Raw genomic sequence first — 72,089 nt, forward strand, 5'->3', positions numbered from 1 at the left:
TTTTTTTAGTTTACAGTTACTATGATAATATATATTTGAGAAGTATATCTTGAGACTGAAGTGCAGTTCGTTCTTCGGAGAATCGAAATTGTATGAAGACAACAAGATAGGGTGACATAACGGGTGCTTGTTTTACAGCAATGATTGTCTGTTCTGTTTCTGAGAGGTTTGTACTGTTAAGCTTTCTCGGGGCCCATAAAATGGATCAGTGCTGTTTGTATAAATAAAGGTTATAAAGAACCACACGTGTATCAGTTATTGAAGCATACTTATACATGTATTAAATAAAGTTACAACAATATGTCCATTTTATTCACGAACTGTTTAAGGAATATTCTTAGGAATATGCCTTAGGTTGGGAGAGGGGACTCACATCCCCTCCCCCAATGGATTGTTTTAACACCAGAATTTACTTAGTCCTTGGTCTGCTTTTAAAACCCGCTGGATTTGCTTAGTCCTTCACTCGCTGAACTTGTATAATGACTTAGTCAATTTTAAATTGATGAATAGTCTATTGGTCTTCAAAGGATTACACTATCAAAATAAGAAAAAAATCGGTCAAAAACAGAAATGGCCGGGTTGCATTTGTATACCATTATCATGAGGCTTTCATGTAGAAATAATTCTACCATTGACCATTCATGTTGAAAATTCATCTGAGTCTGTAAACAAGAAGTGGATGAAGTTGAATCCCGAGGTAAATCCCACGTGTTAATGCTGTATACCACATATTGCGAAGCTGTGATAAGTAGTTGCTGAGAAAAAATGTTTCGAAAATTTCCTACAATTGACCATTAATGTCGAAAATTTTAATAAGTCGGTAAACAGGAAGTGGATGAGCGACAGTCCTGGAATTGAATCCCGCCGTATTGGACCATGTGTTAATATGTTGTATACCAAATACCAATTAAGAGACTGCGATAAGTTGTGACGAAAATTTCCTACCATTGACCATTAACAGGAAGTGGATATGCGACAAGCCTGAAATTGAATCCCACCGTATGAGACCACGTGTAAATGCTATATATCAAATATCAAGATTATATGATAAGTAGTTTCTGTGAAAAATGCTACGAAAATTTCCTACCATTGGTTATTTATTTTGAAAATTTAAATTTATGTCGGTAAACAGGAAGTGGATGTGCGACAGACCTGAAATTGAACCCAACTGTATGAAACCACGTGTTAATGATGTTTATTGAATATCAAGAAGCTGTGATAAGTAGTTTATGAGAAAACTGTTACGAAAATTTCCTGCCATTGACTATTGATTATGAAAATTTGAAATTTATGTCGGTAAACAGAAAGTGGACGAGCGACACAACATGTGAGCGACAAAACCTGAAATTGTCTCCCAACGTATGTCGATAAGCTGGCTTTTTTGTAGGGTGTGGGCAACCTTGTTAGAAGCTGTTAATTCTGAATGTTGGGGTCTTAACCTGTTTGGAAAAAAAAGTTTGAGTCTGTGTCATATCTTACCACCTTTCTTAAACATATCTTACCACATATCGTGCGCCTACCACCGTACAAATACCGTACATAAATATCTTAAACATTCATCATAATTTGAACTGTAAGCATCTGCAATAAAGGATAGACGTAATTGCATAATTTAAATACTAAATTTTATTTTCGTCTGATACTTTCAGTTTTTTTAATTCATTACATAATTTAAATCTAGTTGTATGCAAGAAATAAATGGCTTAAAGTGTTTAATGGTAATTTCGCGCACCGACGGGTTATCTGCTCGATATGGGAAATTTAATATTCACCAGACCAACAAGAGATGTAACATTGTTAAATATTCATTCAACACTCCCGAAGGCTTGTCTTAGTTACGTTCTCGCCGTAAAATTATCATTCTGTCTTAGCGGATGGCAGATGGTTACTTTAGCCATTTTTGGTGGAAATAATTCACAAATATTAATGGATTAAAATAAAATATTTATATTTAAAAATTTCTACTTCATGTTAATATCTTAAAATTTAACTTGAATTGGCAGGAGATGGTGAAATTTTAGGAAGACTTCATTATTACTTTACAACACATGCACATTTAAATATACTTAAGGACAATGAAAACGCACGGTCAGGATAATGGCATTTTAACAAGGAAAATATATTTCTTTTAAATATTTGTTCAAAGTTTCATAAAACCGAATGTATTCCGGTTATTTTGATACCAAAGTTATGAAAATTGATTGCAATTTAATGAAGTTATTGCATAATAAAGACAGTACCCGAAATATCAAAAGTAACACTTTTGGCTAATTGTGATAAGATCACAACGGAAAACAAATTGAACTAGTTCATAGTTACTTAATGAAATGAAATTATTTATTTTTTTAAACTGATAATTATTAACTTGTTTTTCACAAATTTTTAGAAATGTTAGACACAAATGAGCAATTAAAATCTTTATGAAAATGAATATTAAACTATGCCAATGGTCAGTTTTAGAAATCGTAAAAGCTCACATAGACATTGCATATAAACACTTTTCCTCTATAAAAGGTGCTAAATTTCAAACACTAGCAAATTGTACGCAATGGTTCTACAAAGAAATAACCGCTGGGTAGATTTAGCACAGATTCGGTCTTGTCTATCTTACAAACAAAGCGCAAACCGTTTTGGTGTCCATCGGTCTACAATTTCTCGGCTTCACCAGCGTTTTTGCACTACACTACTGGCCGAATGGCGTCATGTTCCACAGGCGACTATCCGCACCGTACGGTCTATGAGGCGACGATGTACATCTGTACGAGACGCTGATGGAGGACATTGTTGTTTTTTAAGATCCCGACGGTGGCATTACGAATAGACATTTATGAGTGACTTTGTTTTTGATTTTCATTTTGGTTTTTGCCTTAGTTAAGTTTGCATTACTGTCATGAAAAAGTGTGATTTTGGGATTTTCACCTTTGGTTCTTCGTTTTACTGGACGGTGTACATTAGATTTTAAACATTTTGAATTATTTTCAGTTGTTAAGTTTGCGTTTTGTATTAAAGTTATGATATATATCTAATGGAGTCGTTAGTGTTTTGTTTTTATGTAATTAAATGCATTTAGTGCGGGCGTGCGTTTTCATTGTCCTTAAGTATATTAATCTAGTCTCATAAGAAGAAAGAACTATATGTTTGCTGACGAGACGATTTAAAACTTCACCTAAAAGTCAAAGGCGTTCTTGATATTAAGGACTTTTACTTTATGTTCAGAAGGAACAAAGTAAATAGCAGCTGTATATTTATGATGATTGAACACATGAATCGAAGTTTAGAAACAAAGTGGGCAATATATTATTCCTCATCTCAACTAGAAATAAATGTCAAATTGCTTGTGTTAATTATTTCTTCGTTTTCTAATCGGACGAGTCCATACGTTTTATAACAGCATAAAAGCATCAGATAGCCTATTTCTATGTTAAATTGTCCGGTCAGCTACTGCCCGTTTCAACGTCGAGAACTGAACCTGGGAAATTTTCAACGTTGAGAATAGACTCTGCCAGCAATTCATTAAAAAAAAGTCGTTGAGAACTGATCAATCGTTATTTGTTTTCATTAAAATACAATGTATGGTCAGTTACATTTTAGTTAGACGTCTGTTTAAAGTAGAAAACGCTTGGAAGAAACAGTAATAAAAATTATTTCAAGCGAAACGGATCAGGGTAAGAAACCGTTGCTTGGAGTTTGCTCAATTTCGCAGCGGTTACTTCCCCTGATAAGTACAGAGAATAACTGAGCACGAACGCACGGCACAATGTTGCAAATTTATCAAAATCCGTTGAAAAATGACCATTGGCGACATAAGGGGGGGGGGGGGGTTAAATGTCAACGGCTTCCAAATTTAATGTTACACTTTTATCATGTATGTACATTTTTTCAATTATATACTATGATGATTTGACATTAGCAAAAATCTACTAAGATATTATGAATAAATATTTTTGAAAATGAATCTGCTTCCAATTCCTCTACTTGAACTCTGTTTTTAACTGTATCTATAATATAAGTTGTCCTAAAAGGATTTAAGCACACGCTAAACTTTCGTTTGTTTTTCTGGTTTTCATGCCGATTTTTAAATATCCTGGAGATCAATCCATATAACGGGCTTTCCTGGATAACTAACTAGTAATAACCAATATCTCCATAAATGAACGACAACTTATCCTACATGATTTCTGAATCAGTAGCGAGAGACAAATGACCATTTGGTTCAATTTCCGAGACTAATTGTCAGAAAGAAGTTACACAACACCCGAGGATCATACCAGCGTCGCGTGGATTACCTATACGATCGATGTTCTACCTATTGAGCTAAGCGGGCATTGTTATTCCGAAATACCTTTTTCAAAATATGCTTGTTTCATGGCAAAACAGCAAATTTTCATATTTGTGGCGTCATGGCCAAGTGGTTAACGCGTCAGACTAGTGATTTAATGATCGCTTGTCGCATGTGTTCAAACCCTGACAGTGGCAAGTCGTTGTTTCCTTAAGCAAGAAACGTTACGCCGATTGCTCAGTACTGGCTGGTTCCAAGAACGGATACGAAAGTGTGCCTATAAGCTAATAGATTCATAAACAATCGAACAAAAATAAATTCTGTATTAATCAAATTTTCATATTTCGTATTATGAACCATATTATTTAAGAATTATAATGATCAAAACAAGTTTCATAATGCAATGAACCCGATTTTTTCTTTGTGGGCACGGCGCCAGCCCACAGATAGAACTGGTTATGTCGTCATATCAGACAGAAAATAATATCCTTGGATGCAACCACGATTTTTTTTATCTTTCCCAGCATGCATTTTGAAGGGTACCAATGATGTTGCAAAGGCATTTAGTTTGCTTAAAGCAGCATGCCTCCAGATTTCTGGTTATTTTCATGAATAAATTGAAAATGTAGAAGAAAAATAATAAAAAGGGAACAATGAAAGTAAACACCACTTACAACCCATGTTAAATTACAGAGGTAAAAATATGTCCTTACTGCGATAGTAACGCACTAGAAATATATGGTGTGTACTGACAAGTACTGCAAAATCAGTCATAAATCGCACACAACATGTAAATCGACACTGTACTTGAAAGTTTTACTTTTCTAATGTACATTTTTCTAAATTTTATTTTTTCTTAAAATATATTGCCTCATCTGCAGGCATGCAGCTTTAACACATATTTATCTGTGGTACAAGGAAAACGTACGACGGGAACTATATTAAATGTCCTCTTTATTATGTAACACACAATTATTTCTTATATACAACGTTAGAATAAACTTAAAACAGAACTTAAATCTTCTATAAACATTACTATCTAACAATAGAAATTCAAGAATATTATCCTTCCAAAATTTTATAGAACAAAGAAAACAAGATACACAAGCACATGGAACAAGAAAACCCAGTGTAATCCAATTTCTCAAGCTTGTGCATTTAAAAACAACACAATTTTATTCAGCAAAATTCGACTCTTTGACGCAGGTGTATATATAACCACCGCCTTCAAGACCTGGCACCTACATCTACCTTCACCATCGGTCATCGGTACTTGTATTTACAAGTTATTTCTATTAAATAGGAACCCATTCGCTCCTGTAACCATATATAACAATACAACCTTTGGGCATAAACCAGGGACGCTATTCGATGTGAAACATTTAACAATCTAGGTACACATATCTAAATATGCACTCTATTAGGAAAATAATGCTGAACTTCTAGACAATTATTACATAGTTAAGCCAATTATATTGTGTACAAATGTGGCAAAGTACATGTATCTGGACAAATAATATAATTTGTAATTCATGTAAAAAAATCAAATAAATAAAGAACAGGATGGGCCATTAATATATATACAAATGCTCTATGACAATGACAAAAAGTAGAAAAATCTATAATTAGCACTTAAGAGATCCTACTGACAGGACCACAGTTTTCCTTATGAAGATACATTAACACACATGACAATTACTCGATGCAAATGCAATTTAAAATTCATGCCAAATATGTATACCTATACGCTAAAAACGCTAGTACATGTAGTAAATACACTAATAAGCCAATATAAAAGTTTATATTAAATGTATACTTCAAACAACTACCTCTCAGAGACGTTAAAATACATATTATATGTCTCTGTACATGTATTTCATTTTCTGCTGCGTAAGTGAAACATTTGTTTTCAGTAAAGTAAATAAAGTTATAAATATTTCAAAAGATTACATTGTGATAGAATGAAATTCATGCAATATTTATATCAATGATAATGTTGAACTATTAACATCCGATATGAAATTTCAGTTTGATACAAAATCCGATATAACTATGCAGTTTACACTTATTCAAAACTAGAAATGAGTAATTAATGAAATATTGCTTTTCAAATTATTGTCTTGTCACATAAATCTTAAAACACACAGACTGAACTGGCTTGATCATATTCTGACAATTCCATGAATTAAAAACATAAAGTCTGTGTCTCGTTAAGGTTCTATACACAATGTCTATGTACATGTATATCATTCCTATCTTCTCCTCGAAACAAACAGTCATAGACTATCAGGCAATACAGGTTGTTGCAAACATTCTTATCTGATTATTAAGCATGCCAGCACTTACGTGGTAACCAAATACTTGTCCATCTCTCTGCTAATTTTAAAGTTGTTTTCTTCATAAGAACTCTGCTTTTGAATGAGTCTTCGCTCACCAAGCTTTATGCCAGGAGAAGATGACTCTTCCCCAGTGTTTATCCTGGCTTCAAGTTCCCCAACAATACGCATAATCCTGCCCCGGGAAATGTTGTTGCAAGACAGATCAAGAAACTGAAAGGATGGCAAGAACATAGAAGCTGACGCAATCTGGTTCGCTCCGTCGTCACCTATCTCATTTCTATCCAGAAGAATTTCTTTCAAATACTTCTGTTCACCAAGCATCTCCGCTATGCATTTAGCCCCATTATTACCAATGTGGTTCTGGCGTAGATTGAAGTGTTGGATATATATACCGTTTGAAAGCTTGATGCATTCGCACACATCTCTTGCGAAGTCATCGGATATATTGTTTTCTTGTAAACAGAGATAAGTCATTTCTTCGAAGCATTTATAACTGTTTAAACTCATGAAGATGCGCTTTTGACCAAGATACGTATTCCATAGAGAAAGGTGGTTCATTGCTCGTGGCTGCAGAAGGAAGTCTAGAAATGGTTCTTCTTGTGCAGTTGGGGACAAATCTTCAGCTACTGAAAGACTTCTTCTATCAGATGTTGCAAATATTTTGTTCTCACTAAAATCCAAGTGTTCCAGATAAGGTGGCCTTTGGAAGTTCCTGAAAAAATCACGTGATCCCCTTGGAGACAATTCATTCTTTCGCATTGACAGCTTCTTCAAAGATCTGCTTACCAGAGAACTGGCAATAATTGGACTTCCTTTGTCTCCGATTCCACATTCACTGACATTTAACACCTCAAGCAAGATCAAAGATTCTAGCCAACTGGCAAGAATAACACTTCCATCTCTACCGAAATAGTTTTTATGTATTCGAAGTCCTGTCATTGCTTTATTTCCACCCATGGCTTTCGTTAAAGATAACAGTCCGCTTTTCCCCGTAATTCCCATTATTTCTTTTATTTAAACCGGGCCCAGAGTGCCCTTTAGATAAATCTACAGCCCAAATTTTCAACCCCTTCCCTCCCCCAGGGGGCAATTTTAACTTCAAAATTTTTTAGATGTTTCAAAAATAAGTCCAAAATGGTCACAGGTTTTTTCAAAAAAAGCATTGTCTTTTATATTTAAGATGGCTGATTTTTTAAATAAACCCCTCTCTAAAATATTTTTGGGGAGAGTCGCAAGGCTTTAGACCGGGTTTTTCAAAATTATTTTTATACATTTAAGGGTAAAAATTTTTAAAAAATCGGGCCCAATTTTCAAATCTTCATCCCGTAAAAGGGGACGATTGCTAATTAGAAGTCCAAATTTTTTAATTTTCCAAACTACCGTTTACTGTGGCATTTAACCAATGCAATCCATCCTCTAAAACGAAAGATTTATCCATCATTGGTACTGAAAGATCAACAACAGGTTTCTGTGTTTTAGCTTTTTGACATTTTTTGATGATTTCCCCAGCTTTAATAATACTAGCATCCATGCTTAACCCCTCAATTCGACAATAGATCAGGTCAGTGCTATAAAAGCTGCTTTTTGAAGATACAGTGAGCGTGTGTGTGCCAAAAATACCTATTTCTCTCAGCTCATCAGTTTTGAAGGAACAGGATAAAGCCTCTCTTTTATCTTCCTCATTGGTAACATAACGAGACCCCATATCAAACATCCCAATCAGTGTCTGCACATAACCAAAGGAATCTGCAATTGTCTTCATGTCACCTTTGTTGCAACTACATAGTAAAACTTTGCTAACAAAAGCATCCCTTACAATATTGCTGCTAAAGTTAAAGTGACCTCTGCCTCGACCTATTATCTTTTCTCTTATCAGATTTCTGCAAGCCGTCTGTAAAGCTGCTTTATCAACAACTACCTCCTTTGGTACTTTAATCAAATCTCCCCAAAAAAGACATTTCTCGAGCTCTTTTGACACCTCTTCATTGATTGGCTCTGAAGAAAATACTGTCGTCTTTTCTTTTACAACGAAATTTTCTGTAAGAACTTCCTGTGGTATTGCCACAGTGCCATCAGTACAAAACGACTGTACAATGTACACTGCTAGTGTAATAAGATGCTGACTAGTGGCATCATCTATATTCGCCAAATATTTTCCTAATTCTGAATTCAACCAGTCTTTAAAAACTCCAGCTACAGGCGTAATCTGAGAACGACTGGAAACCGCTGTATGATCAAGTTTTAGCCTCTCTTTAAGAGAATCAGATTCAAAGAAGCCATGAGCTCTATCAAATATGAAAGGGTCCTCGAGTAATGACCTAAGCTCTTCGGGGAGGAGTTCAATGGCATACATTGTAGCTTCCTGTGTCTCTTTTGATGCTTTATTTCTATCAGCTGCCATGGACAGTTCTGCAAAACTTTTAGGGCGGAAATCTAGAAAATACAAAGGGTTTAATGTAAATATTGCAAACCAAACATGTACAATACATCTAAGAAATGTATAAAAACAACTTGTTTGAAAGAATTAACAAAGATATTGACGATGTTTGTCAGAAATAATCTTTATCACACTTAATTCAAGTGAAGAACATATCCTGTTTCAAATAAGGAAGCATCATTTGTTAATTTCAGAGATTCCAATTCCTGAAGGTTACAAAAACTGCTTGGAATTAAAGATCAGCCAAGTAAGACTACGTGATGGCGTAAGAATCTCTGACAGTATAGTTTGCTTGTAGTCTGTAAATATCTTACAAGTTGTGCTTTTATGCAGACGTATTGATACAAGAAATAGACTGTGCATAAATGATTTACCAAGGGATGACTTCATCAGTGATGATCTACAACGTTCAATGTCTGTTTCAAAAACTTTTAGTTCCGACTTTATATTGTCAACTGGATGGCCATTTAAACGTGCAGTTTCCTTTAACACCTGCAATAAATTACGAGAACTAGAAATGTGTCATCATGCCACGGATGCCCCCGCATGCAGCCAAAATTTCAGATGGTGCATTAATTATTTTTTTCATTTTAAGTTCAAAGCCCTTAAAACTTTTCAATGTTAACACAAACCATTTTCATACAATTTTCAAGGCATTGAAATTATTCAGTCTTAACCTTTTTAAAATAGCATATTGCATATTTGTAGCCAAAATACGAGGGATGTCCGGAAAGTTCATATACTTCTTCATTTTTCATTATATAACAATACATACGTTGTACAAATTTTGTCAGCAAAAATATACATATCTAGCGAACACATTTATCAAAAATTACTGAATTGTGACTTACTTTTGTATTTTATTTTTACAGCATTTACATACAACATATATACATCATCATGGAGCACTTTGACAACGTCAACGGCGTCAATTTAATTTCATGTTTATCCACTATTTAATTTCTTCCGATTTAAACAGCCATGGAACCTGCCTGGCGCATATTTTATACATGTTATGTTCCCTTGCTATTACTTAATTTCATATACTACATTTAAAAAACAACAACAACAACAAAGGTGTCACTTGTTCCCATAGTGTGTGAAATGTCTGTCTTTTTCAAGAACGCAATCTACGACATTTCGGCCATGCTACTTTTGGTCGTCTGATACGTTTCTTATACAAAATACTGTCATCACCGCTTCTTAATCGTGTTTGACAATTAAACACAAGTTTCCCTTAACAATTTATGGTTTGTTTTTTTTCAAGTAAAGATTATAATCATTACTAGCGTTGCTTTGAAGTTAAATAACATTACGTTGCTCCGTCCTTGAATTTGACGTCATGTTTGCGACACAAAACTAACGCAACTTCATTGCCTATAATCGTCGTTAACAAGTTGTTTCTTTGCGTATGACGTCGTAATTTTCACTAAATATCACGCAATAGTACCATTTGATGTCACAACATTAAAACAAGAATTTGCGTTAAAATGACAACTTTTAGCCAATTTTTATTCGAGTAGCTATTGTCATGAAATCAAAGTGCTCCGTGATTCGTTGATCATGTTGCCATGGTGATTGGCGATTTGCGAATACAACTTTTATCATGTTTTTAAATTTAGAAATTTGTAGCAGAATAAATACTTAAGCAAAATATTTAATCATCATATTAATATAACTGCTTATAATAATTTTACAGGCTTGTCTACGAACTTTCCGGACAGCCCTCGTAATGGCTAAAAGTATGAGTTCTGAAACTGAAAGTTCAAAATTTTTCCAACATTCAGGAAAGATAAGTTTGTCTAAAATCATTGAACCACAACCAAATTCAAACTTAAACTGCTTATTCCTAAGATGTATCTATATTATTTTCAAAGTGAAAGGGACATAACTCTGCAAAATAATCATCAAACCATGACCAAATTCCAACTTGACCTCCCCATTCCTTTGACATATCCATATGTCAAATTTAAGTTGAATATGTAACACTGTTGTGTAGATAATGAACAGAAACTGTAAATTTCATATTATGTTCAAAGTGAAAGGGGCATTACTCTGCCAAAAATCATTGATCCATGACCAAATTCGAACTTGGCCTGGGCATTCCAAAAACATGTCCATATGTCAAATTTGAGTTGAATGTGTTGTACTGTTGGGGAGATAATGAACGGAAACTGAAAATTTCATATTGCTTTCAAAGTGAAAGGGGCATAACTGTGCCAAAAATCATTGAACCATGACCAAATTTGAACTTGACCTGCGCATTCTTTTGGCGCATTCATATGTCAAGTTTGAGTTGAATGTGTTGTACCGTTGGGGAGATAATGAACGGAAACTGAAAATTTCATATTATTTTCAAAGTAAAAGGGGCATAACTCTGCCAAAAATCATCGAACCATGACCAAATTCGAACTTGACCTGTATTTTCTCAAGACATATCCCACAGATTTATATTACATATAATATCCGTGACATATCCATATGTCAAGTTTGAGTTGAATGTGTTGTACCGTTGGGGAGATAATGAACGGAAACTGAAATTTCATATTATTTTCAAAGTAAAAATGGCATAACTCTGCCAAAAATCATCGAACCATGACCAAATTCGAACTTGACCTGTATTTTGTCATGACATATCCATATGTCAAATTTGAGTTGAATGTGTGCAACCGTTCTTAAGATAATGAACGGAAACTGATGATGACGGAATGACAGAATGACGGAAGGACGGAATGACGGAACAGGGTAACACTATATGCCCCGGCCATTACATGGCGGGGGCATAAAAATAATAACTTTCTGATCAAACATAATTTCTTTTTGATACATATACACATGTACTCTGCTTTGTTATGTGGCAAATCATTACAAAAGGATTAAAGATTTAAACACATTAAGAGGAACGCAATGACACTTCACAGTATTTGATTTGAAACAAACACAACAACATTTCATTGTTGTCGATTGAAAACGGACAACATATGCTACAAATCAAGTTTATCCTAAACTACTATGGAATCGTTAATTTTTGTGAGCAAAAAGAGAGAATATAAATACAGTGAAACCTTAGTAATGCATACCTTTAGCATGTCTTCACCTAACATCTCTTTGTCAAGCAGGTTTTTCAGTCCACCATACCTCCATAACTTTTCAAATTGTTGCAAAGCATCTAGTGAGCCTATGTAGATACTGAAAATAACACTGCCCTTTGATAATCCAACCATATGCATATTGACTTTCTCCATGTAATTTAATGCAACAGGTACATCCTCAGGATTATTTATAAATGAGAAAATCTTTTCTATCAATTTAAGTCGCAATTCCTCCCTTTTAAGTTCTACTTCTTTCTCTTTTCTTTTAATCTCTTCATCGCTGCTAACTTCTGGTATTTGGTTTGCTTCAATTTCCATTGGTCTTGGTGCAATCCTAGAAGAATCAACTTCATCAAATGAAATTTCATTTTCTGGGACTGTTTCAGCGCCTTCAGGTACTTCGCTATCTGAAGAGGCATCTGTTGGCTGTCTTGGGACACCAGATGTGTCAATCCCTGCTGATTGAACTGTTTCTTGGTCGATAAATACTTCTTCTGACAGTCGAAAAACTGATTCCTGGTCAGCATCATGTTCCAATGGACTACTTTCTAAATCTTTTAAAACTTTCATATTTATGTCTGAACAGTTACCATTGAAACACGCTGTCCCATAACGATCAGTAAAAGCGATAACTTCCCATCTAGCTAGTAATGTACCTGCATTGTGATTATAACAAATAGTTTAATTTATATATTTATCATGAAAACAGGACAATCGCATGTTGCAGCTACTGTGTAGCAATAGACCAAAAATCATTAACAGGGTAAAACGCATTTTTTATTCAAGGCCTATAACTCGGCTAAAAATCCTGGAAACCCCGTGTAATATGTGCAAGTACTTAAGATACCTATAAATTCTGTAAATGTTCATTAAAATTGCATAAGTAGTATAAGAGGGGTAGTCCAGAAAATTTTTAAAAATTAAAATCTATAAATGTACATTTCTCTAACAATAACTATTAAATCGAAAAATATTGATGAGATGCACATCTAGACTAAGTATTGATCATCCCTGTAAAGTTTTGATAAAAATGCACTAGTAGTTTCTGAAGAGTAGTCCAAACAAGTAAAAACTAAAACACCTTCATATGCCAAAAATGGAAAACCTGTGTTATATGTGCAAGTACATGAGCCTCTTATAAATCCTGTAACATTTCAATGAAAATGCATTAGGAGTATTCAAGACAAACGTTATTAAGACATATATATTCAATGGCCATTATAAACTCTGCCAAAATCATTCAAGCCACAAACCTGTGGTATATGCGCAAATACTTGAGCTACCAATCAATCCTGTAAAGTTTCAATGAAATGGCATTAGTAGTATAAGAGGAGGAGTCCAGGCAAACTTTGTAAATAAAAAATAATTTAAGGGCCATAATTCTGACAAAAATCATTGAACTAAAAGCAGCTGATAATATGCACAACTAGACTTGGTACTGACCATTCCTATAAATTTTGGATAAAAGTGCATAAGTAGTTTCCAAGAAGTAATTCGGAAAGATTCTGTGCAGTAGGCAACATGCAGAAAAACACCTTTTTTATTCAAGGGTCCTAACTCCACCAAAAATCATTCAACCACCAAAAATCATTCAACTAGAAAATCTGTGTAATATGCGCAAGTACTTGAGCCACAGATCAATCCATCCTGTAACGTTTTATTGAAATTGCTTCAGCAGTATGGACAAATATTCAAAATAAAATTCATTAAAGGTATATAACATTGACAGAAATCATTGAATGTGAAAATGCCAACGATTGCCAACTACACTTGATACTGATCATTTCTATAAGGTTTGGAAGAAATTGCACCACTAGTTTCTGAAGAGTAGTCTGGACAAGTTTTGTGACGGATTGACAGATGGACAGACAGAAAGATGATGGAGAAATGATCCCTCTATGTGGCAGCTACTCTGTACACAAAAATAGTGCTCTATCAAATTTGTAGAAATGTCATGTGAACAAATAAAACAATGAACAAAGCACTCAATAACTAAAAATCTAAATAATCAGTATAGCAGTAACAAGATACAAATTTGATGCGAACAAAAAATGTCGAACAACACATATGCCCCCCTTTTTAGCCCTTGATTCGCATTATTTGTAATTTTGTTATAGAAGCTTGCTATAATGGGTACATGGAAGTGTTTAATTATGGAAACAAGAGAAATAATGAAGACTTTGTGATAAATAGTTTTCAAGATAATGAGGCATTTATGGCCCCTGTGACCTAGACCTTTGACCTAGTGACTCCAAAATCAATAGGGGTCATCTATTAGGTATGACCAATCAGTATGTGAAATATGAAGACCCTGCATTGAATAGTAACCAAGATAATGAGCAGAAACCATTCTCACATTGAGGTCCCTGTGATCCTGACCTTTTAACCTAATGAACCCAAAATCAATAGGAGTAATCTACTAGTAATGACCAATCAATAAGTGAAATATGGTGACTTTGTGATGAATACTTTTCAAGATACTCAGTGGTAACCATTTTGACATTTTAGGCCCCTTTGACCTTTTCCTTTGACCTAGTGACCCCAAAATCTATAGGGGTCATCAACTAGTTATGACCAATCACTATGTGAAATATGAAGAGTTTGTGATAAATACTTTTCAAGATAATCAGCAGAAACCATGTGGTCTACCGACGGACAGACCGACTGACATTAGCAAAACAATATATCCTGGGGCATAAAAACAGGACGGGAAACAGACAAAATTTTAATTCAGGCCTAGGTGAAAGATGATCAAGCAAGCTTTCACTGATTAAGACTTTGTTGACCTTTCTCAAAGTCAAAAGCAAGTAATCTACTAGCCATGACCAACCTCTACACTAAATCTTAAGCTTTAACATTATCTTTTATAGATGAAAAAGGCCAATTTAAACTAATGACATACAAATTAAGTAAATAGGCTTCATCTACTGATCATAATAAATATTCTTGCCAATTCACATAAACCCAATACTGGTCCATCCAAGGTGCATTCTTTCCAAATATGAGCAAGAGCGGGTCAAACTGGACGTTGATCCCCGAATAGGTTTTGGACATGGAAAATAATACCTCTTATAGTTTCAGAGTTATGCCCTTGACAATCATGTTCAAAGTGTAAAAATGAACAAATGGCAATAACTAAAATATTAGACAATGCAGAGCTACTGTTTTTTGCACTCCATTTCTACTCAATACTAGAACTATGCGAGTCGGATGTGTCACCTTGTGAACTTTAAGTACTTTCTTCTTAAATGTAGGATATTTATAAACACTGCTAAAGGGCAAAAACTAAAAAAAAATAAGAAGTGAAGAGAAACAGTTCTAGTGCACTGCACTTCTTCCAAATGAGATCTTTCATCCTATGAAGATAATCATGTCCATAGCTTTTATAGTTGAAGAGAAATGGCCAAGACAAAATTAAAGTATGAAAATTAACAAAGGGCAATAACTCAAATACCATGGAGTACCGTTTTTGTGCACTACACTTCATCCTGATATGACCTATCATCCTATAAAAAAGCTTTTATAGTTTTGGACAAATGGTCCGGACAAACATAAAGTACAATGTATGAAAATCAAAAAAGGGCAATAACTCAAAAATAAGAAAAACAGAGTGCCAGTTCTTGTGCATTGCACTTCTTTTTAATGAGATCTATCATCCTATGAAGTTGCAAGCCCATAGCTTTTATAAATCATGAGAAAAGGCACAAACAAAAATAAAGTATGAAAATCAAAAAGGGCAATAATTCAAACTAGAACTATCGCTGAATGCGATTCATACCCCCACCAATGTCCTTGACAGAAGACGACTTGGAAAGGTTGTTAAGGGAATAACTTAAGTGACACAAATACATAAAGAGAAATTATCTCTGGTGAAAAAAGACTACTACTTGTACAGGTAATAGTATAAATATATATTATCAAATCATGTTCGAAACAGTTACAAACAAGCAATTATCATAGTATTGCAAGCAATCCATAAGTCCCCTACCGGTAAGAGCCAAAGCAACATTCTGAAGGGCCATTCACTTATGTTTCTATTTTAAGTAAATTTGTTGAAAAAGTTCTTTAAAAGTAATCACAGTGAACAGTTTTTATGTACAGACAGACAGACGGACTGAAGGACACTCTAAAGTTATTTTTTAAACATCCCTGTTATCAAAATATAACATTTTTAAAAACAAAAATTTAAAAAAAAAGGAGATAACGATGTCATACATGATGTGAGTGTAACAAAGAACAACAAGGGTGCCATAGTCACAAAATACGCCCGTTTACGAAAGCTTTTGATCGAGATGGGGGCATTATGGATAAGTGTTATCTAGCAAGCAAGTTTTTATTCTTGGCACTGTGTTGTTAAATGAACCTTAAAACAAATCAGTAGGGAAGATATGCACAGGATGTGTGACCTTGACCTTGGTCGCAGGGACCTGAATTTTATGCACGGCACTCAGCCTCACAATGATGAACATTTGTGCCAAATTATATTGAAATCCCTCTATGCATGTAGAAGTTTTGCTCCAGACAAGCGTTTTTCTATGAGCTCTAACTGTGACCTTCACCTTTGACCTAGAGACTTGGTTCATGTGCAGGGCACTACGTCTCATGGTGGTGAACAATTCTATAAAGTAACATTAAAATTCCTCCATGCATGTAGAAAATATGCTCCGGACAACATCTGGATATTTAATCATATCCAGTGACCTTGACCTTGCAAATATTAACCTAAATTGAATGTGTCACACCTGTAGTCATGATAGTTACCATTTGTGCTACAATCCGTCAATAAATGATGACTAAATGGTCCCTATACACATCTTCAAATTTTTATCTGAACTTTGACCTCTATGTGTAACCTTGACTTGGTCGCAGGGATCTGAATTTTGCGTGCAACACTCAGCCTCACAATGGTGAACATTTGTGCCAAGTTATATTGAAATCCCCCTATGAATGTAGAAGTTTTGCTCCGGACAAGCGTTTTTCAATGAGCTCTAAGTGTGACCTTGACCTTTGACCTGGAGACCTGGATCATGCATGGAGAAATACATATCATGGTGGTGAACATTTCCATAAAGTATTATAAAAATTCTTCCATACATGTAGGAGATATGCTCCAGACAAAATCTGGATATTTCACCATCTTTAGTGACCTTGACCTTGCATATATTGACCTAAAGTACATGCCGTAGTCATGATAATGACCATTTGTGTTACAATCCCTCAATAAATGATGATTAAATCGTCCCTATACATATCTTCATATTTTTATCTAAACTTTGACCTCTATGTGTGACCTTGACCTTGGCTGCAGGGACCTGAATTTTGTGCGCGACACTCCGCCTCACAATGGTGAACATTTGTGCCAAGTTATATTGAAATCCCTCTATGCATGTGGAAGTTTTGCTCCGGACAAGCGTTTTTCAATGAGCTCTAAGTGTGACCTTGACCTTTGACCTAGAGACCTAGTTCATGTGCGTGACATGGCTTCTCATAATGGTGAACATTTCTATGAAATTTCATTAAAATCCCTCCATGCGTGTAGGCGATATGCTCCGGACAAAATCTGGATATTTCATCATCTTTAGTGACCTTGACCTTGTATATATTGACCTAAATTATATGCATCACAGCCATAGTCTTGATAATGACCATTTGTGTTACAATCCCTCAATAAATGATGACTAAATGGTCCATATACACATCTTCATATTTTTATCTGAACTTTGACCTCTATGTGTGACCTTGACCTTGGCCACAAGGACCTGAATCTTGTGCGCGACACTCCGCCTCACAATGGTGAACATTTGTGCCAAGTAATATTGAAATCCCTCTATACATGTGGAAGTTTTGCTCCAGACAAGCATTTTTCAATGAGCTCTAAGTGTGACCTTGACCTTTGACCTAGAGACCTGGTTCATGTGCGCAACACTGCTCCTCATAGTGGTGAACATTTCTATGAAGTTTCATTAAAATCCCTCCATACATGTAGGAGATATGCTCCGGACAAAATTGGACACCGCCCGCCCGCCCGCCAGGGGCGTTCCCATAATACGTCCCGTTTTTCAAACGGGCGTATAATTAGTAATGAAGGTATGAATATTGAATGTTTATTTTGAATTTGAAGTAAATGAAAGTTAAAAGAACGAATAGGAAAAATTAAAAGTTTAAGGAGGAGATAATTCTGGAAATATGGATGCTAGATTTATAAACCTTGTCATATTATTATGATGTGGGAGTTTGAAGAAAATCCTATCATGATTGTAGAAGTTGGAGTAAAAATTACCAATTTCTCAAAAAAAAGTTCAAAAGGGGCATTATAAATTCTGGAAATAGTCTTGCTAGAGTATTGAACACTCACAAATGTTGAGTGATAATAAGAAACATTTATATGAAGTAGATATGTTCAGAAAAAAAAGAAGTTATTAAAAAAAATAATGCTTTTTTCATGAAAATTTTAAGTTCAAGGGAGGTAATTCTGATAAATTTTGTGCCAGAGTTGTAAACTTTGTCACATATGATGCGGTTGATGACTAGCAACTTATATTTAAAGTTTGAAGAAAATACCTTAAGAAATAAAGAACTTATAGTGAAAAAACTTAAAAACTAGAATCAGAAATCTTGATATTCAGTCTATTTGTTGCCATAGCAACCAGAATTTTCAATACAGGAAGATAAGAAAAGAATGTGCATAATTTCCATACTGCCATCTACCCATATGTCAAGTTTCATAAAAATATTTTCAGTACTTTTTGCGTTATCGCTGGATCCAGGTTATGTGTAAAATTTGCCATATTTTCAGTCTATTTGTTGCCATAGCAACCAGAATTTTCAGCATAGGAAAAAAAGAAAAAGATGTGCATACTCTCCATACTACCATCTATCCATGTATCAAGTTTCATAAAAATATTTTCAGTACTTTTTGCGTTATCGCGGGATCCAGTTTTGTGGACGGACGGACTGACAGACGGACGGACCGACTGACGGACGGACAGACGGACGGAGGGTAAACCTAAAGTCCCCTCCGGTAATACTGGTAATTTTTGTGCTATAGTTGTAAACCTTGTCACATATGATGTGGTTGATGACCAGAAACTTATATTTAAAGTTTGAAGTAAACACCTTAAGAAATAAAGAACTTATAGTGAAAAGGCTGAAAAATTTAAATCAGAAATCTTAAAATTCAGGCTATTTGTTGCCATAGAAACCAGAATTTTCAACATAGGAAGAAAAGAAAAAGATGTGCATAATCTCCAGACTGCCACCTACCCATATTTTAAGTTTCATAAAAATATTTTCAGTACTTTTTAAGTTATCACTGGATCTAGTTTATGTGTTAAATTTGCCATATTTTCAGACTATTTGTTGCCATAGCAACCAGAACTTTCAACGTAGGTAGAAAAAAAAAGACGTGCATAATCTCCATACTGCCATCTATCCATATATCAAGTTTCAAAAAAAATATTTTCAGTACTTTTTGCGTTATCGCGGGATCCATTTTGTGGACGGACGGACTGACGGACTGACAGACAGACGGACAGACGGAGGGTAAACCTAAAGTCCCCTCCGGTTAAACCGGTAGGGGACTAATAAAGGATTTATAGAGTGGATATTGTCTAGTGTTGATTGTATGTAAATCTGAAGACTTAAAAAGGGGCATAACTTTGTCAAAATGCAATACAGGGTAATGAAACTTGACCTGTATATCTTATTTGCGATACCTTATACATTTTTTATGTTTCAAGCAAATACCTGAGTGCTAGTTTCAGAAATATTCAAGTACATGTTAAAATTTAAGAACATTTTCTAAGTCAATTTTTGACCTTCAAGTGTGACCTTGACCTTCAGCCCGCACAAAGGTGACATGGATTCTAAACATAACCTTGTTGAGGTGAACATTTGAGTAAAGTTTGAAGAAAATTCTTCCATTAGTATAGGATTTATAGAGCGGACACGACATATTGTCTAATATTTGATTGTATGTAAATTTAAAGACTTAAAAAGGGGCATAACTTCATATATATTTTAAGTTTCAAGCAAATACCTTTTCTAGATTCAGAAATATTCAAATAGATGTTAAAATATAACAATATTATCTTAGTCAATTTTTTACCTTTAAGTGTGATCTTGACCTTAAGCCGGAAAAAGGTTGACATGGGTTCTGCACATCCCCTTGTTGAGGTGAACATTTGAGCCAAGATTGAAGAAAATCTTTCAATTAGTGTAGGACTTACAATGCGGACAATACATACTGTGAAATATTTGATTGTGTTTGATATTTGACCTTCAATTGAGACCTTGACCTTGAGCTGACACATGGGCAACATGGGTTCTGCACATCCCCTTGTTGACATAAACATTTGAGCCAAGTTTGAAGAAAATCTTTCAGTTGGTATAGGAGTTATAGAGCAGACACAAAAATGGAGAGGGACCGATGGATGGACCGACCGACAGACCGACGCGACAAAGCGAATCCATTATAGCCCCCCCCCCCCACACACACACATTTTGTGGTGGGGGTATAAAAAATAAGAAATGCAGAATACCAGTTCTTGTGTAATGCACTTATTCTTAATGAGATTTTTGCATTCTATGAAGTTTCAAGTCCACAGTTTTTATAGTTGAAGAGAAACGGCCTGGACAAAATTTAAGTATGAAAATAAACCGGCCCTTGTGCACTGCCCTTCAGGTTAATGAAAGAAGCATGCATACCAGGTTTGAAGACAATCCGACATATAGTGACTGAGTTATGCACCTGACAAGCTTTAGGGGAAGCCAACAACGACGCTGACGCCAACAAAAGTAACCCCTATATGTCGCCTTTTCAAGGTAAACCAAAAATCAATTTATCAACTAAATTTCTTGTTGATACCTCTTGTACTTTCAGAGTTATTACCCTGACAAAGATCACATTGTAATATTAAACAAGAGGGCCAAGATAGCCCTAGATCGCTCACCAGATCTATTGAACTCATCCAAGAAATTACCTTGACAAGCATATTCTGACAAAGTTTCATGGCAGGTGAGTAAACAAGAGCTGTCACAGGAGACAGCGAAGCTCAACTAATAAAATACTGGACGCAGTAAGGAGGACAAAACTATGAAAGAAAAATCAATTATGTATAATTATGTATAAAGTTATAGTAAAACAATAACATTTGTTAACATTAATTCCAAGATCAAGGGGAATAATTCTAGAAATAGTCATGCTAGAGTTATGGACCTTGGACAACATTTGTGTAATGATAAGAAATATATATTTGAAGTTTGAAGTAGATACCTTAAAAAGTAAAGAAGTTATTATATTTCTTAAAGAAAATCCTAAGTTCAAAGAGAGATAAATCTGTAAATATTGCTTCAAGAGTTATGAACATTGTCACATAAAATGTATTTGATGATTAGGAATAAGTATTTGAAGTTTGAGGTAGATACCTTTAAAAATAAAAAAGTTATAATAAAAAATAACATTTTTCTAGTAAAAAAATCTAAGTTTATGTGGAGATAATTCTTGCAATATTGGTGCTAGAGTTATGAACCTTGTCACATAAGATGTGGATGATGATAACGTAAATATATTTGAAGTATGAAGTTGATCCCTTTAGAAATAAATAAGTAACAGTAAAAAAAATAATATTTTTTATGGAAAATTCTAAGTTCAAAAGGAGATAAATCTGAAAATATTGGTGCTAGAGTTATGAACCTTGCCACATAAGATGGGGAGGATGATAACGTAAATATTTGAAGTATGAGGTTGATCCCTTAAGAAATAAAGAAGAAACAGTAAGAAATAGCATTTTTTTAGGAAAATTCTAAGTTCAAGGGGAAATAAATCTAAAATTATTGGTGCTAGAGTTATGAACCTTGTCACATAAGATGGGGATGATGATAAGGTACATACATTTGAAGTATGAGGTTGATCCCTTAAGAAATAAAGAAGTAACATTAAACAAGAGTTGTCACAGGAGACAGCAAAGCTTGACTAATAAAATACTGGATGCAGTAAGGAGGACAAACTATGAAAGAAAAATCAATTATGTATAATTATGTATTAAGTTATAGTGAAAAAATAACATTTGTTAACATAAATTCCAAGATCAAGGGGAATAATTCTAAAAATAGTCATGCTAGAGTTATGGACCTTGCCACACAACATTTGTGTAATGATAAGAAATATATATTTGAAGTTTGAAGTAGATACCTTAAAAAATAAAGAAGTTATTCTATTTCTTAAAGAAAATCCTAAGTTCAAAGAGAGATAAATCTGTAAATATTGCTTCAAGAGTTATGAACATTGTCACATAAAATGTAATTGATGATAATGAAAAAGTATTTGAAGTTTGAGGTAGATACCTTTAAAAATAAAGTTAAAATAAAAAATAACATTTTTCTAGTAAATTAATCTAAGTTTATGGGGAGATAATTCTTGCAATATTGGTGCTAGAGTTATGAACCTTGTCACATAAGATGTGTATGATGATAACGTAAATATATTTGAAGTATGAAGTTGATCCCCTTAGAAATAAATAAGTAACAGTAAAAAAATAATATTTTTTATGGAAAATTCTAAGTTCAAAGGGAGATAAATCTGAAAATATTGGTGCTAGAGTTATGAACCTTGCCACATAAGATGGGGAGGATGATAACGTAAATATATTTGAAGTATGAGGTTGATACCTTAAGAAATAAAGAAGAAAAGTAAGAAATAGCATTTTTTGAGGAAAATTCTAAGTTCAAGGGGAAATAAATCTAAAATTATTGGTGCTAGAGTTATGAACCTTGTCACATAAGATGGGGATGATGATAAGGTACATACATTTGAAGTATGAGGTTGATCCCTTAAGAAATAAAGAAGTAACATTAAACAAGAGTTGTCACAGGAGACAGCAAAGCTTGACTAATAAAATACTGGATGCAGTAAGGAGGACAAACTATGAAAGAAAAATCAATTATGTATAATTATGTATTAAGTTATAGTGAAAAAATAACATTTGTTAACATAAATTCCAAGATCAAGGGAATAATTCTAAAAATAGTCATGCTAGAGTTATGGACCTTGCCACACAACATTTGTGTAATGATAAGAAATATATATTTGAAGTTTGAAGTAGATACCTTAAAAAATAAAGAAGTTATTCTATTTCTTAAAGAAAATCCTAAGTTCAAAGAGAGATAAATCTGTAAATATTGCTTCAAGAGTTATGAACATTGTCACATAAAATGTAATTGATGATAATGAAAAAGTATTTGAAGTTTGAGGTAGATACCTTTAAAAATAAAGTTAAAATAAAAAATAACATTTTTCTAGTAAATTAATCTAAGTTTATGGGGAGATAATTCTTGCAATATTGGTGCTAGAGTTATGAACCTTGTCACATAAGATGTGTATGATGATAACGTAAATATATTTGAAGTATGAAGTTGATCCCCTTAGAAATAAATAAGTTAGAGTAAAAAATAATATTTTTTATGGAAAATTCTAAGTTCAAAGGGAGATAAATCTGAAAATATTGGTGCTAGAGTTATGAACCTTGTCACATAAGATGGGGATGATGATAACATAAATATATTTGAAGTATGAGGTTGATACCTTAAGAAATAAAGAAGAAATAGTATTTTTTGAGGAAAATTTTAAGTTCAAGGGGAGATAAATCTGAAAATATTGGTGCTAGAGTTATGAACCTTGTCACATAAGGTGGGGATGATGATAAGGTACATATATTTGAAGTATGAGGTTGATCCCTTAAGAAATAAAGAAGTATCAGTAAAAAATAGTATTTTTTAAGGAAAATTCTAAGTTCAAGGGCAGATAAATCTGAAAATATTTGTGCTAGAGTTATGAACCTTGTCACATAAGATGGGGATGATGATAAGGTACATATATTTGAAGTATGAGGTTGATCCCTTAAGAAATAAAGAAGTAACAGTAAAAAATAGTATTTTTTAAGGAAAATTCTAAGTTCAAGGGGAGATAAATCTGAAAATATTGGTGCTAGAGTTATGAACCTTGTCACATAAGATGTGGTTGATGATAAGGAACATATATTTGAAGTTTGAAGTTGATACCTTAAGAAATGACAAAGTTATAGTGAAAAATATTTTACTGCACCAAAACTTTAATCTAAAATCTGGACGCGGACGCCGACGCCGGGGCGAGTAGGACAGCTCTCCATATACTTCGTATAGTCGAGCTAAAAATAGTATTTTTTAAGGAAAATTCTAAGTTCAAGGGGAGATAAATCTGAAAATATTGGTGCTAGAGTTATGAACCTTGTCACATAAGATGTGGTTGATGATAAGGAACATATATTTGAAGTTTGAAGTTGATACCTTAAGAAATGACAAAGTTATAGTGAAAAATATTTTACTGCACCAAAACTTTAATCTAAAATCTGGACGCGGACGCCGACGCCGGGGCGAGTAGGACAGCTCTCCATATACTTCGTATAGTCAAGCTAAAAATGTGACCACTAGAGTGTAAACAAGGATTTTCCATATAATTATTTGAGCAGTGTGACCTAGTTTTTGACCCCAGGTGACCCATATTCAAACTTGACCTAGAAATCATCAAAACAAACCTGAAAGAACCAATTTCCAGGATATTTAGATCAAAACAGTAGCCACTAGAGTTTTAACAAGATTTTTCTATTTTTAGCTCATGTGACCTAGTTTTTCATCTGAGATGACCCATGTTCGTACTCAACCAAAGAATAAACAAGACAAGCATCCTGACAAAGTCTGATGATGATTGGGTCAATCATTTAACCACTAGAATGTTAACAAGGTTTTTTTTAGTTTTTGCTCCTGTGACCTAGTTTTTCATCCAAGATGACCAATGTTCGAACTCATCCGAGCTATAACCTAGACAAGCATCCTGAAAAAGCTTGATGATGATTGAGGCAAAATGTGTCCGCTAGAGTGTTAACAAACAAATGTGGATGGATGACGGACGACGGACATTTAACTATTTCTAAAGCTCACCCTGAGCTAGCTCAGATGAGCTTTAAAGGGCAACAACTCCAAAATTAGATAAGGCAGAGTAACAGTTCTTTTGCAATGAAATTCTGCTCAACCTACAAAGATTCTAGTTAATACCTTCTGTGGTTTCAGAGTTATGTCTCAGACAAAGTGAATGAATGAACAAAAGGCAATAACTCCAAAATTAAGCAAGGCAGAAATATGGTTCTTTTGCATTGCACTTCTACCAAACGAGAACTATCTACCTGCAATAATTCTTGTTGATATCTCTTATAGTTTGCTTGGGCAAAGTTCACAGAAGTACTTACGAAATGGTTCTTATGTGAGTTTCCTTTGATCGTTTTAGCCATTTTTAATCATACAAGGCCAAAAAAGACACACAAGTAAAACAGAATGAATAGGATCAAAGACAATGTACTATCACTCATTGTTCTCAAAGTCACACAAGTACCTCTGGATTTTTACAGAAAAAGTGACAAATATATGCTTTCCCCTCTGGGAGCATAAAATATCATTAACAAACAAAAGCTGAATAAAGAAATGTTTAGACATCTCACACCTTGATGCACTGAGCCCTAATTCAATCAAAAGGAAAAATACCATGCAGGTTATTTTCCATACCATATGAATAAAAGCTGCATGACCATTGAATGTATCTACCTAACAAATATGGACGATATCATTAAATAAAATAAGGAGAAATTTAAGATAAATGATAAATCCAACTTGCCACAATATTTTAAGCACCATTGACCCCAAAGTCCTTCTAAAGTTAGTACTTAACAATAGAATATGGAAAATATATGTTGATAAATTATTTGAATGGGTGAAAAAGGATGGATGCCACAGTTATACAAGTGCAAGTTTGTAAGGTATGAAGCCACATGTGCAGATAAAACTTATCAATCTTACAGGAATACCTATTTTCAAGGTGCAAAAAATCGAAATAACTAAAGAAATTAGGAAAATATGTTAGTATAACTTTCCAAAATCATGGACTTTGTTGTGGAATGTGATTATGCAAATTTTGGAAGCAATACTTAAGATGATTTTACTTTTAATTGCCATTTAAACCTAACCTAGTACAAATGGACGGACAAATGGTGTTAAACACTTTATGCCCAGTAGTATAACAAATGACTTCAAGAAACAAGAGGGTCCTTGGTCACCTAAGTCATGGGTGTATGCCTGTATTTTAAAGTTTGTGAAGACACACATTCTTTAGTTTCAATTGATCTGGGTAAAATGTTTTCTCAGTTTTACAAAGGTTTCGCCAAGATCTGATCAGGTGACTTAGTTTCTGAACCTATATGACATACATGTAGTTTCAAATCTACACTAGGTCTTGTTGGGATATATATGTGTTGACAAATTTCTTTTGGAATCGGGTAAAAGCGTCGCAAAAAGAGTATGTCACAATATTTTTTGGCCAATGTGTAAAACTGTACACGAATAACAAAAAGAAAGAACATGAAAATATCATGATAAACAAGAAACATGACAATGCTGTGAAAACCAGGTTTTCAATTATCACCATTGACAACTAAATACAAGCAACTTACAAACAAACAGATAATGGACAACAGACAAACGGTGTCACAAAAGCTCATTTTGGCAATCTGTGACAGGTGAGCTAAAAATCAATAAGCCCCCTGGTGGGAACCTTTTTCATCCTAAAGGCATTATTTGAACAATCTTTGAAGACGACCTCTAGATCATTTTACACACCAAATATCAAGGCTGAACACCTTGTGGATTTAGACACGAATTTTTTTTTAAGATTTCCCTATATAGCCTATATAAAACTGAGGAGCCCCTGGCAGGGCCGCTTTTCACTCTAAGGTCATTTTATGAACAATCTTTGTAGAGAACCACTAGATAATGTTACATACCAAATATGAAAGCTTTTGGCCTTGTGGTTTTAGACAAAAAGATTTTTAATATTTTTTTAATCAATAAAAAGACCCTTGACTGGGCCCCTTTTCATCCTAGGGGCATCGGAGGGAGGTAGTCAAGTACTGGTGTAACTCTCCAGGAACGATGGTTAGGAAACTACCCGTCTATATGACTGAAATACTGTTGGGAAAAGGCGTAAAATAAAACAAACAAACAAGTCCAAGGGGCATAATCTGAACAATCTTTGTAGAGGACCACTAGCTCATGTTACATACCAAACATAAAGGCTATACACCTTGTGGATTTTACAAGAAGATTTTTCCCTATATAAATTTATATAATAAAACTGATGAGCCCACTGGCAGGGCCCCTCCCTGGCAGGTCCCCTTTTAATCCTAGGAGCATAATTTGAACAATCAATCTTTGTAGAGGACCACTAGATCATGTAACATACCAAATATCAAGGCTCTATGCCTTGTAGATTTCGACAAGAAGATTTTCCCTAATTAAGTTTATATAAAACTGATGAGCCAGCTGACACAGCCCCTTTTGATCAAAGGGGCATAATTGGAACAATCTTTGTAGAGGACCACTTGAACATGTTACATACAAAATATCAAGGCTCTTTGCCTTGTGGCTTTTAACAAGAACATTTTCCTATGTAAATTTATATAAAACTGAAAGCCCCTTTTGACCCTAGAGTCATTCTCTGAACAATCTCTATAGAGGACCACTAGATGATGTTACATACCATATATCAAAGAGGATTTTGAAAAAAAAAATCAAAAAGACCCCTGGTGGGCCCCTTTTCATTCTATGGGCATAATGTGAACAATCTTTGTAGAGGACCACTTAATCATGTTATATATCAAATAGCAAGGCTCTATTCTATGCCTTGTGGATTTTGACAAGAAGATCTTCCCTATATAATTTATATAAACTGAAGACACCCCCCCCCCCCCTGGCAGTGCCCCTTTGATCCTTTGGGCATAATTCAAACAATTTTTGAAGTGGACCACTAGATCATGTAACATACCAAATATCAAAGCTCCACACCTTGTGGATTTTAAGATTTAGTTTAAAAAAAAAACTCTTTATATTGGCAAGCAGAGTTCTTCAAGGAATTTATTTTGTTTTATAAGCTTTGGTAGAGGTTCATGCAAGGAACACACCTGTCAAGTTTCATTAAATTTGGCCAAGCAGTATGGAGAAGTCATTTGAATGAAAAAGTTAACACACAAACAGACAGACTGACGGACAACAGACTACAGACAGCACAATGTCACAAAAGCCAACCTTATCACTTTGTGTCAGATCAGCTAAAAAATATTTAATGTAATATAAACATACATTGTACATGATCAATATAATACTGACCTTCAAAATCATTCAGTTCTTTTGCAAGAAAGGACAGTCCAATTTGTGGGTCTACCAATGCATTCTTCAAATTGTCTATCCAGTCTGGTCTTTTAATAAGACGGTCAAACAGAATACCGGCAGCATGTATGGCTCCCCACTGAATTTGCTGTGCTTTCACAACTTCCTGTCAGATCACACAATAAAAAAATAGGAAAGTAACAAAAAAATAATAAATAAAAAAACAATTGCACCGCATGTGGTGTTAATATTTGTCTGTTAAAGATTCTAAGTTAAAAAGGGACATCAATCCAAAAATATTGCTTTCAGAATTCTGCCTCATGTTACTGCAGCAAGTGTGCCTGAGGGTCATGATTAATATAATTTTTGTAGAAATCAACAAATTTATGCTACATGCCAAATATCTAAGCTCTGGGCTTATAAGATTTGAATGTGTTTTCTTGCCATTAAGTGACTCGAGAGGTCAATTTTGACCCAAGAGCAATAATGTTAAATATTTTAGCTCTTCAATGGCATTGTAATAAGACTGAAATGTATTTTTCTCATACAAGACTAAATCAACTAAGTGACCCCAATGGTCAACATTGACTTTACGGGCATGATTTATGCTAGTTTTGATGAGGCCAAATAGACAACATTATACATACCAAAAATTTAAACTCATAGGCATTGTAGCTTTAACAAATTAGGGTTTAAATGTGTTTTCCTATATAAAAATATGTTAATTTTTGTAGAAATCTACAAAGTGATGTTACATGCCAAATATCTAAGCTCTGGGCATCATAGTTTCACACAATATGTTTTAGATGTGTTTTTCCTATACCGGTATAATTATCAAAGTCTATATAAATAAAGAGACAAGAGCAAGGCAAATATTGAACCAATGAGCATGATTCATGTCAGTTTTGTAAAGGTCAATAATGCAATGCTACATGCTAAATATCTAAGCTATAGACAATTGCAGTTCACAAAATAAAACTTATAACTGTATTTTCCTATATAAGTCTATATAAATAATGTTATCCCCGGAGAGAAGGGGGGGGGGGGGGCAAATTTTGATCTCAGTTGTGGAGGCTGCTGCAACTGAATGCGGCTTTGATATTCTTCCCCATCCCCCATATTCTTCGGACTTGGCCCCCTTCTGACGTCATGGTTGACATTTTGGAAGCAATGAAGTTGTCATGGAGGCTGTCAATGAGTTCTTTGAGGTCCAACAAAGAGAGTTATATTTTGAAGGGTTAAACAATTTGGAGCACAGGTGGCAAAGTGCATTGATGTAGATGGCGATAATATTGCAAAGTAAGACCATAAGTTGGCTTCAGCTGACTACCGGAAATACATTGGGCCGAGAACTTGTTGATCAATTCTTGTTTATGCAAAAAAAAATTTCAGGTGTATAAAAAGGCAAACATGCAACAACAGGCCAAATCTATTTCACAAAAGCTGGCACATTAAGGTGATAAAAAATTTATGTTGAGTAAAATACAAACCTTATCAACATCTTCAAGGCATGACAGAAAATCTGCAAGAAGAGACGGGTTATCCACATTGTTGATGAATTCTGGTCTAAACTTATTTGTTGCACGGTTAATGAAATCATCTGCCAATGTTTTCGGCTCACTTTCTGGTGGCATGGTTGAATTTTCTTCAATAACAGGTCTGTTGTTGTTTTATCTGATTTAAAAAAAAAATACATTCTGAAATGGATTTACATTGATTTTAAACTAGATCTTTGTTGGAAAAAAAAAAAAACAAGAATAAATGTTTTTTGTTTTTTTTGTTTTTTTTTTTCAAAGTGTAAATTGATATATTATAATTATATCAATGTCAGCACAAATTAACAAATCATGAAGATACTGGGTCTAAAAGCCCTTAGCGAATGAGTATATAAATAATATAACATTTAACAACTGTCACTGTCACAGACATTTAAAGGAGAAATAAGCTTTAACAACAAAAAAATATCTAATTTCTTTTCATAATCTTAATCAGAGTGTCTATTCTAGGATTCGTAAAAAAAAGTGGGGATTTTTATCGAAAAGTGAGAATTTATGTACATTAAATGATCTTATTTCCTTCTATCTCTTTATAAAATTTTACCCCTGCCTCTGAAAAAATGGGAGGGGGGCCTCAAAAAAATAGTGAACCCCCCCATCCCCCCTCCTAGAATGGACACTGCTTAATATAGTTGATAAAGTTAATTCTCAAGAGAGTTGTAACATAATTAAAATGTCTCTGTTATTTAACCCTTTCCCCCATGAGCATATTGTGAAAAATGGCCGTTTTCACTGAAAAGCCTCCTGTTACAAGTTCAAACTGCTATGAAACTATGAAAAATGCTTCAATACTAATCAAACTTGGCACAAATGTTCACTGGACCATTGCTCTTGTAACGACATGCTCAGTCTTAAATTTTCTGTTACCATGGCAACGAGGGGACATCTCAAAATTGCCAAAAATCACTATTTTGCCTCGATTTTTTCCATCAAAATTTATTTTAAAGTGCTGCCAACTGCTCAAGGGATTGAGATAGAGTCAAAGGCTTTACAGCGTTGGTTAAACGTTACATTATGATCGAATCTGGGGTCATTTTAGCCTCTCACAAGTCCAAAATTTTTTTTGGTGATGAGGGGGACTCCGCCCCTTCAAACCCGGGGCCTTTACCAAAAAGGGGGCACATCCCCCTTCTGGGCAACCCCTGATGTATCTTTTGGATGGGGCGGCGCCAAAAAAAGTGCTCAATTTTTTTAGCAACATTTTTCTTCAAACAAAAACTTATGTTTGGGGCCCAAATAGGACATTTTTTCACTATTTGAGGCCTAAAAAAAGGGGAGGGGGTCGAAAGTGCGTTGTTTCACGTACATGTATATATGTGGTAAAGGGTTAAATATACACTATGCTCAAATTTCATATTAGAAATGCAGGGTTTTAATTTTCACAGGATTTTACGAACATGACCCATACCTATCAAAGTGCGAATTTCAGTGCTGTTTAGTAAAAAATTGAGAAAAATTGCACAACTTAAATTTTGTAGTCATTAAATGAATGCAAAGAATAACTGTCTAGAAAGGCATCTGCAAACATTTAAACACTATAACTGTAAAGAGGCCCTTATACCTTCAAAGATATTAGAATCTGTTATTCATTATGATTTTTATTTTCTAACTTTCAATTGGGAACTTTGTCCTTTGAATATGACCAAATATCAGCTTTAAAATAGGGCAAAAAAACACCTGAAATGCTACATAAGTATCTTTGTAAATATAAAATTAACATGTTTGACTTCACACAAAGTAGATATTGTTCTGTTTAAAATTTTACAAACTAAAGGTGGTCACAAAATAAATTTATACTGACATGTTTTTTTAGAAAAGATAAACTTTACTTGACCTTTAAAAAGGGAACACAGCTTCCCATGTATATTCATTTTTTTTATTTAAATAAGACATATTCTGTAATAATTTCAAAGATTTCAATAAATTTCTGAGATTTAAATATTTTATTTTATATAAGGATGAGCATAGAATATCTTTAAAACAAACGTGTATAAATATTGTATGTATCTAAAAAAGAAATAAAATGTTCCAGAACAAAATATTATGCTCTACTCATATTAATTGTTGTATTTTTAGAAGGGTTTCAGCTGTTTAGTTATGAGTTTATTCAAATTTCCAAGTTCTAAGGCATTTCTATAATACATTTACTTAGCATTTTGGAAGTACCCAAGTTGTATAAAATATTCAATGAATAAGTTTGGCAGAAGATATATAGCTTTATACACTAAAAATTTAAATTACACAAATTATCCTAAATGATAATGTGGATGATGATGTAAGAAGCAAAAGATGAAAGTTTGAAGATGTCATTAACAAAATAAAATAGAGTAAAATTAGGGCAGCTTGTGTGACTATTCTCCATGCTTAATAGTACTACATCATCATCAGAGCTCTGATAAGGTACAATGTAGGAATTAAAGTGATATTCTGCCCACCAAAGGATAAATAGTGAGTAAACAGGTGGAAGTCAAAATAAGTTTACATTTTGTCATGATTAATACCTTTTCATTTAATAATTTACTTTGCATAAACAATACATAATGCAAGGATCCAAGCAAAATTTCTGTAAATATCCATTAGAATTTACCTGTAACCTTCAGATTATAAAAAGAGTTGGACAGTTTTTTTTTTATTCTTTGGCAGATTTAAATTTTATCCTAGCCATTTTTCAATATCAACTGTTTGTTAAACAGTCAATTTTAACAGTCAAACTTTTGAAATATAAAGACAATTCAGCTGAACTTGACTGTAAAAATATGAGCATAATGTCACTTTAACAAAGCAATTTCACATAATAGTCTAGGTATAGTGACCAGGAAATTTGTAAGTTAATAATGGGTGATAAAATTTTGTCAAAATCTAAGTCAGAGTTATGGTTCTTGGAAGTGACCTTTTATAAGAGTCAGTAAGACAAAGTGATGAACTCATTAATTCATACAATAAAATTATCAATAGTTTTTTAAAGATTGATGGTGCATTCAAAACTTTAGTCAGGAATTTTGTACATTCATCAAGGGCCATAAATCACTAAATTCCTTGTTAGAACTAATTGGGCCTTGGACTGTGACCTCCAATTATGATCTTGAAAACATGTACATGTTTGTAAGTTCCAAGTGAAACACTTTTAGCTGTATTGGAAATGATATTGGACTCACAACTTTCAACAGGAGTTTTCACAGTGTCAAAAAAAAGTCAGTCCATGTGATAGTTATGGGCCTTCAATCGAAAGATTTCTATAATGACTCTGAAGATGTCACGTGTATACTAAGTTTAAAGTGAATACCTTCAGTAGTTTTAAATACTGATGTTTTACACAAAACTTTGACCAGAATTTTCCTTAGCTCACAAAGGGCCATAAGTCAAAATCTGTGCTAGACTTATAGGCCTTGGACTATAACCCACAATTTTGATTTTATAGATTAGACATGTGTTAAGTCACAAGCGAATAGAAAAGTTGTCACATTATCCTTATATACTCAGGACAGCTTAAACTTCTTATTACTGTTTTATATGAAATTCAATTTTCACAGGTAAGTAATTCTTGAATTATTGGTAAGTACTTTTTGAATTATTAGTGCTAAAGTCTTGAGTTATGGACCCTGTCATGTGTTCATATTTGATGTAGTTATTCAGTGATCCCTTTAATGAGATACATTACAACATACAGGTAATAACAATTCGGAACCATTTGGTACAGTGTTGGACTGTGAATCTGGCCACCATGGTATTGAATCCAAATGGTGCTGGTCACTTCTTCAAGAATTTATCATGAAACTAATAATGGCAAACTGCTTGACAGCCAGTTGAGTTCCCTTGAACAAAGAGGTGCCTGAACTTTGCTCTGGTCAATTTAATGTGACTTCCTGTCATGATATGCAGGGTAAACTACCAACACCACCACTACAATTGCCACACAAACTATTTCATCAACAGTTTTTAAAAAAAAATATATGGTCATGGTGGAGATGTTGACTCTCTAAATGTAAATTTACATATTTGATTCTGATGATGAATAGGAACAAAAATGTATCCTGATTTGTATCGGAGGAATTTCTTACATTTACTTTGAGAGAAAAATGGATACATCCTATAGATCTAGATACATGTAGTGTTTAGCCATGGAAAGTAATATTTAATTTGATGATCAAGTTCAAACCATATAAGTGTTTGGTGCGTTGTTTGGACACTAACCCCCCCCCCCACCCCCTTACCCACTTTACAACCCTCCTACCTCTAGTCTAAAAAAATATTAGAATAGTTTTATGAGTTTTCAATACAGAACACCTCTCAATACCATGTAAACTGCAGTATTTTTTTTTATTTGAAACATGTTTTTAATATTGGTATATGCTTTTGATTCAGTTTATTTCAACCCCCCCCCCCAAAATGATACAATGATACAAATATATTTACTGCATATATATGTATCCATTTTTTATTTTTAGTTGGAAATGAAGGAAATTGAATTAAAGGCATACCAAATATTAAAACATGTTTCAAATGAGAAAATACTGCAGTTGAGGTAGGAGAGTTGTAGAGTGGGTGGGGTGGCGGGGGGTATATCTAGTGACCAATCGAAACGAATTACAGTCAACCCGGCCCCAAGTCAGCCCGGCCCCAAATTGGTCAACCCGGCCCCAAACCAATTTTATTTCTGGTCAACCCGGCCCCATTTTTTTTATATTTATTTTGCTTTAAAATGTAAACACTGATCAAGTAATAAGATAAAAATTAACAACAAAAACAAAAGTTTAATGATGATATCTTTTATCATTTATTTTATATAAAAACTATCAATATCAAATATCAATATCAACAAAAAAGCAACTTGTATATTATATAGTTCAACAATGTTCCTGACACACCCCTACAATGTTCATCACATATAAACACTTCACTCGTCGTCTTCCTCTGCCTCGCGTCTACCTAGTATCGGCCTGTACATGGTGGACACAAGCTTCAACAGGGCGGTTGCGGATAGCTCTTTCGATCGATATCTGTGAAAACAAAACAAAAAGTTATAGATAGTTATCAGTGTAACTAGTTTAAATTGGTACTAAACGATAAATTATTAATGTTTCTTTCAAATATTAGCAAAAAAATGGTACATGACTCAAGTTAATTTCTTTAATTATTGTTCGAACCTTCAAATTACCATTTTTATTAAATTCAGAAATGAAATTGTCGTATTATCTCATACAAAAAATAAGTATTACCTATCCCAGGCACTGAAGATTTTCGACTGCATTGAGCGGTACGTTGCTCTCTGCAGTCTTCGTAGCTTCATTTCCGATACTAGGCGTATCTGGGCCTCAACCTCAAGTGCCTCTTTGTGCAGTAATCTCACCAAAGTGTAGAAAGGAGGAGATAATTTAATAAGTATATTCCAATACTTTTTTCCAAATAAATATTCTTTGAAAATAAGTTAATAAAAAACGAAACAAATATTAATTATAATAATGAACGTATTCAATAAAAACATTCAAATGAATTGAAAAAATATTGTTGGAAACTATATCTATACAAACCTTTTAACTCGAAATTCTATGCATTTCTTCCTAATTATCGCATTAACACTCACGAAACCATCTTTAATTTACATCGAATAAAGACATGAAAGATACTACCAACTTATAGTTATACCTTTTTTGTTAATTGATTGCTTTAAACTGTTTGATTATCACATCTGAATTAATGTTGATGTACATATAATTGTTGATGTTATAAATTATAATAATTCATCAATATTGCGTATAAAAGACTTAATCGGCGCAATTAAATTTACCGACACGTTTTGTTACTATTGTTCTATAGTTAATAATCTTCAATTAATAATAAATCATTTTTATTCCATCATACAACAAAATGACTTAAAAAGTTTTCTTTGAAAAATATATATTTTGGGGCCGGAATGACCAATTTTGGGGCCGCACTGACCAATTTTGGGGCCGGGTTGACCAAATAAAAATACCGTGGGGCCGGATTGACCAATTTTGGGGCCGGATTGACCAATTATGGGGCCGGATTGACTTAGGGCCGGGTTGACTTGGGGCCGGGTTGACTTGTACCGATCGAAACGCCGAACACCTATGGTTCACACATAGATTTACACATAATATTAAATCATTTACAAGCAATGTGGCGTCAGATAAGATTAAACTTGGCTTAATTCCAGATGGATCCATCGTGTTAATTAATTTCGTGACATGCTACTTTCGGTTTCAAATTGGGTATTAAAGAGACTTTTAACAGTTAAAATATCATGGAGCTAAATGCAAAAGAAGTTTCTGAATAACGTGAGCTTAAAACCTCATCGTTTATAAATCTACTGCATGTCAATTTGTTGAAGGAGAGGTCGCAACACGGTTTTATTAAGCTACGCGCCAGATATGACTAAGTACTACGTACTGTACTAGTAGATAGTATAACTGTAAAAAGTCATGTAAAACTAATTAAAACTACATCTAGATATATACATTAATTCTTAAGGTTTTCTACAACAAGTTAACATAACTTTGTACGTAATGTATAACATAATTTTTACCTATTAATTACATTCTTTTAAGATTTCCAACCTGGTTTTTCCAAACGAATTGGCTATATCTTAACACTTCAGTGAACACAATGGCACAGTCTAAACGCTCACAATAATTATAGAGAAAGAGCGAAACACGGACGATATAAATAACAGATGGTTTATTCGGCGATGGTAGCTTGATAATAATTGGATATAATGACACGTGTTTTAATTAACAATTAAAATACGTAATAATGGATATCTGATAAATTTAGTTAATAGTGCTTTGAAGGAATTTAAAAAAAAGATTGAATTTTATGTCACTTTTACGTTAAATATTTTATTACCCTTCCAGATTTTTTCCGCCTTTTTGATTGGATATTGATCACCCGAAAGAAATTGATATAACCGAGCCAGACGGGTAATATACACACTAAATTTCCCCGTTTGTACCCAACGTTGTAAACAACATGCGCTGAGGTGATGCGCGTACGGTTCGATTTTACGCGGTGTAAATTCCGATTTAAAAGCACTTTTTAACTGTCAAATGATCAATATTTACCCAAGTAGAGTAATGATACATATTACCATCAGTATCGAAAACAAATATGATCTTGTGAAAGCTTGATATTAATTACAAAAAGTGCGTTCAATAGACTACTCCTTTTCTCTTGTTTACTTTCGTAAGGTACGGGAAAAATACGTCATGTATTTATGTGACGTCATGTTATGACGAAGAGGTATCCTAAAGGGAATCTTATTTCGACGTTTCATTTGAAACAGCAATGATTTTTTTTTAAAAAATCGTCTAAACTCGGCAGGGGAAGGGTAATAAAATTATTATTTTGGTTTTGGACTGATATATGTGGATATATTACCTGCCAAGATAAAATATCACCCTCGCCTAACGGCTCGGATGATATAAAATCTTAACAGGTAATATATCCACATATATCACTCCAAAACCAAAATAACATATAATATATAGAGGATATTCAAGTTTTTTCTATAAATACATGATTTATTTTCAACGAGTGGTATGAAAATAAATATTTCATGAGTGGCGGTAGCCACGAGTGAAATATGGTAATTTTCATGCCACAAGATGAAAATAAATCATGTATTTATAGAAAAAACCTGAATTTTCTGTTTATTATATACATTTTTCTCTTTTTTGCGATAAAATTTGAAAGACTTTCCCTTAAATTTTGTGTACTGGAAGAATTTAAAAGAAAGTAGTCCGGCAAGACACCAGTGAAAATACGGAAAATATGTTTCACTGCAGTGAAAAATAAATTTTTATAGTGAAAATACGGAAAATGAAAATACGCATTTTATTTCATCAATATTTCTCAATATTTCATTTATAAGTATATAATAAAAATATTTATTACCCTTCCAGATTTTTTTCCGCCTTTTTGATTGGATATTGATCACCCGAAAGAAATTGATATTACCGAGCCAGACGGGTAATATACACACTAAATTTCCCCGTTGGGTACCCCACGTTGTAAACAACATGCGCTGTGGCGTTGCGCGTACGGTTTGATTTTACGCGATGTAATTTCCGATTTACAAGCACTTTTTAACTGTCAAATGATAAATATTTACCAAAATAGAGTAATGAAACATATTCTCATAAGTATTGAAAACAAATATGACTTTGAAAGCTTGATATTAATTCCAAACAAGTGCGTTCAACAAACTACTCCTTTTCTCTTGTTTACATTCGTTAGGTTCGAAAGAAAATACGTCATGTATTTATGTGACGTCATGTAGTCATAAAGGGGTACCTTAAAGGGAATCTAATGACGTTTCATTTAAAGTAGCAATGATTTATTTTAAAATCGTCTTAACTCGGCAGGGGAAAGGTAATAAAATTATTTTTTTTGGTTTTGGAGTGATATATGTGGATATATTACCTGCCAAGATAAAATATCACCCTCGCCTGACGGCTCGGGTGATATGAAATCTTGACAGGTAATATATCCACATATATCACTCCGAAACCAAAATAACATAATATATACGTATTTATTACCATTCCAGATTTTGTCCGCCTTTTTGATTGGATATTGATCACCCGAAAGAAATTGATATTACCGAGCCGGACGGGTAATATACACTTTAAATTTCCCCGATGGGTACCCCACGTTGTAAACAACATGCGCCATGCGATGCGCGTACGGTTTGATTTTACGCGATATAAATTCCGATTTACAAGTACTTTTAAACTGTCAAATGATAAATATTTACCAAAATAGAGTAATGATACATATTCTCGTCAGTATAAGAAACAAATATGACCTTGTGAAAACTTGATATTAATTCCAAAAAAGTGCGTTCAACAGTCTACTCCTTTTCTCTTGTTTTCATCCGTTATGTTCGAAAGAAAATACGTCATGCAAACTCCCAATCTCCACACAGTGATCTCCCCTTAATTCTTCGGCGTAGATCTCTGCCACCAAGGTCCCAATATATCAGAATTTCTGATATACTATATTTTTACAAAAATTGTTTTATCTACTGCTTTTATCTATCAGATAAGTTTTCTCTCATTTATTTAACAATGTTTATGAATAAATAAATAAATAATATGAATATTTAGAAATAATTAAAAAAAATATGAGATTATTTTCTACCGGACGATATTTTGACATTTTAATATTTTTTAGCTTTTGAATTTATTTTTTCGTTATTTTGTATACTTTCGATAATTTTTTGATAAACTATATCGACGTAGGCACCAAAAGTTAAAAAATAAACAGAAAGAGAAAAATAATGTTAGATTTTTCTTTGTAACGGTCGATATTTACATTTGAATTTCGACGTTACGTCATGTGACTTTCATCATCATGTGACGTCTTTGAAGGCAGTGATTACAATTCTGCCAAGGGAGGTAATCACTGTGAGGAGTTTGGCAAACTCCTCACAGTGATTACCTCCCTTGGCAGAATTCTACGCCGAAGAATTAAGGGGAGATCACTGTGTGGAGATTGGTATTTATGTGACGTCATGTTATGGTGAAGGGGTATCCTAAAGGGAATCTTATTTCGACGTTTCATTTGAAGTAGCAATGATTTATTTTAAAATCGTCTTAACTCGGCACGGGAAGGGTAATAAAAATATTATTTTGGTTTTGGAGTGATATATGTGGATATATTACCTGCCAAGATAAAATATCACCCTCGCCTAACGGCTCGGGTGATATAAATCTTGACAGGTAATATATCCACATATATCACTCCAAAACCAAAATAACATATAATACAGACGAAAAACGGCTGTACATAGATTTAGCATATCGTAGCACGAATATACACATATAAATGTAACATACCACAATTTTCTAATTTATTATGCTCCCCGAAAGATTTCGGGGGAGCATAATTATAGTCGGCGCCTTGTCCGTCTGTCGGTCCGTCTGTCCGTTGTCTTGTCCGGATCATAACTTGAAAACCCTTGGAGATAATGTGTTTAAACTTCATACAGTGGTAGAGGGCATTGAGGGGGAGTGCAGTGTTAAAGAACCATAACTCTATTTTGCCCGGTTTTTGAATTATCTCCCCTTATAGAAAAATCTTGTCCAAAACTATAAGAGATATCAACATGAAACTTTGTAGGTGAATAGATCTCAATGGGTAGATGTGCAGTGCATAAGAACAATACCTCTTTTTGTCCTAACTTTGGAGTTATTGCCCTTTGTTAATTTTAACACTTTGAACTTTGTCCGGGACATAACTCTTAAACTATAAGAGATATCAAGATGAAACATTGTAGGTAGATAGATCTCATTGAGTAGAAATGCAGTGCAAAAAACCACAACTCTGTTAAGCCTCATTTTTTAATTATCTCCCCTTTTAGAAAAATCTTGTCCAGGACATACTAGTAGCTGTAAAACTATAAGAGATATCAACATGAAACTTTGTAGGTAGATATATCTCTGCAGTGCACAAGAATCATTACTCTGCCTAGCCTAATTCTGGAGTTATTGCCCTTCGTTTATTTTACTTTCTGAAGTTGTCCGGGACATAACTCGGAAACCATAAGAGATATCAACAAGAAACTTTGTAGGTTGATAGATCACATTGATTAGAAGTGCAGTGCAAAGAACAGTAACTCTGCCTTGCCTAATTTTGGAATTATTGCAATTTGAACTTTTTCCAGGGACATAACTCTGAAACTACAAGAGGTGTACTTTCCTGTGTCCAAAACCTATTCGGGGAGTATCACCCGGCTCAAACCGGGCTCTTGTTTACATTGATATTTTATATGATAATTCATGTTTGTTACTCCATTATCCTTCAAAAAATAACTTTCTTCGTATAAATATTGCAATAAATGGTAAAGGTAGTTAGACTTTTTACGTCATCATTTAAAACTATTCTTACGTGCATATATAGGACACCCGCGGACGATAAAGAAAGTAAACGGACAAAAAAAGCATAAGTAAAATAACACTGGCGATACAGTTGTAAAAAGTCTATTAGAAACGAAGCATAATTAAATACTTACATTTATATTTACATTTTATTTTGCTGAACAAACATATATGTCTTGTAAAAACGTCTATAATGCCTCATCAGAGGGTCATTATAGAAATATCCTGTCTACACGTTAAAATCCCAACATTTGAGAGACATGTAATATATATCTTGTCTATATGTTAAAATCCCAACACTTGAGAGACATAATACGTATATCTTGTTTATATGTTGAAATCCCAACACTTGAGGGACAATATAGAAATATCATGTCTAGACGTTAAATTCCCAACACTTGAGAGATATAATACATATATCTTGTTTATATGTTGAAATCCCAACATTTGAGAGCCATAATACATATATCATGTCTATATGTTGAAATTTCAACATTTGAGACTCATTTTATTCATATATCTAGTTTACATGTTAAAATCCCCACAATTGAGGGTCATTATAGAAATATATTGTTTAGACGTTAAAATCCCAACACTTGAGAGACATAATACATATAACTTGTCTTTTTGTTGAAATCCAACCACTTGAGGGTCATTGTAGAAATAGTCAAAACGGTGTGTGAAATTAATATGATATGTTATTTAATTTTACCCATGAAATATGGTGCTATATCAGTCAAATATATTTCATATTTTTTAAAAATAAATATGAAATATAAATATGAAAGTGGGCGGAGTCAAAACTCATATTTATTTTAAGGGACTTCTTTCGCCGTTTTGTTTGAAAAATCTGATAAATACAAAACAACTTTTTCTTGAATATTGTTTTGAAAACTATCTAGCATTATAGAAAATGGTCTAACTAAGAAATTAATCCGAACACCAATATCTTTAATTCAGTAATTTTAACGCTGTACAGACGTTTAAAGAGTTGTTTACATGACGTCACAAATGTAGCGCCAAGCGCGTGCTTACGCATAAATTACTGCGTGCTGTACAATTGCAGTTGGTAGCAAGCAAGGGGATTCATTACCATTTTCTTTGATAATGAAATTAAATAAAAAGGTTATTTTTTCGATTTTTGTGAAATATGATATATATTTTCACTCAACGTGATAAAATACCACATATTTTCACTCGCCGTACCGGCTCGTGAAAATATGTGGCATTTAATCATGTTTCGTGAAAATATATTCCATATTTCACGCAAACGAAAAAATATCCTCTTAATATTTAATTACACATTACAAATGACTACAATGGTGTATGACATTGACATGATATGATATTTAATTACATGCTTTTCGGTGGTTTATGGAAATATATCAGTGATTTAAAACTGGTAATTTCACTGTTTGAAACAGTGAAATTACCACTTTGATAATTTCACTGTTTTGAATTTAAGCTCCTTACGTTGTTTCAGTGCAATACCAGCGTGCACAGTACTGGGTACCAACTTAATGACGTGACGTCGTAAATGACGTCACGTTGTATTATTATTTGGCGCGCTTTTCATTCAGTATTAGGTTAAATGTCTTTTTAAAACGTTTATTTGCATATAATAAAAAGAAAATTTGTTTAGTTTAGTGTAAGATCGGAATATATTTCACCTTGTGAACACCAAAAGTTCATATTTCACTCGTGGCTGCGCCACTCATGAAATATACCTTTTGGTGCTCACTCGGTGAAATATATTCCGATCTTACACTGAACTAAACAAATATCCTCTATATATTAAGATACAGCCTTTGAAGTTGAAATACAAAGAATTGTAGCAATGGTGTATGACATTAACATGATATTATATAATTAAAATGGCCATGATGGCCCTGGATCGCTCACTTGAGAAACGTTGCTAGAAAAGGTTCAATGTTTAAGTCAGTAAAGAGGTCCCATTAAGTTTGCCATTTTTTACTTAAGCTTTATAACTTTCAACGTAGTTTTGTAAATGTCTACTACGAAATGTTTTGATGACACATATCTCAGCGTTTGACTTTTGTAGTTTCACATAAAAAGGATTTTTTCTATATAAGCCTAGATTATCTAAGTTATCATAGGGGCATGGTGGGCAATTTTGACCTAAGTGCATGATTTATATAATTTTTAGAGGACCACAAGGTGATGCGACATGTCAAAAATCTAACCACGGGGCATTATATAGTGTCTGAGAAAAAGATTGTTTAAGAATTTAATTTTAACATTTTTTTAGCTGTGCCAAATATCTTACCTCCGGGTATTGTAGTGTTTGAGAAGAAAATTCTTTAAGACTTTCAATTTTTAAGGCTATTGTTAGCTTATGTAACCGACATTTGCATCAGTCTTGAACCATTAATCTTACTTTTGTAGAGGACAACCAAAAAGGAAAATTCCTATTAAATGTTGCAGAAATCCATAAAGAGGGTTAGATTAGACGTTGTTTACATATCTAGAAATTGAGGATAACGACGGTCGGTCACTGGCATAAAAATGACCTCTAAGCACGTTATACTCAGTTGATAGAGTACAATTTTTATTGTAATGGTTTGAGAAATAAACATGATATATCAAAATACAAATGAACAATGATAACAAATGTGTGTGACAATAACATAGTATGGTACTGGTGTTGGTAGTATTCACTCCGGATCACGACAGTAAGCCACATTGAATTCACCAGAGCACAGTTCAACCACCGCATTGTTCCTGGGCAGGATGTCAAGCAGTTTACCAGTACTAGTTGCATTCTCTTTCGCAAGGAACTGAAACTTCTGTACATGCCAGAGCAGAGGTACGGTAAGAATGACCGTAGAAATGATTTCATGATCAATCACAACGAAAGTGATCTGCGCCGTCCGGGGATTGAACCCGGGCCGTCCAATTCACAGACCAACACTCTACCTATTGAGCTAACCGGACGGCTACTAACATAACTTATGACATTATATACAAGTTTTAACAATGTTAGACTCTTATGATATAAACAAAATTATTATAAAGGTATTAGACATAAACATGGTATGATATAACTACTAGTGTACACTTTATGTGAGAGACATTAACATGATCTGAAAGTAAGCTAGTAATTTATTTCAATGATGTGAGATATTGACATGACATAATATTAAAATACAAATTTGTATCTAAACCAACTGTATAACAATTATAGAGGGTCACCCAATGATGATTCCAGTTAAGAAGGTCGCATAAACCAACAAAAATAATATAACTCTCCTCACTAAATTAATTTGTACAAGAACGATGATTGTCGTAAATTTATCACGTCAAAGTAGTATCACAGAATATCTTTCATAAATTGAAAGCATGTTTAAAACAAAATATAAAACTGTTAAGAGCACTGCTCGGAAAACAATACAGAATAAGATGGGGTAATTTAGTGGACATAGAAAAAGCAATCTTATATAAAAATATGATTTAGCATCTTGCAGAATATTAATGTAGAGAAAATGTATACAAAACTTCACACAATTATGGCACATGTTAGAAATTGATAAAGGATTCGTTTGAGCCTTCAAAATATATACAACTCTCCTAACTAAATTCATTTGTGCAAGAATGATGATTTGATTGTCCTAGCCCAACATAATTTGTTTAAAGGCTGATTATGCCTCAGCAATGCTTTTATTTTTTCAAAAGCTTTTAAATAATGGTGATCTGTTTTTTGTTGCCAAAAGGATATTCATTTGCCATTTATCTTTTGCTGCTGTTGCTGTTTGAAATTAGTACAGTTAATTTTGTAATGAAGTCAGAATAGTACTTTGTTAACATTTTGCTTTCTCTATTATAAACAAGTACAAATGTTGCTGCAATGCAGCAATTGAGAAGCTCCGCGCAAAATAAATTTATGCGCTCATTACAGATAACTTACCAAATTGTTCCTACGCACAGGTCATGTTATATTCAGATTAAGTACTATTGTAGATTTTTTCCGAATGTTTTGTAACCATTTTGCATAATTATTACTTATCTTTATGGCACTGTCCATAACTGTCCATCGTTAAAAGACGGGGAAAAATATTTAATAAAAAAATGCTTTCACTGATGCCTACCTGGGTAAGAAAGTAATTCCATTGAATACAAACAAGACTTACAAGACTTGTAAATGTTATGTGACATGACTGTACTGCTGTTCTGTTTCAGTTAACAGAAGATAGAAATATCAAAGTCTGTTATAATTGTTACAAATATACAAAATAGTAAAAGGGACTAATATTATATAGTAATAATTACATATATATTTTTCATGTCAAATTAAAAAAAATGGTTTCTTTCAATACTGAAAGTAGAACACACTCTGGAATGAAAAAATGGGTGAATTTCCAAAAGACAAATTCAGATTTTTTTTGTTTGTTAACACGCGTTAACATGGTGATTATAGTATTTATCAATATAATAGAAGACTGTTTACCTGAATTTAAGGTAGGTATGAGGAAAATTCACTTTTATCATATTCATGCGAGACAAAGATATGAAAGCTATTTGACATTGGTAATATATTAAAAAAAACTATTGTTAATTTCATTTTTAGGGAGATCAATAATATTTTATGTTGAATTGCTTTAAAACATTCATAAAAAACATTACACTTCATGTTCAAACTGCAGATCAATGTTCTGTTGTTGTCATGATATTCTATCTATAGCCTATGCCTTAATGTGATTCCGCTTTGTCAGTCATGTTTGTTTTAACTAAAGTCTGTCCAAAGTGAAAGTAGGCCAAAATTTCATGTAACAACAAAGCTCTTATTGTTAAATGTGAACCATTTGAAATGACACTTTCCAGGGTTATATTTTAAGGACAATTATAAACAAAAATAAAAATGATACAATAAGAACTATTTACCTTTGAATGTGCTACATTTCTGAAGACCAAAAACATTCTGTTGCAAAGTTTTATGGCACATTTCATGAATTGCAAAATCCTTTTAAAGTCTGTTTTTAGTGCCAGTTTTGCAGCAAATACAATTAATATTATTATAATCTTTCAAAAACTTAACTCCAAATAAATCAGTATCTCATTGTTCCTTCTAAGCACATGACCTCCATTATCTTTTTTTGTAAAAAAGTAGTGCAAGAAAACAATCATCATTTATAGCCTTATGAACTACAATTTAAAATGAAACACCAATCAAACTTTAAAATCTAAACCTTTTTTATGTTGTAACAGTTTGAAGTGTGTCCTGTTTGTCATGTACACAAAAATAAGGTTAATGATTGTTTTATTTTCATGGTACTACTTTTTACACATGTCATGGAGGCCACGTTTTTCAAGGTCATAAACTACTTTCCTAAGATTTATGTTTTTTAAAAAGTTTTTGTTTGCTTTTTCTGCAAAAAGTACCATTTGTTTGCACTAAAATAGACTTTAAACTGGATTTTGCCATTCATGAAATGTGCATAAAGATTTGCAACAGAATGTTTTTGGTCTTCAGAAATGTAGCCCATTCAAGGTAAAAAATTTCTTATTGTTTATCATTTTTATTTTTTGTTTAAAATAGTCTTTGAAACATAGGAATTGGAAGTGTACTTGCAAATGGCTCGCCATATAATAATGTGAGCTTTGTTGATATATGAATTTTGGCCTACTCTCACTTTTGCTCAAACTTGTGTAAACAAACTTGGCTGGCAAAGCGGAATCACCCTAATAAGGGTCCATCCGCTCGCAAGGCTTTATAATCCAGCATTCGCTGTCGGGTCCCGGACCCCCGAACATGTCACCATTCATACCATCATCACAAAGTGGTATGCTGTGTACCAATGACGCGAACGAAATGTAACTTAATATACTAAAGTTTAATTATTTCAAAACAACCAATATATCAACATGTTATTATTAAACATTTAATTTCATAAATATAAATTAAAAATAATTATCAAAAGCAAAATTGTTAAAATCTTTTGCCTGAAATCTTTTTTATATTGACAAATTCACTAATAGTATACTTGATATGTATTTCAAAATGTAACAAATTATAATTGCATGTACTACTAAAAAAGGGAAATAACAAATGTATAACATTTATGTAACAGCAGAACTGCTTTCCGGTTCTCATTCATTAATACGACATGCTGCGAATCATCGACGGGGAAAACAATATAGAAATCGAAAGGAGTTCTTGAATGCGGATTTACTTTTAGCTGTTAATCGAAAGGATTTATTGCTCAAATCCGGGCCCATGGACAAAAAAAAGTAAACACAAATAGCCACAGGCGCGGAGCAATAATATCACATTCAGCCTTACATTCTTTTAGTAATAAGCATCCAACATGCTTTCAAACCATTAATAAACGTTATCAACGTACTCTTCTTTGCCCTTTCTTATGTAGGAAAAATGTTTTCATTTCTGAGGCATAATTTATCACAGTCAAAATAGTCATAGACTATCTTTTATAATTTGAATAAAAATAATTTTCTCTACTTTTATAACAACAAATTATAAAACTGTTATTTAAAAGAAGTAAAACAAATCTGAAATATTTACACAGAAAACAACAATGGACGATAACTTGTTTAACAAATATCAACTGAGTACAAAAATATGATTGAGAATCTTGCAAAATACGAATATATGGAGAGAAAAACTATAAAAAAAACTTAAAATCAAAATTATTTTAAAAATACATACTTTAGAGCATCAAGCAAAGTTAGTAAATGTGTCAATTTGGTGATCTTTGTAAATAAACAGCTAAAACCAAGAAACTTCATTCCATGCCCGGATTCTTCTCCCACACCTCTGACAGTGATCGAGTCGAACAAGGCAACGTTGGCATAACAAAAAGTGTCCACAGTCTCTGATAACGGCATCGCGGATATTAAGCATACACTTCGAGCACTTAAGTCCATCTGGAAGTTGCTGTCTCAATCTATATGGTAAAGCTCTAACTTGATTCTGCAACAAGACTATTAAACAAGTTGGTGTCAATGTCAATTTTTCAAGTGGGTGTACTTTATGCAGTAAATATAAATTTTAAATTCTCAAAACAAGCCATTCTTCAACTTATACTAAATGAAAATAAGTTTTTTTTTAATTATTCAGAAAAATACAATTAAAAGCAGAATTTGAATACACACATTCGATGATAATTAATAAACAGCGGAATTAAAAGCTATGTTGTTTAAAAATCTTTTAATGCAGATGCACCAAGATGCACCAAGAATCCAGATACCTGAAATTTTTAAAAATGTATTTAAAGATGAAATATATAATGGGATTATAGTGAAGTGACCGAGACATTGCAAAGTGAACTTACAATCCACGTTAATAATCAAAAAGAGGTCAAAATATGCAAAAATAGTCTTTGCTGCTTTAGTCACGCATGATAAATATGATGATAAATACTGCAAAGGTAGTCATTAATCACAAATAACATGCAAATTATTACTTGAATCTTTCTACTATTTTTCTCAAGTTTAATTTAATTTTAATGAAATATTCTGACCCATCTGGAGGCATGTAGCTTTCACAGTTGTGACAGCTGTGACCTAAGTGATATGTATAAAGTACCTTCAGAATGTTCATTGTGTCCTATAATTCTGTTATGATGTTCATTTCTAAGAACAACTACTCGTCCGCGTGCACGATTTTCATGTCTAAGGGAAACAACTCGTCCTTCTGCATCACTGTTGTTCTCGACATATGGTCCTGTATTTCTATATCGTTCAATATGCCCATTGTAACCTGTTTCTTGTCTAATATGTGCTTGATTTTCTCCGTTCCAGAAAAACCGTGCCGCCTGTCTTATGAGAGTAACGATCACATTCACTCTAGTAATAATCTAAAATTTCCAAAACCGTGTATTTATTATATAATTTTGTTGTAATATATAAAATTATATGTTTCTGAAATAAAATTGTTATAAGAGTTATAATATAATCTTAGATCAAACAATATAATCTTGAGCGTGATTGGATCTAACATTAAATAAAATATTATCATGTGAAAAGACGAATGTATTTTGCCTATTTATCACAGTTGGATAGCGTTCACTGAACATAGCCCCTCAAAACATCGAAAACGAAAATGAAAAGGTAAAAAATACTTCGAGTTCACGCAAAGTAATGTTTCAACTTATTTCTCCATAATTTACAAAATAAACAATTGTGTGAAGCTAAATATGTCTGGTTTGAGAGCAGTATTTGCATGTTCAGCAAATTGAATACTTTTTGTTAAATTGTCGATAAATTGTTCATTATTTGTTGGTATTTATGAACGATGTTGATATTTACCACTAAATCAAACCCAAAAACATTTTATGTATCAAAATCTAAACAAAATATAGTCTTCCCTTTATTTGTAGAGTGGTCAGCCATCAACTCTGCTGCTTTTAGCGAAATTGATAAAAACAAAATGTAAACATTCGGTGTCCAGCAGTCACATATTTTTAATGTTCATAGTCTTTTATATTATTTTTATTTAAAAATGATCTCATTTCAGACATAAATATGGAGAAATTAGACGCGGATGCAGACTTATTTGTTACAATATTTCAAACGGTGAAATTACCAGTTTTAAATCACTGATATATTTCTATAAACCATCGAAAAGCATGTAATAAAGAAATATATCAGTGATATAAAACTGGTAATTTCACCGTTTGAAACAGTGAAATTACCACTTTGATAATTTCACTGTTTTGAATTTAAGCCCCTTACGTTGTTTCAGTAAAATACCAGCGTGCACAGAACTGGGTACCAACTTAATGACGTGACGTCGTAAATGACGTCACGTTGTATTATTATTTGGCGCGCTTTTCATTCAGTATTAGGTTTAATGTCTTTTTAAAACGTTTCTTTGCATATAATAAAAAGAAAATTTGTTTAGTTTAGTGTGAGATCGAAATATATTTCACCTTGTGAACACCAAAAGTTCATATTTCACTCGTGGCTGCGCCACTCGTGAAATATACCTTTTGGTGCTCACTCGGTGAATTATATTCCGATCTTACACTGAACTAAACAAATATCCTCTATATAGTATCATAGCAATTTGAACTTGTAACGGGAGACTTTTCAATGAAAACAGCCATTTTTCACAAAATGCTCATGAAGTAATGGGTTAAAGCAAAAAAAAAATTGTTTTAAAACAAATCTTTAATAAGAAAAATAAATGAAAAGACGATTAATTTTTTCCTCTTTTGATATTAATAGATCTGTCCTACCACATTTGTTGTTTCGTCCAAGTATAAATCCTTTTAATAAAAATGACAAAGTAAAGAAAATATAAGCAAAATTCTATCATTTGTCGGTCAAAGTCATTTAAAGGTCAATATCATATCTAAATTATTCAACATGACCCAATGTCAATTTGAGTTTGATATACATGAAAATCCTATACTAAAGAATATTGCCATGACAATAATAGTACATCTATCTTTTTCTTCGAAAAAAAGATTGAGCTAAAAATAGCCCACAAAAAAAGATTGCGGAATAAGTGACATCAACGAAAATGTACAGGCACCTATATTGCTCCTTTAGCCACATATGTATCCAAAATATGTTAGCTCGGACTGACGTTCTCACTCCATAAGCTACCTATTTACATCCCATTAGCAATTTTCTACTATGTACGGAATGAAAACGGATATTCGTCCTTTAATGTCACTTGAGTCCGTACGGATGGACAGACAATTGTCCGGACGGACGAAGGGTGGACCTATGGTCCATTCCGGTTAAACCGCTAGGGAACAAATAAATAACGATTCAGGATCAAACATTAATAAACGCAGGCAGTTTAAAATTTACTTGTGTATAATATTTTTATCAGCAAACTATCTTCAGAAAAAAGCGACAATATATACCTGATTTTGCTTAGCTTTTTTTAGGCAGTCTTATCATGACGTATATTTTTGGTCCTCCCACTTATCGACTTTTTGCGCTATTGTACAATATATTAATCTTCGAACGATTTTCGGTAAGTTCCGTGAGATATGCCCAGTAAGATGTGATTTAATTTAATTTATGTCTATGAAATAATTTCACTGAGTATTATAGCGCATGGAGTAAATACGTGTTGCAAGATTGAGACCCCGTACGTCCATGTTTACATGTATTTATTTTATTTTTTTCTTATTTATATTTTTAACATTATTGAAGTTATGATTGTTTTTTATGCTGTTCATTTTGTTTTCATACGTTTTGTACTTATTTTTAGTAAAGTCTATACTCTTTTAGAATAACATTGTCAAATAATTAATATGTAAAATTCAATCGAATTAAAATCAGTTTCAATGATATCATTTCAATTACAAATCGAGACACTAATTAAGTGTTCCTATCCTAATTAAGTTGCTTCGTATCCGTGTGAACTATATTGCAAGCCCTCGACCATTTCTATTAAAATATGTTGCAATAATTAAGAAAGAGTGGCCTAAAAAGATATCAACATTAGGGAACGAACCATAGACCTCTTATTTATTAGGCAATCACTACGCTCCTTTCGCAGCTCACTGAATACTTCAGACCGCTGCATTCATGATATTGACCTTTACAGTGAACTTTGAACGACCAATGAAAGTTTTCCAAATTCCAAATCGCCGAAAAAACTTTATTCCCTGCGGTCTGGAGACCGCAGGGTATTGGTACGCGTTTAACTTTTGAGGCATGGAGGAGCACGTGACCTGTTTTCGGTACATGGAGGAGCATGTGATCTGTAAACCGTACACGATTGGTTAATTGACCTTTTCGAAAACCTGGCTAAATACCGTTTGTCGGTACGTTACGGAATTACCTCTAGGGAATTAGTCAAAATTACACCTAATTAAGAACCAAAAACTATTTAATTACGTGATATTTCTAATTTTCTATAATTATTTTACCGTTTAAGGTGGAAGAACTTGAATGATGTATTTTAAAATTATCATTGTTTCTTTAATATATGTATCTCAAATTTTACAAACAATAAATTGTTTATACTGAAAATCTACAAAATTAAAATATTCGAGTGGCATCTGCCATAATAAATAGAGATATTTTCTGCGTAAACTTGTGTGTTTACTTTATTTATTTTTCTTGCTCGGAATTATTCATAAAATGGTATGCCTATTTAATCATTTTCTTAAAAAGAAATAATTGTTTTATGTTCGACCTTCTCCGGTCATCAACGGTCACCAGTTTCCAAAGACCTTCTTCTATATTGATCGATTATTGTCAACTTATTCCTGAATCAAACGTTTTTTTTATTCCCCTCCCCCCCAAAAATGTTGAAAAAAATTAAATTTAAAAATCTTTTTTATATTATTTTAAAAAAGTTCCCCCGCAGGAAAAACCCCCTTTTTTTTTTGTACCCCCATTTTCATTGGGTTTAAAAGATGGGCGTGTGACAAAATTTTAAAGGGTTTTTGTCAGGGGACCTCTAACGGGTTGCAGAAATTTATGATTCCCCAAAAAAAAGAAAAAATTCTTTTTTTCGCCGATTTTTTTTCATTTTTTTCCCTTTATTATTGTTTAATTTGGGTTTAAAAGTTTAATTAGCCTGTTTAAGTTCTTCCCCTTGGGTAAAAAAGGGAAGGGTTTTGCATTTTTTTTTTATTCAAGCGCCTTGTCCCGGGATTACCGGAAACGGGTACTTAAATGTGCTCCGAAATTTGGATTTTACTGATGCTGATCCACAAGTTTGGGAATTAGTAGATACTGTCGACAGATTTCTGCCACTTAACATAGTTAAGGATTCCAGCGAAAAATGGTGATATTCGTAGAGGAAAAATATCTGTATTGTGGTTTGACGAAGTACCAACTGTGTCATGGTATGTTTTCTTTATTCATTGTTGTTCTTTCTATCTAGCTTAAGGTCCCGTTTATATACTATGACATGCCGCATCAGATGAAAAACAAAAATGTTAAATAGCGGCTTATAAAGTTTTGGAAGTCGCATCAGATGAAAAACAAAAATGTTAAATAGCGGCTTATAAAGTTTTGGAAGCCAGAACTACTTTCTATCTTATTTTCTATTTGTTGAAAGCTTTATATTGTTAAATAAGCTTTGCATCAACTAGGCAGGTGTCAACTCAGTCCAGTATTATCATGATAATTTGTATAATTTTATCTCAACATTTTATTTCATTGATAGAAACAGTAATGATGTATCATTGATATTTTCTAAAAATTTCTGTCTATCAATTATGGATAGAATCTACTGTATTGACCAATTAAAAAATTTGATGATTTTGACATAATAGATCTAATTAAATGTCTAGAAATTAGGAAAATTCACCCAAAAAAGGTGCCCATGTCTTACAATATCTGTTAATTGTTACTAGTGGAGTAGTGCTACATCATCTGTACATGTCATAGAGTGAGAAAAAAGCAGTCTGACCCTGGACCCTCTACCAACTGAAATATCCAGCTGCTTTCACATTTTCTCAGTGCAACTGGGAACAGTTCTGAAACATGATAGACATGATTGTACTCCTCAGCTCTTGAAGTTTTTCTCATGTAACAGAGCAATGGAATTAAATTCTGGGAAAATACTTTTTTGGGGACCCCCAAAAAACCGGGGCAACCAACCAAAACCCCCCCGGCCCCGAAAATGGGTTAATTTAGTATTTTCTTTGGTTTAGTGGTTTTCATTCAATTTTTTATTTAAAAAATAAAATTGGGATGTTTCTTTTTAAAGTTAAATACACGAAAAATTTTCTTCAACCTCCCTAAATGGTAAAATTTTAAGTCCCATTTTTTAAAAATGTTAACATTTAAACCGGGGTCAAGAAGCAATGGGCCTTTACCTAAAATACCAGCTTTTAATCATTTGCAGAGTGAAATGAATAAACCCAAACTCAGAATTTTTTTGCTGACATATTGTATTCATTTACAAATCAAAAACCCCCGGTTTTAAATTTAAATTAAAGCAAAATTTATGTACCAAACTGCCGGAAAACATGGTACTGTAGTGTAGACAATTTAGGTAATTTTGATACACTCCTTGTCGAGCCTCAGATATAAGTGTCAATACAATCAGAAATAAACAAACTAGTTTATTAGTTAGGAGAAGAACCTAGCTGAACTGTGTCAAATTTTTTGGTCTCTAGGTTAAAAATTATTAAATCTGTACGGAAAAATGTTCCAATTTTTAAGTGTCCGGTTGATGGTCTTCAACCAGTATGCATTCACTGCAACAAATGTCACAGGTTGAGAAAAAATTGCAACCTGATCGGGACTGGAACCAGGGACCTTTGAAACATATTTCAATAGCTGCCCCTATCCATCTGCTCACGCATTTTCTCTCCTGAACAGTGAACATTTCTGAACTTTGACATTTATTTACTTGCTTTAAAACTAAATAAAATCTTAATATGAATAAATAAATATATGTGATAAATAAAATATAATGAATAAGTACAAGCTGCTGATCATTTTGCCAAAAAAAATACATACTTAGTACATTTTTTTATACATAAATATACATATAACACTTATTCATGTGACATCAACCTGGATGTTGTGGTCACCTGTCCATAACTTTTTTTAGCTCAATTCCTTTACTGGTCACTACAGACAGGTTTGACTGTAAGTTAATATTGACACAGTACATGTACATGTTTGTACAGAGTGATTTTTGTTTAAACACTGTGGATTCCTGAAGTGAAAAATTATTTTAAATGTAGCAGGATTATAAAGGGTGAAATCCTGAAATCAAATTCTTACATCTGAGAACAAAATAATTAATTTACACACACATTTTATAAAATTTTCATTTCAATTTAACATGCATGGTACATACTACTACATAGCCGAGACTATCTCATATATAGGGACAGCTTTCAGTGAGTAAGATGTACATGTATCATGTACCTGAGTCAGCTGCTGTTAAGACAATCATGATGCTTATGGAGAAGGCTGTGCACAGTGCATTTCTGGGAAATAGCATTTTTAGGGGAAAATATATCAAAATATACCTATTTTGGACTTGGGGAAATAACCTTTATTTAAATATTGGGGAAAATCACTGATCAGCATAAAATAATTTTGTGATGTACATGTGTATATATATATATATATTGTCATAATGTTATTTGTCTATGAGTGAATGGAAAAATTTCTTTTTAATTATTATACTATGAATATGTCATAAATTTGAAGATAATCATTTCAAACTGGAATATAGAAAATTAAGTAGCCATCATTTCATACAGTGTTATTATAATTTTATAAAAATTATAATTTTTAGAGTCATAATTTTTTTCATAAAATTTATTTTGTCAATACTTATGATGTTTGGATGATGTTTAAGGGTTTTGAACAGGGGTATAGTATAAGTCATGGCCACACGACGCTCACCTGTGGGAGTAATAAGGATATTTTTGATAGATTGCACAAATATCTGTCTTATTGAGGGTTTAAGGTCACATAATTACAGGCTGCCTCAAAAACAAAGTTTCTTCATCAGTTTTGCCATGATAGCTAGAGGGATTTCACTATTCCCAAATGTAAGGTGTTTATGGGGTATTGAAAGTATAAATTAAACAGTAGCTCAAAAGAGATACTTTAGAAGATGATTTAATTTCAAATTTTAAGTTTATGCATTTATTGAATAAATAAAGTTTAAACTAAGTTTCTGCATTTTGACAGATTTCTGTAGCAACACCATTTACTTGTTATCCTCTTCTGACATTACGGTTGACTATATTTTGACATTTATTAACATAAAGTTAGTTATTTTCTTTAAACAACAGGACTGTTACTGTATAAATGATGTTTTCATACTGTACAATTCTTATATACATGAATTGAATAAATGTCATAATTTCTGTTTTTTAGGGTACATGTATATGACAAAAAAACAGAAAGATGTGTTTCATCCAGTGTTCACAGGGGTTGAAGAGCTTTGCTAGCACTTACAGCTACAGCTAGTCCAACAGATTGTGCCGAATAAACATTGTGTACTAAGTACATGTATAAAAAAACCTTTAAATAGTACAGTTAACCCCAAGGCAGAAAACATAAAAGAAATCAGTATCAAAGTTCTGGGTCTGAAACTCTTGAATGGGAAGAAAATGTTATAACAAAGATTAAAATGTGATTTACTGCATTTAAAAAGATAGAAAAGGGATTTTGACCTTGTTTTTTTATTTTAAATGGAAATTATGGACATACTATACAGCAAAGATAAATAATATCAATCAGAGCAATACATTACAGTCTCACATGCAAAAAATGTTAAATAGGGTAGACTTCAATATTTGTACATATGGCTTCATCGTATAAGACAGAACCTGCTTTAAGTTTATGTTGTGTTGCCACTTGGAACACTTTCTCATGGAATGCTTTAATTACTTTATAGTATAATGTGTAATTTCAGGTCAAGGTTTTGCCCGGGTTTTGCCCGAAATGTTAAGTTTTGTGAAAGGCGACTGAGCCTTATGGTGACACATTCATGAAAACTACATAATTTTTATGTATTGGTGCTGCAAGTTGTGACCTTTATCAAAAAGATGTAATGATGGAAATTGTAGAAATTTGTTTTTACTGGTCATATGAAATACATGTGCATGTGCAATTTAAATTTTTAAACAGTTATATAATCAGAATCTTTATTTTCCTATCAACACTCACATCAAATGGCTGTACATAGGTTTAAAATTCTGGCATCATTTTCCATGAAATTTAGATCTTTTCTTTTACAATTTTGTAATTTTTGATGAATTTTAAAATTAGCTGTTTCTGAAACTTGAAAATTTACTGTGTGAGATATTGTGTAATGCATTAAGGATGTAACAAGTTGAATTTTGTTGACTTCATTTTCTGCCCACATCAGGCACCAGTATTTTGTGAATGATATCCCCTTTATAAATTTGAATATTTAGGGTATTTACAGTATCTATGTTATTACTGTTGCTTACCCTAAATGAGATAGCACCTTTAATTAATTAACAATGAGTTATGTTTAATTTTTTCACAGTCTTAAATAAATGTAGATCTGCAGGAAATGTTATAATTACATTGTAAATGATTGCATTTGAACTGGGGACATTTGTTTCACATTAGCATCATATCATATAGAACAAGCTGCATAAATTCTGCATGATTATTTTTGTTTAGGAATATGGTTCCTGATCCTAAGTTAGATTTTTTAATTCAACTTGTAATGTCTGAACTAACAGTTTTCAGGCCTTGACACTAACTTTTTTAGCAGGTGGTACGCCAGACCACTAGATTTGAAAGTTAGGTGGTCCTTCCAGAAGTCAGGTGGTCAGTTATCATTATTATATCATTTTACTGCAAATGTAGAAAGAAATGTTTATACTTTATGACAAAGATGTATTATTAACCTTTAAAGAAAACAGATATTTTTAGATATATATTTTTCATCTTATCAGAAAAGGAAGAGCAAGTCAGTAGGTATTCTATCGTAGAGTTATTTGTTTGTTTGTTTTCATCTCATTCAAAAATACACAACATAGCTCTTATTTATGTTAACTTTTATATTGAAGTGATTTCACCCTCAACTCTAGTTAGGGAATAGTGAAACCATTTGTGTCTGTTATTTTCTTACTGTTATTCAAATATTCATTGCTGATACGTGGTACGTCTTATAATCATGATAATAACATAGCATCTTTTATAGATTAACATTTTTAATGGAACTAATAAATTATCTTATTCTTGTCTTTGAAAACAAGGAAATATCTAAATTATTTAAATAATGACAACGTTATTATTTACTATAACTTATCTTACTTTTCTCACAGATTTTATAATACAGAATTTAACCTCCTTGTTGCTTGTTGGTGGATATTCATTTTTGACATTGGGTATTTTTAACCTATTAAAATAATTTTAACTCTAGAAGAAACAGAAACCGCCTCCGTGGTCGAGGGGTTAGAGTCGATGACTTCTAATCAAGTTACCTCTCTGGCGTGGGTTCGATCCCCGGGAGATGCTTTGGTAGTTTAGCGCGGAGGAAGGTAGTCTAGTACTGGTGTAACTCTCCAGGAACGATGGTTAGGAAACTACCCGCCTATATGACTGAAATACTGTTGAAAAAGGCGTAAAATGAAACAAACAAACAAACAGAAGAAACAGATCTCTTATCGTTAAACAGTTAAAATAAAGATAAATAGCATAGAATTACTAGATGTATTTTTTTCCAGTTCCTTTTGTTTGCTGCCGTTATTCAAGAATCTGAAATTTAAGTTTACCCAATATCATATAATTTCCATCATCGGATACTCACGGTTGATTAACATGTAACATAACATAAATGTTAATGGTTCCGCCGTGGTTATCAGCCGATGCATAATTACTAGCACCATTTGAATGAATTTTATAGCTAAATTAATATCACAAATTCTTAACTCTTTTAACTTGCATAAAGAAAATTTTAGCGACTTAAAATGAAAGTAATTGATGACTTAAGAACTTCTTTAACTAATCAGAGAATAATGAACCATATACATGTACATCAGACATAGATTTTAAACAAAATTATATAACATGTTTTTGACCAAATCGCCATTCTCCCAAATGAGCCTTGCATCAAACAGAAAATTCAAGTGGTCCGACGGACCAGTGGGTTTTAAAATTAGGTGGTCCTTGCCAAAATCAAGTGGTCTCGGACCAACGGACCACCGCTAATGTCGAGGCCTGCAGTTTTGCTTTAACATGAAATTATTTATGGGATATTTGTCATTCATGACAACATAATAAGACTTGCAGCCTTTCTTTAAATGCTTTTAGATGTTACCTATTTGTTTTTGAATTTTGCAAAATGAAAGCATTGATGCAAAATTATATCAACCCTTAGTCTGTAGAGTTTCTGAATGGACATGTCTGGCTTTTATATTTTAAAGTGTTTATTATCATTTTGGGTACATTATACATCAGGATGAAAAGTTAAAGTTAGTGAGACAACAGTGTGGAGCCTATTCAGTCTCAATAGCCTGGCTGTATACTGCTGACAAAGGCTAATCACTCGGTTTCAGCAGTGTAAGCGTTAAATGCTGGCCTGGTATCAAAGTTTTAGTAGGCATTATGTCGAAAAATGTCAATGGCTCTAACAATTTAAAGACATTCTTAAATTTTGGGTTCTAAGACTTAAGCAGCATGCCTCCAGGTTCATGCTAATTTCATTAAAATTTTCAAAATGTATTATGAACATTTTCTTTGATAAGCTGGTATAGCTTATTTACAATCAAGCATGAAAATAGCCAATTACACTGTCCTAAGGATAATGCTAAATTACAACCAAATAATATGACCTATTTTGAGTTTTAGCCTCATAAACCAGATACTGTTCCGGCCTTCTTTTGGCAATTGTCAAAATATTTATATATATATGATTGGCTCACCTGTCACAAAGTGACATGATGAGCTTTTTTGATCGCTTTACATCCGTCTGTCGTCAGTAAACTTTTACTTTAAACGACATCTTCTCATAACCGCTTAGCCAATTTCATCCAAACTTCACAGGAATGTTCCTTTGATAGTCAACTTCAAAAATTGTTCAAAAAATTTTAATTCCATGCAAAACTCTGGTTGCCATGGTAACCAAAAGAAAAAACTTAAAAAATCTTTTTAAATAAAAACGAAAGAGCTAGAGCTTAAATATTTGGCATGAAACATCGTCTAGTCAGTGTTTACAAAGTTTGTTCAAATAAATGCCCTGGTGTCAAAATTGGCCCCGTCGGGGGGGGGGGCATTGATTTTTCTTATTTGTATATGGTAAAAACTTAAAAAATCTTCTACTTAAAAACCCAAATAGCTAGAGCTTAGATATTGTTGTCTACAAAATTTGTTCAAATAAAAGCCCTTGGTTCAAATTTGGCCACGCCCCAGGGGGGGTCATTGTTTTTCTCTGTATGTATAATCTATAGTAAAAACTTAAAAAATATATTTTTTAAAAACTTTCAGAGTTAGAGCTAAGATATTTAGCATGAAACATCTTCTAATGGATGTCTAACATTTTTGTTCAAATAAGGGCCCTGGGGTTAAAAATTGGCCCCCCAGGGGGTCATTGATTTTCTTTATATGTGTATAGTAAAAACTTAAAAAATCTTCTTTTAAAGAACCCAACCAGCTAGAGTTTAGATACTAAGCATGAAATATCTTCTAGTGAGTGTCTACCAATTTTTTTCAAATAAAAGCCCTTGGGACAAAATTGGCCCGCCCTTATTTTGTCACCGCCCAGAAGGGGGTCATTGTTTTTTCCTTAATGTGTATAGTAAAAACTTTAAAAAAAATTAAGAGCTAGAGCTTAGATATTTATCTTGAAACATCTTCAAATGGGTGTCTACCAAGTTTGATCAAATAAAAGCCTCTGGGTTAAAATTGGCCCCACCCTTGGGGCCTATATACAAGTGAGTGTCTTCAGGGCCAGCATGGCCCTCTTGTTTTTTTTTCTTGTGAATGATTTTCTGTCATTATTTGAGAAATTATTAATTAGTTAGCTTGCATACTTGCTGATATAGTTTAAAAGAAAAGGAGGTTTTTGTTAACTTGCGTACAAGTAGATGAAAATTGATATACCTTTAGTGTCTAAGTTACTTCTGATTATATTTGAAGTAATGCTGGTCACATGACTATTGTGGTTTAAATAAAATCAAATTTGAAAGGAATTTGTTAAATTATTACCATTGATTTACCAAAAGTAAGATAATAATCTGTAGGCTCTTGCTTTGATTTAATGCATATTTAGTAAACATTGTACAATGTAACAATGTGAATTTCACTGAACATAGTAACAATATGACAGAGTATTTGACTCAGAAAGTTATGTATTAAACCAGTGCTGCAGACACAAATTGTACTTTAAAACCTGAAATTAAATTTATAAGCATTGCCTACTCAATAACTAGCTTAACCTATATATATATAATAATTATATATTTAGGGTTCGTCAAGTTTGATCTTGCTGTTATTCTATTGTTACTTAAATGACTTAGGATGTTAACTTCATAGGAAGAGAAATATTTGCAAATTTATCACTGTGATTGTGAGTGACCTTACAGCCAACTTATGTACTCTTTTTTTTTTTTGTTATGTTTATGTGATCAAACCTTGATACATTATATTTAGGACTGTGGTTATACATGTATGTTAAATCAATAAAATATTGCATTTGTAATTTCATGTTACACATTGTTTTGAAAAATCAAGACTTAGAGGTATGAAATAAATTCATTGATGATCTACAGTGCAGTTATTATTTTTAGCTTAACTATTTGAAGAAAAATGGGGCTATCCTTTACACCTGGATTTCTTCATCAGTGTAACATCTTAAAGTTTTTCGTGCAACTAATGGCTTGCACTTCACCTTGGTTTGAAATCCGCATTCTTTCATGTGTAAAAGACTTTGCACACTTTTTGGGATCATAAAAATGGTCACTTTCCAAGGCCAGTAACTCTAACATGGATTTTGACAGAAGTATGACCCTCTAAACTGATTTAATAAAGGTTAAAGTTTTGCCTGCAAAATTAATCTGTATGTTTGTTTTGGGTTTTACGTCGCATCGACACAGTACAGGTCATATCGCGACGTTCCAGATTTACTGGTGGAGGAAGACCTCAGGTGCCATTCCGTGCATTATTTCAGGCACGAATGGGCACCTGAGTAGAACTCACCGACGTTCAGTAAGCTAGCTGGATAGCTCCCTCACACGAAAGAATCCAAAGTTCCTGTCGGGATTTGAACCCACAGCGGTGAGGGGCAAGTGGGTTGAAGTCAACGGCCTTAACCACTCAGCCACGGACGCCCCGAAACTTAATGAGGTCACTGTCTAAGGCTCATAACTTGTGAATTTTAAATGAAATATGGCCTCATGGGAACAATAAAAAATGCAAGACTTGATCATATGTATATAAATGAATATTCCTTAGTTCATTCAAACATATTCCACCAAGTTCTGAGAAAAGTTAAAAAGAACAACTTCTATTGACGGCCCTTGTTGATATAAATGGACAAGCTTGTGGGTTGCTGTGCGTAGTCTCCTGATTGACTACAATATTATTAAGTAGAATAGCTGAATTACAAGATGAGTAACCAATGCAGTTTTACTATTGATGTTTAAAATAGTGTTGGTTGAGTTTGCACATAGTCTGTATGTAGTATGTACATGTATATCAATGACTGTACAAAACATGCCAATCCATGGAAAAACACAGGGTATGAAAGTACGTCAAATATGATATTGGATATTCTAAATGACCATCATTAAAGCTAGATGATACTGACTTTGTATGTACTGTTCTATATAAGATCAATCAAAGTAATATTTTATTACTTTTTGTGCATAGTGTACAACTGGTGTAATGTTGCAATAGCATGTGATAACTTCTTCCACTTTATCTGGAACATACGTCGATACGTTATAGTACATCCCAGACTTTATTCATGCATGTATTATCAATGTATATAAGAATGGCTCTGTTTTTCAACGGATGGGTTGAGTTATTGTCGAAATGCTACTGGTCATCTGAGAAAATATAAGAAAAATAATTTTAACGGCCTGACGTACGTGGATCGACTTTCTTGCAGCCAGAATATGCGGACCATTATTCGTATTGAGCTTCCGTTTACGTAGATTCCATTACAATTGACTATCCGTAAATAATATATCATCGCGAGTTTACCATTTTTGGTCATTTAATAGAAACGTTTAAAACAAACAATTTGAAGTAAAGTACAAATGAACACGCATTGTTTACATTACGGCAAGTCAAATTCAGGTACGTGACAATTCGGGGGATACTAATTGACGGTCTCCGGTCTTCGACGGTCCCCGGTCTCCAAAGACCGTCGAAGACCGTTAATTGTAGGAGACCGTCGATTAGTAGGTTGTAACACAAATCGACGGTCTCCAGATTATATACGTAATTAGACAGAATGACCAATAGGCAATAACACTTTTCAGTGATTTATATCAATAGTTTAGAGTGATTAACGGGTATTTTTGATTAAAAAACAAATAGAGTAATAAAAAAATGAAATTTTCAATGGTTATTAATATATTTATAGAATTTAGATGTTGTGTTTGTTCAGTTGTAATTCAACAATGATCAGTTAATTGTCTTAATGAAATAAATACATGTTTGACTTAATATATGTAAAAATATTCACAACAAAAGACCGTCGACGTTAGAACCGTCGATTAATAGGTTATTATACGAGATTTATTACATAATTGGAATTTCGAAATAGGTAAAATGTGGTCAATAAGCATTTTTTTTTCTAAAAATAAAATAATCGTTAACATAAACATGTTTTTGGTTTTCTCCGTGGAAAATTTAATATAATTTGTTGAGAGCGTTCAGTTATTACATTTCGCCAATGGGTAGATGTAAATAAAATAAATAACGGATTTGACTGTTTGCGAAATGTAATATCCACCCCACACCACGAGGAGGAACTCTCTCGTGGCCCAACCTAACTTTATTAAAATAAAAAATGTGAGATAATGTATTTCAAAAATAATTGCACATGAAAAGTTAGAAAAGTAACAAAAATATAATTAAAGAAATTTATTAGAATGGGAAAAAAATCGTCAACTTCTGTCTGGAAATAAAAATATAAAAACATAAAAAGCCTATTTTTTCCTTAATGCAAAGAAAAACGATGTTTAAAATAATCAAATCTGTTGAATTGACAAATGACCTGTTGAACTGACAAATGGAAAAGGCAAAATTAATGGTTTACGAAATATACAAAATGCAAATATAAACAAAAAAACACACAATTAAAGGCAATGTAAATAAAATTAAACCAGCTAATAAATTTCAAATTACGAAGTACATAAGTGAAAATAAAACATAATACACATTTATGCAATCAATTTATGGAATAATGTAAAAAAGTGAGAGAATAGTTTATAATAAATTTTGCAATTTTGCACAAGAAAAGTTAAACAAACTACAAAAAAAATATTTCAGAAATTTATTAGAATCGATTTCTTAATAGCACAATTTTGGTTTTAAAAATCTGTTAATACCAGCTAATGTGAAGAAAATAAACATTACGCCGCCTGTCAATCAAGCTGGCAGGGGTCACAGAGATAAGCTAATCAGCGATCGTTATCAGTTTCACGCTAAGATGCCTGCGAAATCCACCATTTTCCTTTCTAAGACAATGGTGCATTAATTGAAAGTATTTTAATTTTCTGTCAATTTAAAGCTACAAATCGGTATATTTATTCAGGTATCAAATGTAATGATAGATCGAGAAAGTTAGTTTATAAACAAAAGTCAATAATTATCTACAAATGGAAATAATATCTTCTGTTGCAGGTACGAAACATTTATCCTGGCTATAACACAATGCTTTTCGCACATAAAACCCGAAAAATGATTTAAGATTTCATTGTCACTAACATAATTTTCTGTTTTTGTTTCGCTACTCAATTTCAAAATCTAAGGATCCTAACATAATCATATATTTTTCTACATATAATCTCTATTTGAATTTTTAGATATGATGATATTTTGTCAGTTTAGGTATAGGTTAAAGTTTACAAGTACGTATTTACAAAATTGAATGTTCAGGAGCGGCACAGCCGCGCGACCAATTTAATTTTGTAAATACGTACTTATGAATTTTAACCGGCTGAGTGTTTAAAATAATTTTTATGAACAGTCGATTTACTAGACTGATTAACAGTTGGCCGATTTACCAAAGTAAATGTGTTATGATTCATTTGAAATTCTGCAATACTATCGGGCAAAAAATAATTTCAAACACTAAGATGTTCATTGAAGTCAACAAAATATAACACGATCTTTGCAAAATGCGTCATTAATACATGAATGCAGATATTTTTTACATTTTTAAAATACCATAATACACCTATACATTGAATAATACTATTCAGTAAATCCATTAAAAGCATCAAAATTTTATTTATACAAAAATATATAAGCAACATTAGTGGCATAACGTTACAGTTTTGCGAAAACATCGGTACCGTATTTTGTCTAATGTTCTAACTGACCAAGTCACGTAAATCAGTGGATCAAAGGATCGATCCTTTCTCTGGCAAAGTACATAAGTGAAAATACAACATGAACATTGTAGACATTTATGCAATCAATTATGGAATAATGTTAATAGCAAAGAATTATGTATACAGATCGAATATTGCATGGCAAAATATCAATACTATTTCCTGAAAGGTCTTATGTTTATTAGACAATTTGCACAAAAAAGTATTTTATAAATAACACATGATACATATACTGTCTCTCCGGATTAGTTAAATACTTCAAAAGATCAGTTATTTAAGAATTGTAATAAACATATACATAAATATCACATTATATTACATATAAAAATAATAAAGAAGAAGAAAAAGAACATTTTGACTAAAATTACATAGTTTCTCGTAATAAACATATACACAAATATACAGTACATATTCAATTTAATGTTTATTTGGTTTATTGATATTATTGTTGAATGTTATAAATGAAGATGAAAGTAATAATTCTTGTGACACATTTGATTCAAATGTAATTTGATTATCAATGCTGAAAATAAACATGCTTAAAAGCCCATTATGCACCAGAAATGTTTTCATTTATATATTTCAGAATCATGACATTTTCCCCACACTTTTATAGTTTCCAACATGTCACTCTTTCGCCAATTACCTGACCTGTCGTCTTCATCGGCTCCTTTTTTATAGTGTCTTAGTATTTCGTATTTTGTATGGAATTCAAAATATTACCTTTTTACATTTTGCTACTTTTATAACATTTTACATTTAGCGCTATTTTCTTCAGATGACAAACATTTTGCATGCTCTAAAACTATTATTTAAACGATAAACTAATGTTTGACCTTTCTAAAGAAGTATTTTTGTTTATTTCTGAAGTATATTGTGCAAAAGCTAACAAGGTTTTGTGCCATACCAGCGTGCCTGTCCATCGCCATGCATATGTTTGTGGGGCAGTTGGTAACATATGTTACCTCTGCTATTTCCTCAATCATATACATAGCACGAACATTTCAAACATTAGTCCTCAAAGTGGCAATCCGCTCTCAGACATTTGTATTATAAGCATTATTATTTAATATATTTGTTAAAAAGTGGTAAGTTTATATTTGTTATATTTATTACTACCACAACCTTCGGCTATTTCCGTATGTGTTTGATCGTGCGGAATTGTAATTACGTACGCGATGTTGTTTGTTTATGTGTACTTCCACTAATTTACTGTCGATGAAAAAAGTAAAGTGCATATTTTGAATTTCAGCTGTATTGTCAATATTTATATATTTTTTAAAGTAAACATTCAACGTTACTTATAAACTTAAGCCATAAATTAAACTCTGCCCTTTCTAAGCCAGTAAAAATTTATTAATGATCGTTTCATGTACATAAATTAATAACACGAGACCGTCGATTCGTATAGTAACCTACTAATCGACGGTCTCCTACAATCAACGGTCTTTGGAGACATAACCATACCACGAGACCGTCGATATTTATGAAACTACTAATCGACGGTCTCTCTCCATTGACGGTCTTCGAGAGTCTTTAGAATATATACAATTGTGCGTAAACTAACACATTTTTATAGATTTTTAAATTAAAAATATCGAGATTATACTACTTCTTATAATAATAATATAGAGGGAGTTCATGTAACATAAAATCTTAGACCTTAAACAAGAACAAAAAGAGGGGAGCGGTGGCCTAGTGGTTAAGGTGTCTGCCTCTCAACCCAGAGATCATGGGTTCGAGCCCTACTCGGGTCACGACCATGTTTCTCCATATGACACCAGTACTGGTTGGTTCCAGGAAGCGGACTCGAAAGTGATTAATATAAGTTGCAAGAACTTGTTTCGCAATCGAGCTTAAATAAATATGTTTAAACCAAAAAGAAAAAGGAAAAGAATAAAGAGAGAAAAAACATGGTTTTGCTTATTGACCGGCTAAATTAATTAATAACTATATAATATCCATTAAATTCATGTATAATCACGAGACCGTCGATTTGTGTAGTAACCTACTAATCGACGGTCTCCACGAGACCGTCGATATATCAAACCACTGTAGACTATAATCGACGGTCTCTCCCTGTTGACGGTCTTCGGCGGTCTTAGACAATTGTGTGCAAACTTACAAATTAACATTTTTTTCTGTTTAAATAATTCTGAGTATACTATTATTACTTATACAAGTGATAATATTATCGATGAAGTTGATATTTTAAAAAAATACAAATAAAAAACACTCATAAATACAAAAAGGGGAAATCTGGAAAAATAACAATGATCTATCAATTAATTGAGTCATCAAAATAAATCATATTAATTATATTATATCATTTTTTTAAGGAATATCTTATTTGCTTTTTTTACAAATCATCAAAAAAATTGACACAAATAAACTATCGTCTTAGAGAAAATGCTTATTGGCTGGCTACATAAATTAATAACACGAGACCGTCGATTCGTATAGTAACCTACTAATCGACGGTCTCCTACAACCAACGGTCTTTGGAGACATAACCATACCACGAGACCGTTTCCTGCAGGTAACATTTTTAATGATATATTTCATATAACTATTTTCAACATTGTTTGGGGGAAAATAAACATTTGTTGACAATAATAAGGTCTTTGGAGACTTGTGAACGTTGAAGACCAGAGACCGGAGAAAGTCGAAAATAAAACAATTATTTCTTTTTAAGAAAATGATTACATACCATTGTATGAATAATTCCATGTAAAAAAGGGAAAACACACACGTGTACGCAGAAAATATCACTTTTTATTATGGCAGCTGCCACTAAGAATGTTTTAATTTTGTAGATTTTCACTGTAAAATTTGAGATACACATGTAGATATTAAAGAAACATTGATAATTTTCAAATACATCATGCCAGTATTTTCACCTTAAATGGTAAAATAATTATAGTATATTAGAAATATCACGTAATAGTTTTATGTTCTTAATTAGGTGTAATTCGGACTAATTGACCCTAGAGGTAAATCCGTAACCTACCGGGCAAACGGTATTTAGCTAGGTTTTCGAAAAGGTCAATTAACCAATCATGTACGGTGTACAGATCACATGCTCCTCCATGTACCGAAAACAGGTCACGTGCTCCTCCATGCCTCAAAAATAAAACGCGTACCAATACCCTGCGGGCTTCGGTCCGCAGGGAATAATTGCATTGTGCGTAAACTAACACATTTTTATAGATTTTTACATTAAAAAAAAAATCGAGATTATACTACTACTTATAATAATAATATAGAGGGAGTTCATGTAACATAAAATCTTGGACCTAAACAAGAAAATAAAAAATAAAAAAAAATAAAAAGGAAAAGAAAAAAAGAGAGAGAAACACATGGACCTTAAACAAGAAAATAAAAAAATAACAAAAAAAAAAAAAAAAAAAAAAAAACAGAAAAAGGAAAAGATAAAAGAGAGAAAAAACATATACCATGAGACCGTCGATATCTATAAACTACAAATCGACGGCCTCTCCCCATTGACGGTCTTCGAATGTCTTTAGAATATATACAAATGTGCATAAACTCACAAATTTATGTATGTACATGTATTTTTTAAGCTAAAACATCGAAATTATACTACTGATACTAATTACTACTTTTACTAATGATATAAATAAAAATATTAGACATTAATATTTATTAATAAATTTAATAGCATTTTATATTCCAATATATTTCATTGTCTTAAAAAAAAAAATATTTTTTTTTTTTTAAAAATGGCATGTAAATTATTTATCTTATTCATTTTTAAATCGTATTTGCTATTTTACAAATTATAGAAAAAAAATACTGAAATCAATAAATTATCATCTTAGAGAATTTGCTTATTGACCGGCTAAATTAATTAATTACTATATAATATCCATTAAATTAATGTATAATCACGAGACCGTCGATTAGTATAGTAACCTGCTAATCAACCGTCTACTCCAATGACTACTACTACTGCTACTGCTACTGCTACTGCTACTGCTACTGCTACTGCTACTGCTACTGCTACTGCTACTACTACTACTACTACTACTACTAATAATAATAATAATAATAATAATATAGATCTAAATAAAAATATAAGACCTTGTTATTTCAATATATTTCATTGTTAATTTGTTTATCTAATTTGCTGCATATCAATATCCTTATTTCCCCATATTTTTTATATTTTTCCCTTTTTATCTAATCATTTCTTCCCCCACTAATATCCTTAAATATTGACATAAATAAAGTATCGTCGTAAAAAATTGACCTATTATTAATTATTTCTAAATTATTCTTATCAATTCATCGCGAGACCGTCGATTTGTGTTATAACCTACTAATCAATCGACGGTCTTCGACGGTCTTTGGAGACCGTCAAAGACCGTCGATTTTGTGGAGACCGTCGATTAGTATGCCCCTTGGACACCACACCATAAAAGTAAGCTACACGGATTTTCCTGTCTAAAAATAAAAATATCGGTCTGAACCTACAATTTTAGCAGAGGTAAGAAGTGAGCGATAGTGGAACATTCGACCGATGCGCAGGAGAGTAGGCAATCACTTAACCGTCTGTGCTATTGCTATTAATTCTCGTAAAATCAAAAGGGGAGTGAATATTTAAATGAGTGCTATAATGTATTCATAAATGACAGGTCAATCAATGCGGGTCAACGAATGAAAATAAAACTGACATAGATCGCGCATAATCATTTAGTTGCAAAAGTTTTGATTGAGATAAGTAACAGAATATATATTTTAATGATTTCTTGAAGAACTGAAAGATGTTTACTGACTATTAAATCTAACAACAGTGTTGCCGATAAAGTTTCCGTACGTTAAAATGATCGACAGTTAAATGGTCAAACGGTCGCTAATTAAGTCTCAAGCAAAGGAATAGCCTATGCAAATATAAAAATGATAAATTCAAGTAGTTTTCAGAAAGTTTTAAGATAATTGAAGTGCAGGTGTAAAAATAAAAGAAAAAATCCCACCTGATTGAAATCCATAATCAAAGCTGTTTGACCAGTTCCGGTGCAATTCCTGCATACAAATTAACAAATTGTCGATATAAACAAATGTCCCTGATTTTTAACTCCAAACCAAACAATTATTGTAAAAAATCGTCTTTTTGCTCGAGTAAGAAAAATTCTTTATTTATAAGGATTCATGATCAGTACTACGGAGTGCTTACCGGAGTGTGGCCACAAATTCCAAAAGGCCCTGCATGAGATATAATATATATATGTGGCCACTTTTTTCAGACAGAATGAAAAAAACACAGTTACTGATGTATCTCGAGGAATAAAGCTTAATGACATAGCATGGCTACTTGCAGGTCACGTTTCAAGATCTATGGCTAAAACATGTCAGAAAATTATTTGAATCAGGTGGATTTATTCAATACAGTTACAGATTCTCGACATATTCAAGATATACTTAAGTGTTTCATTTTACTTTGAACAGTTACTTACGTGAGGCAATGAACAATAGCATATTTTCATAGATAGATTGTATACATTGTATATTTAGATGATATTAAATATTTATAAACCTCGTAAATACTGGACTTGGTCAATTTCTACTGTCCAACTTCACCCGTCCACAGACTTCTTAGATATGACCTACTCATTTCAAAATTCTTAGCCGATTTTTAGCTGACGTTCCTCCCGAAACTTGTATAAGGGCTACTTTTACCCGTGCCGGTTTGGTATAGGGCCGAGTTGGTTTTTTACCTGATAATTCCTCCAGGACCATACAGAATATGGTCTTTGGAACTGGTCAAATTAAGCTGTTTACGGCGTATATGAGCTAACGTGTATGGTGTCGGGGTGGGAGTGGGTGTAGGGGACAGAGAGCCTTAAATCAAAGCCGTTAAATATGCAACTTATCGTTCTGATTGATTTATTGCCCTTTGTATATGTCTTATAAGAATACCTCCATATTTTTACATTTACATGTATTTTGATGTGGTATACTTGAAATCTTATTGTGAATAAGTATGACCATACTTCATAAATTAATATTATCTTTTTGTACCATAAAATTGTACAATAAATTATCATACATGTATAGCAAAAATCTTTGCAAGAAATTCACGTTTGTGCAACGTTACACAAATGTTTGTCGATAAAATGTATCAAAAGTAAATCGAATCTTGATGAATTGCCGCAGATGCAAGCGCTCTTTACCTTATATAGTAGCAGTCTTAGAGATACAAAGTCGGAAAAACACACATCAAACTGTCCAAAATAAGGAAGATGTGAGTGGAAACTATTCAAAATAGTCATAAGGTACAATATTTGAATAAGCTTAAAAACAAAAAAACAACAACAAAATCTTTAAATCTGAAATTTTCGCAATAAAATTAAAATCCTGCTTCTCAAATAGGTTTACCCTTTTACTTTAAATTAGAAAGTGTTTGCTGTCTTGTTACAAATCAACATGTGAATTAAACGTCTTTAAATATCATTCCTTTCAGTTCCGGCAATCTGGAAGAGAAGTGGCAATGCAGATAGATGCTATGGAGTGCCGTCTTCCGAATGCCGGGCATGCCAGGAGAGAACACGAGACCAGTCACCCACATCAGGATAATATGCATGTACCAGGATCTCGACAGCATTGCTAATGTGCTTTCATCGTCACCGGAAGAAAACTTTGTTTCTAGTTATTTATTTTTGCTTATTTGTAATGAGTTTATGTATTAATCGGCCATTTTGGACATCGGGAAGAAAGAAAAACGGTGTTAAGTATGCCAAATATCATGTTAATAGCGTACGCATGTGATCGTATTCTATTTAAGTCAACGTGCAGAAAATCAAATAATTTTATTACAGATAGTGGGAAGTATGAACCATTTGAAGAAGACTTATAAAGGATAATATGATAAAGCTGTGAGAAGGAGCGAATTGATGCAAATTATGAAACACCAATCCTGGTGTAACTGAAGAACAAAAGGAGCATAAATGCACTGTACAGCGAAGGGTACCACATGAATAAGTCGATTTATGGGATTTTCTTCTTTTTTTAACTAAGATCATGGACGGAATAGGATGTTCGCCCGGACAGACGGACGGACGAACGGTTCAATTACACAAATTAAAACCGTTCGGATTCTGTATTCATGTGTGAATTAACCTCTCATGTGGCTTAAAGCATCTCGTAATAATTATCCCGCTGCTGTCGTGAAACACTATGTCACAGGTCATTTTTTCTTTTTTAGAATATTTCATAACCATACTCTACTTATCACTCTCGTCATT

General features: G+C 32.9%; 2 protein-coding genes across 2 annotated transcripts; both read right to left on the reverse strand.

The window, feature by feature from the left end:
* Positions 1-7,981: 7,981 nt before the first annotated feature.
* On the reverse strand, positions 7,982-36,561 carry LOC132736395 (uncharacterized). The gene is made up of 6 exons (XM_060723521.1): positions 36,490-36,561; positions 29,880-30,063; positions 28,390-28,555; positions 12,136-12,803; positions 9,430-9,547; positions 7,982-9,051 (listed from the first exon to the last, which is right to left on the reverse strand). The coding sequence occupies exons 2-6, from the start codon at positions 30,021-30,023 to the stop codon at positions 7,982-7,984; spliced, it is 2,166 nt and encodes a 721-aa protein (XP_060579504.1). The 5' UTR covers positions 30,024-30,063; positions 36,490-36,561.
* An 11,006-nt stretch (positions 36,562-47,567) lies between these two features.
* Positions 47,568-67,370, reverse strand: LOC132736396 (uncharacterized). The gene is made up of 3 exons (XM_060723522.1): positions 67,296-67,370; positions 48,405-48,675; positions 47,568-47,800 (listed from the first exon to the last, which is right to left on the reverse strand). The coding sequence occupies exons 1-3, from the start codon at positions 67,368-67,370 to the stop codon at positions 47,586-47,588; spliced, it is 561 nt and encodes a 186-aa protein (XP_060579505.1). The 3' UTR covers positions 47,568-47,585.
* Positions 67,371-72,089: the final 4,719 nt, after the last annotated feature.

The sequence above is a fragment of the Ruditapes philippinarum genome, unplaced genomic scaffold, assembly GCF_026571515.1.
Source record: "Ruditapes philippinarum isolate M1 unplaced genomic scaffold, ASM2657151v2 ctg5649_1_1_1_1, whole genome shotgun sequence".
In the NCBI taxonomy this organism is placed as follows: Eukaryota; Metazoa; Mollusca; class Bivalvia; order Venerida; family Veneridae; genus Ruditapes; species Ruditapes philippinarum.

Bases quoted from the DNA above. Each gene is read 5' to 3' on its own strand.
- LOC132736395 (XM_060723521.1), bottom strand. From the start codon at position 30,023: ATGCCACCAGAAAGTGAGCCGAAAACATTGGCAGATGATTTCATTAAC. The intron at 28,556-29,879 runs GTTTGTATTTTA...GTGATCTGACAG, and splicing joins GCCTTGAAGATGTTGATAAG to GAAGTTGTGAAAGCACAGCA. The intron at 9,548-12,135 runs GTATGCATTACT...AATTTATTGCAG, and splicing joins TAGGTGAAGACATGCTAAAG to GTGTTAAAGGAAACTGCACG.
- LOC132736396 (XM_060723522.1), bottom strand. From the start codon at position 67,370: ATGTTACCTGCAGGAAACGGTCTCGTGGTATGGTTATGTCTCCAAAGA. The intron at 48,676-67,295 runs GTAGGTTACTAT...TGGAAATTTTAG, and splicing joins TTGTAGGAGACCGTCGATTA to ATTATTACTAGAGTGAATGT. The intron at 47,801-48,404 runs GTACTTTATACA...CTTGTTTAATAG, and splicing joins ACACAATGAACATTCTGAAG to TCTTGTTGCAGAATCAAGTT.